This window comes from Pseudochaenichthys georgianus, chromosome 13 (genome assembly GCF_902827115.2).
Source record: "Pseudochaenichthys georgianus chromosome 13, fPseGeo1.2, whole genome shotgun sequence".
NCBI classification, from domain to species: Eukaryota; Metazoa; Chordata; class Actinopteri; order Perciformes; family Channichthyidae; genus Pseudochaenichthys; species Pseudochaenichthys georgianus.
In genome coordinates this window covers 10,656,626-10,728,714 of record NC_047515.1, presented here as the reverse complement: position 1 = coordinate 10,728,714, position 72,089 = coordinate 10,656,626, and the positions used below count along the sequence as shown (strand labels likewise).

The 72,089-nt window shown below is 41.0% G+C and overlaps 2 protein-coding genes across 2 annotated transcripts; both read right to left on the bottom strand.

The window, feature by feature from the left end:
- Positions 1–11,869: 11,869 nt before the first annotated feature.
- linc.pou2af1 (lnc RNA pou2af1) lies at positions 11,870–16,742 on the bottom strand. Its single transcript, XM_071205251.1, has 5 exons — positions 16,733–16,742; positions 16,193–16,293; positions 15,739–15,790; positions 14,684–15,003; positions 11,870–12,429 (listed from the first exon to the last, which is right to left on the bottom strand). Exons 1-5 carry the CDS (start codon positions 16,740–16,742, stop codon positions 12,079–12,081), a joined length of 834 nt encoding a protein of 277 aa, XP_071061352.1. The 3' UTR covers positions 11,870–12,078.
- Positions 16,743–22,992: 6,250 nt separating this feature from the next.
- LOC117457148 (POU class 2 homeobox associating-factor 2-like) lies at positions 22,993–37,591 on the bottom strand. The gene is made up of 5 exons (XM_034097040.1): positions 37,582–37,591; positions 36,490–36,590; positions 25,456–25,495; positions 24,496–24,800; positions 22,993–23,418 (listed from the first exon to the last, which is right to left on the bottom strand). The coding sequence occupies exons 1-5, from the start codon at positions 37,589–37,591 to the stop codon at positions 22,993–22,995; spliced, it is 882 nt and encodes a 293-aa protein (XP_033952931.1).
- Positions 37,592–72,089: the final 34,498 nt, after the last annotated feature.

The following is a 72,089-nucleotide window of genomic DNA, read 5'->3' as shown; positions in this document are numbered from 1 at the left end:
GACCTTTAAGACAATTACAAAGTCAGCCTACTGTCACCTTAAGAATACAAGCTTTAAAATAGTATTGACCTAAAAGAGGCCCCATTTTGCTTTTTGGGGTTTTCCTTTTCCTGTAGTGTTAGGTTTTGTGCATGTAAATGGTCCGCAAAGGCTCAAATCCTTGTGTCTTCCCTTTGTAACAACTGCGTTTTATTGGCTAGCGCTCCAACCCATTTGGATGTGCTTTTTAATGAATTCAAGTGATTTTATAATGTGTTTTTGTTGCACTGTATCTTAATGCTCTAATGTTTTCCTTTATTCGTTAATCACTTTGAATTGCCTTGTGTTGAGGCATAACTTAAAAAACAGAGACCAGAATCAATTAAAAAACCTAAGCAGCAATTTATTTATATAAACCACGACTAATAGTGAAGACTAAGCTACTTCACAAAGAGATCTACCTCTCGTCAGGTGTGTTCACCCTGCACTACCTTCTGTTTGATCTGTTAATGCCCAGTGTGTGACCTGCCATCCCAGAGTTCCTGTTATCAGGACTTCAGGGGCGTGTTTCTTTACATGTAGGACACATGAACGAACAGCTTTTGAATTACTCCATAAAGAAAAACCCTCTGATATGAATACACACAAGTGACAGGCTCACTTATCAGTTGTGAAATACAGAGTGATGTTATTTTAAACCTCTCACCATCAGTGTAGGCTTGATAACATTAGATTAAGGTCGCCAGAATTTAATGTGGTCTTCCTGAAACAACAATTGGAGGATTGTCCTTAGCCGGCACTCCCAACACTTTTGAACAGAAGAGCATTGATCCTGTTCCTTATTAATATGTACAAAGGCACAACTGCATCTAGACACAAAGGGTTTCATTCAGTACATCCGATCATAAAAATTCAAAGGAGTCTCATAAAGGTGAACACCTTGAACACTGTACCTGCCATGTACAGCACATTCAGTTGGAAAAGGAGTATTCAAATTAGTTTTGCTCACAGTGGACAGTTCAAAATAAAACATTTCAAAATGTATACAGCTAAACAATAATGTCATATTTTTCTAAACCTTGAAGTATAATGTGCTTTTTTTGTCACCGTAAGGAAATGTTCTCCTGCAGTCCCACACAATGTGAGAAAGCATACATACTACACGTACAATTACGTTTCCAAATGAACAAATCACTTATGTACATATACACATTTGCACACACACATATACAGACACACCAACTTACTGACAGCCTATTGCACAACCCTCATGGCCCACATGTACGTCTAATGTGCTCAGTGGTTTCCAACATGTCCACTAGATGCCACTAATTCCTACACACTGGACCTTTAGGTCGACTATATCATTAATGTCATGTCACTAAACTCATGAAATGTACAATAATTCCACAATATATGTTGGTATTACATCTTTAAAAGTATTATTGTATTGTCACTGACAGTACAATAATATTTAAGTGGCAAAAACGAAAACATATTTTAAAACAATTTAATAAATTCCTTGTACACTACCTGTGTAGCACGGAACTAGGTGTGTATCGTTCAGGGTTGTTACGATTACCAGTTTAAAACAAAGGTAATCAGTAACCTAATCTGAGTATCAAAACATTAGAGTATTGTAACCGCATTACTTTAGGATCATATGAAATGTAATGCAAATAAATGCAAGAGAAAAGACATTTCAATAAGTGTTTTATTTTAGTGAATTACTATGACACACACACACACACACACACACACACACACACACACACACACACACACACACACACACACACACACACACACACACACACACACACACACACACACACACACACACACACACACACACACACACACACACACACACACACACACACACACACACACACACACACACACACACACACACACACACACACACACACACACAGTGGTGTAAAGTAAGTAAGTACATTTACTCAAGTACTGTACTTGTATAAGCTTTGCCTAAGGTTCTCCATGTTCTGTTACCTTGTACTTCTACCCCACTACATTTCAGAGGTAAATATTGTATGTTTACTCCACTGCATTGATTTAATACCTTTAGTTACTTTGCAGACATGGGTTAACGATATAAAAGAGGATCAACCCTTAAATAAGACTTTAGTGACACTTGGACTACATTCCCTATCCAGCAGTAAATAAATGAGTTTGAGCCACTTTGCAGCTTTGATAAAACATTAATGCATCAATAATTATAATATATTATATTATACATTCTGAAATGGGCCAATCTGCCTAATCAGTACTTTTGGCACTTTAGTATGCTCTGATGCTCATACTTCTGAACTTTTACTTAAGTAAGATTTTGAATGCAGGACTTTGACTTGTAACAGAGTATTCCTACTCTCTCGTACTTCTACGCTTACTTAAGTAAAATATCTGAGTACTTCTTCCACCTTTGCACACACACACACACACACACACACACACACACACACACACACACACACACACACACACACACACACACACACACACACACACACACACACACACACACACACACACACACACACACACACACACACACACACACACACACACACACACACACACACACACACACACACACACACACACACAGCTCCTGCGGATTTGAAGGAAAACAATGCAGTGATGGATCAACCCCACATGTACGTCTAATGTGCTCAGTGGTTTCCAACATGTCCACTAGATGCCACTAATTCCTACACACTGGACCTTTAGGTCGACTATATCATTAATGTCATGTCACTAAACTCATGAAATGTACAATAATTCCACAATATATGTTGGTATTACATCTTTAAAAGTATTATTGTATTGTCACTGACAGTACAATAATATTTAAGTGGCAAAAACGAAAACATATTTTAAAACAATTTAATAAATTCCTTGTACACTACCTGTGTAGCACGGAACTAGGTGTGTATCGTTCAGGGTTGTTACGATTACCAGTTTAAAACAAAGGTAATCAGTAACCTAATCTGAGTATCAAAACATTAGAGTATTGTAACCGCATTACTTTAGGATCATATGAAATGTAATGCAAATAAATGCAAGAGAAAAGACATTTCAATAAGTGTTTTATTTTAGTGAATTACTATGACACACACACACACACACACACACACACACACACACACACACACACACACACACACACACACACACACACACACACACACACACACACACACACACACACACACACACACACACACACACACACACACACACACACACACACACACACACACACACACACACACACACACACACACACACACACACACACACAGTGGTGTAAAGTAAGTAAGTACATTTACTCAAGTACTGTACTTGTATAAGCTTTGCCTAAGGTTCTCCATGTTCTGTTACCTTGTACTTCTACCCCACTACATTTCAGAGGTAAATATTGTATGTTTACTCCACTGCATTGATTTAATACCTTTAGTTACTTTGCAGACATGGGTTAACGATATAAAAGAGGATCAACCCTTAAATAAGACTTTAGTGACACTTGGACTACATTCCCTATCCAGCAGTAAATAAATGAGTTTGAGCCACTTTGCAGCTTTGATAAAACATTAATGCATCAATAATTATAATATATTATATTATACATTCTGAAATGGACCAATCTGCCTAATCAGTACTTTTGGCACTTTAGTATGCTCTGATGCTCATACTTCTGAACTTTTACTTAAGTAAGATTTTGAATGCAGGACTTTGACTTGTAACAGAGTATTCCTACTCTCTCGTACTTCTACGCTTACTTAAGTAAAATATCTGAGTACTTCTTCCACCTTTGCACACACACACACACACACACACACACACACACACACACACACACACACACACACACACACACACACACACACACACACACACACACACACACACACACACACACACACACACACACACACACACACACACACACACACACACACACACACACACACACACACACACACACACACACACACACACACACACACACACACACACACACACAGCTCCTGCGGATTTGAAGGAAAACAATGCAGTGATGTCTTGACTGAAGAGCTAAGCTGAGTGGGCGTTTCTTCACATTGCTCAGGTGCTGCCAAGCCTCTGCAGGGGGATTTCCACAAGTGCTGGCTCAGCAGGAGCATGATGGGAGCTTACAGGATCCTGTAATACACACTGTATACACAAAGACACACACCAGTCCTTCAGAGTTTCAATGTGACACACTGCATCCAATTTGAGAAATGAGAGATGCGCTGTGGACGGAAAATAAACCCTCTTACAATGTACTATTTTTCCATTTGTTTGTTCAGTTCAGATTTGGCAGACTTTGCTCTAAATGTGGGCACATGAACCCATCTGGCAGCAGGGTCAAGTACGCACTTGGCACAAATAGTTTCAACTTATCATGTTTCAGATTTCATAACTTGATTCAACTTGCCATTTTAATGATAGAAGACACCAGCGGGAACATATTTCACATTCTTGTGCTGCTTCTTTATCAATCTAATAATGATTGATGATATAAAAAAACAGGCCCACCGGCAAGTTTAAGAGTTGAACGTGCCAAGAGAAGAATTCGGAGGAAGTTTACTCCTAAAGGTTATCTTAGTTTATTTATATCTGTCTTATAACCTGTTATCATGAGATCTCAACATTTGGGCGATGATGTGTTATCTAAATTATCTAAAGATAATGTTAAATCCTGTTGGATTCTCAACTTGTTTTAATGCAAAACAGCAGACATTGGTTGTGTTAAACTAAGTGAAACAATTTCACATCAGGGATGTATTTAAAAAAAGAATGCTGCACCTATCACGGAGAATCCTGTTTCATTTAGATCCAAAGGATTCTTCTGGTAGTCTCCATTATATTCTGGCACCACATGCTGCTGGAATGAAGGTCAGCCGAGTAACAATAAGAAATCAGGTTTTAATGGTTGCACAGCACTTGCATGAATATGATTGGATGTTACTGGTCAGCTGACCCCTACCATCATCTGCTGTACTTCCTGTGGTTATGCAAACACTTTTCTGAGAGATTTCAGGCGCTTGCTTTCCAATTACCTCCAAAGAAGGATGATCTACGGTGGATTAAGGCATGACTACAAGGAAAACCAGATGTCTGACATGGAGATCTGGGCCCTCGGGGGCCAAAGGCTGGAGGTTCACCGCGTATCAAGAGGTTTGTGGGAATTCAATGACCATTTTCAAATGATTTAAAGATAGTTGTGAAAGAGTTGTTCAAATAAATTACAGCCCCCGCCCACGTTATCAAACAAATAATCACATCAAATTGGAAATATATAGTTTCATCATGTCTAAAAGCTGCTGTGCAGTGTTAGACAACACAAATAATACAGAATTACATTTTTGTATACTTTCACTTAGAACAATTTAGAGGTCTTTGTGTTCAGGCCATCCACAAAGAGGACTAACAATGTAAACAATGGGACCCGGTCAGTCAATACAGTACGTCATCACAGCTAAATTATGCTTATAAGGTTACCATCAATCGTCATTTATAATGTTAAAAGTCAAGGTCATAAGGTGTAGAAGCTGCATTATAATATAAAACACTGACAAGCCAATTAAATCCCAGTTTCAGTGTTAGCCACTCGTCCACTGTTAGACTGAAAGAAAATTGATACCCTGCTTTTAATTTAATAATATATCGACGCCGCTCATCGATCTCCAATGACATTTTGGGATTGTTTTCCTGACTGACCATCATATTTGGGCTCCATTTAGATCAAATAAGTCACAGTATTCACAGTATCTGATTGGCGAAGACCTCAGAATGTGAATTTGCAGCCTGTCGAATGTTTTCACCCGTAAAGGGTCACGGCCATGAAGTACAGGGAAGTTCACATCAGAGGGGTTGCTCTCATCTAAAAATAATAAGAAAACACATTAGTTAAACAAAAGCCAAACAATGATTATGAAACCATGGATCAAAAAAATTCCTTTGTAGCATTTTTCAAGTGACTTAAATTCAATCGCTTATGGAGATTAAAAAAAACAATTACTTTTGGAAAAAAGTACGTAAAAAAGGAATTGTTGTGCAGAAATGCGTTAAAAACAACAGATCATTGGAGTAATAATGAGCCTATAACCTTTCCCGTATCTATACATGCAACAAACAGGAAGGTCTTGTTATGATTACATTCCAATTTTGCAGTTGCCCCCCGAATAGTCTGCAATGGCTCCTGACTCAAATGCGTCACACCACTCCTAATACAAAAGATACAAACAAAGATAAAACTGAGGTAATGGTTTTTGGAGCCAAGGCAGAACGTATAAAAGTTAGCACTGAGCTTCAGTCTGCAATGTTCAAACCAACAGATAAAGCCAGAAATCTAGGTGTAGTCATGGACTCTGACCTGAGTTTCAACAGTCACATTAAAACAGTTACTAAATCAGCCTACTATCACCTAAAGAACATATCTAGGATTAAAAGACTAATGTCACAGCAGGATTTGGAAAAACTTGTCCATGCTTTTATCTTCAGTAGACTGGACTACCCCCTAATCCCACCAGGAGCGTCTGCGCTGCGGCTGCGGCATTTTTAGCGATCGCGGCCACTCTAGTGAATGGGTGCTATTCCACCAGACCCGTTGCGCCGCGCTGCACCTCCTCCCCCCCACCACCGTCTTTCAAGTAGGAGAATACATGCCAGCGTTCTCCTCCGGTTTACAGGCACTGTAAATTATATATATAGAATAATTATGATGATGAATGCATATTTTTTTACCACTAAAATACAGCAACACATCTTTGATTCATGTCGTTTATAACTGGAATATTACAATTATTATTAACTGTGTCTGTCGTCTACAACACAACAAAATAGGAAATAACAACAATAAACACGATTTAAAGAGACACAAACATAAACCATTTAACCACGTAGCCTACTACTTGTAGAAGTACAAATGTCCAGGAAATATTCCAAAATCAACAACAACTGTGAGGCTGCACACACGACGCTCCGCTTCCGCAACGTTTTGAAACGCGCCTGGTGGGTTATGACGCAGGAGGAGGTCGCAGCGCGGCGCAGCGCAGCGCAGACGCTTCTGGTGGGATCAGGGGGTCAATGGTGTCTTCTCAGGTCTCACTAAACAATCTATTAGAAAGCTGCAGCTGATTCAGAACGCTGCTGCTCGAGTCCTCACTAACACTAAGAAAGTGGATCACATCACTCCAGTTCTGAAGTCTTTACACTGGCTTCCTGTGTGTCAAAGAATATATTTCAAAATACTGCTGCTGGTTTATAAAGCACTGAATGGTTTAGGCCCAAAATACATTTCTGACCTCCTGCTAAATTATGAACCATCCAGATCTCTCAGGTCTTCAGGGACTGGTCAGCTTTCTGTCCCCAGAGTCAGAACTAAACATGGTAAAGCAGCATTCAGTTATTATGCTCCAAATATCTGGAACAAACTCCCAGAAACCTGCAGGTCCGCTGCAACTCTGACTACTTTTAAATCCAGACTAAAGACTTATCTTTTTGTCGCAGCTTTTAATTGAACTATTCACATCTTAAACTGCACTGTAACTTTTATCCATGTATTTTTTCTTTTAATGTTTATTTTATTATCTTTTCTTTTTAATGACTGATTTTAAATGCCATTTTCTTAATGTCTTTCATTTTTTGTAAAGCACTTTGAATTGCCTTGTGTTGAAAGGTGCTATATAAATAAACTTGCCTTGCCTTGCCTTGCCTAATACTGTATCTGCATAACAGTCGATGGAACTTCCCTTTTTCTTTTCCTGAATTTCTGGAAATGTGGTTTTGCTGTTAACTGGGAACTTGACTACTTTAACAGACAATGACAGACCTTTAGTTACCTTTCCTGTGCAGGGTCTGAAATCAGTCTTTTCTTTTCTGTACAACACTCCTTAGTTAATTCTGCAGTGAGCAGTGATTCAGACACTCACAACATGAATTTAGAGTCCCTTTTATGCTTTTTGGGTTTTCATTTCCTGTAGTGTGTTCTATAGGTTTCTGTGCATGTAAATGGTCTGCAAAGGCTAAATCCCAGTGTTCCCTACAGAGGAAATGTATCTCCAACACATCCCCCCATGCCTGAAAAGCCTCCAACTCCTTTGTTTACTTCAGTAACATAGTGACATTTGTCATACTCAGCCCGACTCAGCCTGGTTGTTCCTGGCCCTAGAACCACGATTTTATGGGGCCAGAAAAACTGTGATTTAGGACCCGCTAGCCGGTACTAGGCCAAGTGGAAACGCAACCAAAAAAGGGCCCCGAGCGGCTCGGCACGCTTCAAGCGAGCTCCGCGCTGCAGTGGAAACGCGCCATAAGTGGTTGACAATCACAACAGAGCCGGTCAGCCAACCAATCAGAGCAGACCGGGCTCTGGTTTCGGACAGAGGGTGAAAAGAGGTGCTGCAACACAGGCAGTATGAGAAAAATAAAGTAATTAGCCAATCTTTGTTGTAGTAGCCCCCAGCTCCGAGAGACAACGGAGATGAAGATGTATGACGTTTTGATAAATGGATTATTACTTCACAACAGGCGTGAGACACTAATTCTCTGCTTTCTCAGAAGAGATATGAGCCTTACTGTATCTGACACCTGCAGGGATGAAACACACACACACACACACACACACACACACACACACACACACACACACACACACACACACACACACACACACACACACCACACACACACACACACACACACACACACACACACACACACACACACACACACACACACACACACACACACACACACACACACACACACACACTATTTCCTCTCTAAATGTTTGTTTCAGGCGCTCTGAGCTGAGTCAGCACTGTGAACCCACTCTCTGTGTGGGTGTGGACATGCCAGGTTGATTGGTCTTGACCTGTGTGAACTTGTCAAGCCTTAAAGGGCCTGACACATGCCCAGACCTGCAGAGCAAATACATCTGCTCTAGGGGCTATGGCTGGCCACACACACACACACACACACACACACACACACACACACACACACACACACACACACACACACACACACACACACACACACACACACACACACACACACACACCACACACACACACACACACACACACACACACACACACACACACACACACACACACACACACACACACACACACACACACACACACACACACACACGGGGGGGGGGCGCAACAGCGGTAATTAAAGTTTAAAAGTCTCAAAAATGCTACAACTACTGTCACAAACTGGATGAATGTGAAGTATGTTGTTAAAGGAGGATGAGGCGTAATTAAGGAGCACTATTGGAGTGACTTTGATGGTTATTGGACTCGGGATTAATTCATTTGGATTCCCGCTGTATGAAGAAATTAAAGGCGCAGGTGGAAACAATTCACAAAGGGATTAAACTGTTCAACACATGCTCAAAGTAAGCCGGATTTTGCCGATGTGTTTATGTGGATTCAAAAGTCGTAAATATCTACAAAATGGAGGAGACCGATCTGATCGGAGCAACTGTGACAAATAATCCAACTGAAACCGGCATGGACAATGACTATGTTTTAAAAATGCGCTTATCCAGACAAGCCCGGTTTGGACACTTTACGGGCAGAAGAAACATTTCTATTAAAGAAAAAATTATACATTTCTGTCTTTTTATGCCTTTAATAGCTACTAACTTGAATTTTTATAAAAATTAATTAATCAATTATTTTGTATATGTTATTGTAATGTAGAGACAAGGCTTTTAGTGACAACATGTCAAGATTGGGAACCACTGGTGTAGAGCATGGCTGTCCCTCCCTACAGGCTGATCACGCAGACTGCGTGGGGCCTCACCTTGCGGAGGGGGCCTCACCTCACGGAGGGGGCCTCACCTTGCGGAGGGGAACTCACCTCACGGAGGGGGCCTCACCTCGCGGAGGGGGCCTCATCTTGCGGGGTGGGCCTCAACTGAGCCGCAAATGCGGCGCACCTATGCGCTTATGCGGCGCAATTAGTGTGGTACTGTATCGCCGCTGTGGGGCTCCACTAGCACCCCACCCCTCCCCCTGTCGACGCTCGCGAAACAGAGGGCCTCATCATATAACTTTGCGTGGGGCCTCAAGTTGGCCAGGGACGGCCCTGGTGTAGAGTGTTTACAGTCTTTACATTTTATAATAAATAACTTTAGAGAACATTTTCTCAATTTATTTTTCTTATACTTTGAGCCAGAAATCTCAATTCAGTATTCATATCCTGAGGGTTTAATAGAGGAGAATCATACATTTGTTTATATATCATTCATAGCTAGATTTATATAATATTTAATCTTAACACATGGAAGAAATAACTCTTTGAAATACTGGTTTCTTGTCTTTAATGTAGTATTTTTCAGAATTATTAAACTATACAAAGAGGTATTTAAAGTTTAAAAATATATATTTTGTCCCTAATGTGTCAAGATTATGACCTGACTTAGTCCAATGTTCAGATTTCTGTTCCAGAAATGCAAATGAGCACGTATTGAATAAGATAAGGACTTGATTTTCATATTATACCACACCATTTCAGATGATTTGTTATACAAAAAAGAATGGTGTCATTGGTAAATATATATATACACTGAACAAAAATATAAACGCAACACTTTTGTTTTTGCTCCCATTTTTCATGAGATGAACTCAAAGATCTAAAACATTTTCTATATACACAAAATAACCATTTCTCTCAAATATTGTTCACAAATCTGAAATAATCTGTGATAGTGAGCACTTCTCCTTTGCCGAGATAATCCATCCCACCTCACAGGTGTGGCATATCAAGATGCTGATTAGACAGCATGATTATTGCACAGGTGTGCCTTAGGCTGGCCACAATAAAAGGCCACTCTGAAACGTGCATTTACATCTGGGGGGGGGGTCCGAAAACCAGTCAATATCTGGTGTGAGGGGTAGGGTTAGGGTTAGGGTTAGGGTAATGTTGTGAATCGAGTGGCCTGTGTTCGTCGTCCATAACATACGCCTGCCCATACCATAACCCCACCACCACCATGGGCCACTCGATTCACAACATTACCCTAACCCTAACCCTTTTCGGACCCCCCCAGACCCCCCCAATAAAGCAAAACTGCACGTTTCAGAGTGGCCTTTTATTGTGGCCAGCCTAAGGCACACCTGTGCAATAATCATGCTGTCTAATCAGCATCTTGATATGCCACACCTGTGAGGTGGGATGGATTATCTCGGCAAAGGAGAAGTGCTCACTATCACAGATTATTTCAGATGTGTGAACAATATTTGAGAGAAATGGTTATTTTGTGTATATAGAAAATGTTTTAGATCTTTGAGTTCATCTCATGAAAAATGGGAGCAAAAACAAAAGTGTTGCGTTTATATTTTTGTTCAGTGTAGTTCAGTGTCAGTGAACTGAGAGAAGAAAAGGAGTGAGTGCTAAATACAATTATTTCTGTGCAGAGCTATTCTTTCATTGCAGGAAAACTGATTATATCCTCAAAACGCTGGTGTTTGTTAAAGCTCAGATATGAAACCGCTCTCCAAGCAGGATCACACACACCGACACACACACATGGAGAATCCAGCAGAGCAGTTTACATCCAGAGAAACCCACATTACTAGATTACTGTTGTCTTTCAGGGTGTTCCACCGCCGTAACGAAGTCATCGTGGTCTCATTACAGCAGGCTGTTGGTAATCCTCTGCCTTTGATGTGGGAGCAGAAAAGTGTTGCGTTTATATTTTTGTTCAGTGTATATTAAAATGCACCTGCTATGTGTGTTTGCTAACTGTATGCCAGTCTATAAAAGACATATATTTCAAACACATTGATTTAAAACATGTTTATTTAGTACAGCAAAAAGTAATACGTATGAAATTAAATCTAAGAAGTGAAAAAATAGTCATTAATACAAAAATATTTCCATTCTTTCAGCATTCATAATGTCCATTACACCCAAGCAAAAGCCAGTCAGAGAACGTATTGAAATGCAGCGCGGACCATCAAGCAAAGGACAGTGCTCAACATATTTACATTCAAAATATACACAAGAGAACTGATGAAGGTCTCATCATAGTACATTGTAGCACATTTCAGAGGTCATCTGCAAATCCCTCCTGAAATAGTTCTCCTCCGTCAGGCAGGCGTAGGGATAGTCTGTGGGGTTGTAGTAAGGTGCGTATTCAGGGGCGGAGAAGCTATCCTGCGGGCCGGGCCAGTAGGGCAGGCTGCGAAGGTCCTGGCGGGTGCAGTGCTGGAAGTGGAAGTGCTCCGAGGGGAGGCCGGGGTACCCAGGATCCATCCTGGTGGGGGAGTCGTAGCAGGAGGAGGAGGAGGAGGAGGAGAAGGAGTCCTGCGGTGAGTAGCTGTTGTGATCCACGGGGTTGCAAAGCTTCAGCAACTCTGGTGAGGAGCAGGGAGCCTGGAGGAGAAGAGGAGGGTTTACTATGAGCTCATAAATGAGACACCACACTGACAAATCTGAAGCGTTGACTTTAATGAAATGTATTACGTCAGCAGATTTCACATCACTATATTAGGTTAGATGAAAGCACTACTTTTAAGTCTCAATACAAAAATATGTATTACAATAAAATTATGTGAAATGTGTTGGCATAATACATTTACTCAAGTACTGTACTTAAGTATATTTTTTAGATACTTTCCATTTTATGCTATTTTGTACTTCTTCTCATCTACTATTTAGAGGTAAATTGTGTACTTTTACTACACTATATTTATTTGGTAGCTTTAGTCACTTTACAGATATGGATTAATAATGTGAAATATAGTCAACACTTAAAAAGCACTTGAGTTCCACCTGGAGTAAATCCACCAGCTCCCCTGCAGTATATAAAGTCATTACAACTAGCTGCACCTTTACCAGCTTTGAGAACACTTTAATGATCAATCATTATAATCAAAACATATAATATAAATTATTCTGAAATGGACCAATTTGCAGAATGAGTCATTCTACTTTTGGCACTTTAAGAATATCTTGATGCTAATACTTTTGTACTTTTACTTAAGTTGTTCTTGTAACAGAGTATTCCTACACTCTGGTACTTATACTTTTACTCAAGTCCAAGATCTGAATACTTCTTCCACCTCTAAGTGTATATCAAATGAATGTGTTGAGGTCAAATCTGACCGATTTACTACTTCATAATTATTGTGTTTTTCATTTAGTTTCCTCAAGGCCTTGATATCCTTCACAGTAGGCATTTAAACAATTGCTGATCAGTACTTTGATTGCATTTTGAGTGGTTAAGTCAACTTTGTTAAACCTATGATGTTCCCGGTCAACAATGACCACCAATGAATGGGTAACCCTAGATTATGTTCATCCATCAGACAGTACAAACCCACAAATTGACAACCATGTTAATTTTGGAATACGTTTTCAGTGTCTATTCTTTGTAAATTCACTGCAGTTATTAATGTAAACCAGTAGTCTGACACATTGTGTACAGCTTTAAAGGGTGTTAAATACAAATTGGTGATGATTAAAGTGTTTTGTGCTAATGTAAGAGCAGTTAAAACAGACCATTCGGATTTGACCAGGAACACTATAGTAAGGGGGGTAAACGAACACGACACGAGGTTAATTGGACTTTACATAGGCGGTATTCAAGTACTTTTTACAGCAAAATGATGGGAATTCCCTGAATTACTCTTTTAAAGCTTGTTATAACAGCCCTTGTGTCAAATATTGATTTAAAATTTTAACAAAAGCTGTCAAATAAATGTACGAGGAAGTAAAACACATCCCTCTGAGGTGTATTGGAGTTGTGAAATATCATACAATGGTACTTAAGAAACAGGACTTCAGTCGATGTACACCGTTTTTTTTGCACCACTGCCCGCAGGAGACAAATTAAAAGACAACGTGCTGCATTCAAGCCCCAACACAGGTCTCTGCTAAACAGACACATGCAAATTAAAACAAGAATGTCTCCCGAGGCATTTCATTCTGAAATACATATTGGTTCTTAGTTGTTGCCTATACAATGTGCATTTTATTGCAATGGAAAGATGTATTGTAAATACAGAGGTGGGAGAAGTACTGCTATCGTGTACTTAAGTAAAAGTATAAGTATCAGAGTGTAGGAATACTCTGTTACAAGTAAAAGTCCTGAAATCAAAATCGTACTCAAGTAAAAGTACAAAAGTATCTAAATATAATCAAAGTACCAAAAGTAAAAGTACTCACTACTCAGATTGGCCCATTTCAGAATAATATATACGTATATCATGTTGTCATTATAATAATTGATGTATTATTGTGTTGATCAAGCTTGTAAATGTAGCACTCATTTTAAATACTTTATTTACTGCTGCATGTGAATTTAATCCAGGTGTAATTTAAATCTTATTTAAGTGTTGATCATGTTGTTATCATTAATCAAATTCTGCAATGTAACTTAAGGTACTACGTCAATTTAGTGGATAAAAGTACAATATTTACCTCTGATTTAAGGTAGAAGAACAAAGTCACCTAAAATGGAAATACTTAAGTAAATGTAGCCAACAGCTATACTTAGTAACTTTACACCACTATAGGCTCTGCACATTTGAAGAGACCCCAAAGATAAAGAGAGGGGTCATATTTCGTATAAACAGACATGGTTAAATTGCTGTTTTCTGAATGGAGTTTGGAGGGAGAAACCTACCATCCCATGGCCGTAGTAGTCCGCGTCTGAGGAGAGCGCGTGGCACCAGGGCAGCGGCAGTGTGGGGGGGGCAGGCAGGGGAGCGCTGTAGCTGCCACCGCTGCTGCTGTTGGTGTCGTTGTTGCCACTGTAGCCGTTGCCTGGCAACATCATGTCCCCGAACGGCTGCGGAATGTCGTTGAAGGAGCCCTCCTCGTGCATCTGGCTGCCGCACGAACTGTCAGGCACCGGGAACGAGACAGTGCGCAGCTGGAAGGCTCGCGCTCCACAGCCGCGCGCGTCATCTGGAGAAATGGCAGAAGGAGGGTCCTCATAGCGAGCTGACGGAAATAAACAGAAACATAGATTAAAAATAAAGAAAACGTACATAAAAAGGGGAATTTATTTCAGAGGCTACATATTTACCATTACATATCTGTATTATATAATAACCTACATATCGGCTGCACAAAAATGTTTTAAAATAGCACAAATGTTGTATTCCAAATTAAAAAGTGTCAACGTATTCTAATCCTTATTTTAGGACACGGCGAACCACTGAGGAGCATTGGGGAAATATGCAAGGAATCTGCATGGAAACACAGGAGTCCACAGTGATGTCATAATACCATCAGCCAACACATTTGGATGTAGTCTAGCCTTCGTTTATAAGAAGGGACCCTGCACTTTTGCTATTGAGCTTTCTATTGCCTTGCTGCCTAGAATTGCTTTCCAAATATGTTTATGTTATGACTGCATGGGAGGCTTCCATGTGAGTATTTTGTTGTCGTTTCTGCGGGGTCATGGCAGGCTGCTGTGTGTCATTGAGGAATGATATTTGTTTTGGATTTTTTTTTATTTATTCAGCTGATCTGCTGCCTTGCTGCAACCACAATGCGGATTTTCCAACATCGTACTAAACAATGAGATTCGTTTTTGTTATGCTGGATTTGTATTGCAGAACATATTGGTTGGAATATATTTCAAGATCACATTGATTTAGGTCAGGTTTCAGTCATGCTTTAATGGGTTTGTTACACTGTATTGACTTGGACTTCGCTGCTGGGTGAACTTACTTTGAAAAGTGGATGAGCAAAGTCCCTGGAGATCTGAGCACGCCTGGGATAGCTGCTCATAAGGAGGGAGAAAGAAAAGATTGTTAGATATTTTATGCAAATACACATTTTATTGTATAATACATTTCATTTACAGAGCGTTTTTAAACTACACTTTTACAGGGTGAAAAAAATCATAAAAACAACACTTAAAATATATGTTTCGATCTGTGATTTGAACGTGGTGAAGTTGTGGTAATCACGGATGTGTTTAACATAGTAGTTTTTTTTGTCAAACATTAGTATTTGTAACGTTTTGTATTTGTGTGTGTTAACTTAAAAAAAGAAACGTTGGAGTTTTCTAAATGGAGGGTATAGTCAATCATTTACTGGGTCAGTTTGTTGCTTTGCTCAGGGAGTGTTTTACTTTTTTTTCAGGCAGAGAGAGAAAGGGAGGGGGGGGGGGGGGGTTTACCGTTTTCACTTTTTTGCTGTTGGCCTCGTGGGCTCTGTGTCTCTGCAGCAGCTCTTTGACGGTTGTCTTCACGCGGACGCCCTGATATACTCTCTGCTTATCTGTATGAAGAGAACAGCATGTCACTCATGTTTGCTAAACACTCACCATGGTGGCAGACAATAGCAGACACTGACTCCTCTCTGGTCTCCACTCGGCTCCCCCTCTCCTCCCCTACATTAATCCCACAACATGTTTTCGTCTCCAAAAACCCATTTCACAGTCTTTTTCTGCCCCAATAAACTGCAATCTCTCCATTAAATGATCATGTGGCCATACATGTATACACCTTAATAAAAGCTTGAATGTGATTGTGAACATTGTGAACATATAACAACATTTATGTATTTTTAACAGTTTTTATCACATGATTGTCAACGTTTTCTCCGTGCGTAAAAGTGCATTTTTAACGATCCTTGCGCGCTGTGGATCTGGTGAATGTATCCGATTGGTACCGACCCCAGCGCCCCTAAGTAGTCCGGGTCAGGGCTCTCTCTTTACGGCAACTCATGCGTCTCCTATTACGCCCTCAGCAGACCCTTACAATGCAGTCTGTTTATGCTCCGCGCGCTCCAGCCACCCCGCCCAGACCAGGAAAGAGGAAAGCTCTACAAAATACGCCACCGTAAGTATAGATTTATGATCTTAAACGCTTTAAACGAGAGAAATAACGTTGATGGGTCAACGTTGCATCGATATACAAGTTGGAATAGCCGTACGATCGTTTGGTAGAGTTGGATAAAGGCGCTCGGGGAGAATGCGTAAAAAGCTGGAACAAGGCTGTCAGTCGATCGGTAGCTCAACCTTTTCTTAGTAAACGTAGAATTAGTGGATCTGAGCTACAGTTGTGTATCAGAAAGTAAACGTGTCGGTAAATGTGTGCAAACATATCTCTACGCGTTTAGCTCCACGTTACCGGTGTCCGGGCACCTCGTAAAAGTTTCAGTTTAAACAGATTGTTGTTGACTTTCTAAAGATTTACAAGTGCGATTTCAGTCTCATGCTGTTTATAATTCAAACCCCAACTCTTATCCAATCTGTAACTTTATTCAAATAACCCCAGCCCCCACTTTGGATATATAACAGTGAAATTATACCGTATTGGGAATAATTTGCCGTATATTTTTCCTATAGGCGAAGCTTAATTAAAGAAAACTGAGAGAACGCCTCGCATAGGTGGACGTAATTCAGGCCCAAAGGCGTAATTTAAGGCACTCATGAGTGGTGAGCCGTTTGAAAAAAGATGATTTGATAACGAGACGAAGCCTCGGCTGCGAAAACATCATCTGATACATATTCATACGGCTAAATGCTACTTCTTGTGTTGTCTTAAATGTGGCAAACAGCGGGCCAAAATCGCATGGCAGACACATCCCACTCCAACACGGTTACTTATAACGTCCCATTACGCACACGCAGCCCCCGACAGAGACATTCAAATGTTACCTTTAGGAGTTGTTAATGATTTATAAATTGTATTAGAACTGATTGTTAACATGTGATGTGTAAGTGTATATAGAAGTTGATATTAAATCCATAAAAGTCAGTAAAGCTGTGTGGCCCGTTTCAATGAAAAAAGTCAAATCTCCTTATCGATTAATGCACACATGTGGCATTAAAGTAAGCATTTTAATTATGAAGCGTTTAATTATACTGTTGGTCATCTCATATATTGTTTAAAAGTGTGATTAAAAGGAGCATATATAGACAAATCCTCCCTTTCATGCACATGTATTTTAAGATTTTTAAATGTTGTCACTAAACGTCTCTTTTTCCCCCTCTTTTCTCTTTTGTGCCTAACAGGAGAAAATGCACCAAAATGAAATACAGTTGAAAATTCGTCGTGAAACTCACCAGACATGATGGGGAAAGATGAAGAGAGGCTCCCTGGAGAAGACCTGTGGGACTCCACAACGTCCTTTTTCTGCCTCAGCAAAATGGCCAAGAACGAAATTTGTGCAAAAGTGTCCAAAAATCTCAACATAAATGTCCTACAGCAGTGTCAGAGCATCCAACAATATTGTATTATAGCTGGGGACATTTTAGTTTGAGATTTTCTGCCTCCATGCCTACTATTTAAAACCCCTAGAACTCAATGATTTGACAATGATTTGATTGCGCGTTACTTTCAATTTGAATATTCAGAGGCAACCGAGTTTTATCGATTTTTACACAAAAACCACCACGCATCGACATTCTATAAGTTCTACTTTAATATAATATAGTAGTATTTTACACTTTGACCAAAAAGAAAGCATACTTTTATTAATTTTATCCTCCTTTTGCAATATCAGAGCATCACACCCCCTCATTAAGCACTGATGGTCTTCGTGCTCATTGTGCGCAACTTAAACTCAGCAGGGCAGCTTAAATGTACAATTCTACACTTATTGCGTCTAGTTTGCATGTCGAGAATATATTTAAAACATATCTTTAAGCTTTACTCCAGAAAAAAGCGCATAAAAGTGGCAACAGAGTGGGCGTGGCAAAGAGCAGTGTCCATCTTTGGCATCGCAGGCCTTCAGCTCCTAGCAAGTGTTTTGAGCACATCAGCTGCTGAGGCTGTTGTGACAACACTCTGCTAATATCTGCTTCTAACATTTTATATTTAGATATTTGAAATGTATTTTCAAGTATCCTTTTATATTATAATTTTTTTTTAAAGGAAACATTGTAATATAAGTATTAAATCCAAAATAATTAAAAATGTTTTACTGAAGGTCCCCAATCTGGCAGGGCATCTTTTCGTTTCTAAATAAACAATCCTAATTAAAAAAGAAATCACTTTCATCAACAACTGCTATTATTATTTCAATCATTTATAGTTGCATTGAGAAATGTTTAAGTGCTCCATGCATCATATAGCAACACTTTATGCACACCAGCCTGTATGTGGCGATGGACTTAAAGATACAGTAATAATAAACTCAGTTATTACAATTACAGTGAAAAAAACAACAAACATAATTTTATTTACAATATTATGTCTTATTTAGCCAGCTTGGACAATTGTTCTGTCAAACTGGTCAAACATGATATGCGAAATCCCATATTATTATTATATACTATTATTATTAATATTATTATTATTATTATTTATATATATTAATGTATATATGTTTTTTTTAAGACCATATTATTACTAATATATACAGTTTTTATATATTCTATTATAAGACTTAATTATAATTTAAGCTATTTTCATGACTATTTACATTGTTATGACCAGAAGTAGTTGATGACTATTAGTAGTTTCAGTATTAGTATCCCTCCCTCTATGAAAAAGTAATATTTAGCTTTTGTATTCTTATTTTATTCAGAATACGATACGATAATAGGCCTACTTTAATGGTCAGATCAGATTAAAATGTATGCTAAATAGGTAATTAAAAAAAAGGGATTATTTTTCTCGGTATTTGTTTCACACACTTCAAATATCAAGAAATTAGGAGAAAACCAATCGGCAATTGGGTTCACTTTCCCCTGTTTAAAAGCCCTCTTCGGTAAACGAAAGCAGTCAGTGGTATATTCCCACTCATCACCACACAGAGCCTGTCCCTGTCCCTGCTCTGCGGCTCTCCCTGTCGGTGCTGCAGGTTAAAGGCTGGCGCGCCCTCTAGTGGTCACACCTCAGAACGCCTGTCTGTATCAGCAGTGCATGCTTTTACTTTTAATCCTCCTATTGTCTTCGTGTTCCCCCCCCTTACTTTGGTGTTCGCGGTAAAATTTGACCGGTCCTGTTTAAACTGCTATTACATTAACACAACAACCATTAATCATCACCACATTTTATTTAACACCCTTTCAAACTGTAAATATTGTATCAGACTACTGGTATACATCAAAAACTGCAGTAAATATATAAAGAATAGACACTGAACATGTATTGCGTGTGCCAGGTGTGATCCATGTGGGGGGAGGGGCACATCTAGAGTGTGTGTGTGTGTGTGTGTGTGTGTGTGTGTGTGTGTGTGTGTGTGTGTGCGTGTGTGTGTGTGTGTGTGTGTGTGTGTGTGTGTGTGTGTGTGTGTGTGTGTGTGTGTGTGTGTGTGTGTGTGTGTGTGTGTGTGTGTGTGTGTGTGTGTGTCTGATCCGGATGGTTACTAATTCCTTTTCTTTATGGCGGTTGTTGGGTTCAGAATTCCAGAAAAGACAGACAACTTCTAAGTTGAACTATTTATTGTAAAGAGAGCAAAAGATATATTCACTTGGCCAAGGACTCATCACGTCTTTGGGAATCACAGGCAGCAAAGCTGTAATCTGTAACCACCAAATCCGTCAAGAGCCTCGAACCTCGTGCGACAATACATTGTATTACACAGGGCGTTGCCCGTACATTTATGATTGGTCAAGACTAGCTGAAGAGATACCATGGTTTCGAGTTGGTTCTCTTTGGTTGGTGCGCAGACTCAGATAGAGTCTCTTGGTAACACGATCCTCCAATCAGCATTCGGCCGGCCTGTGGAAGTCCTGGCACCATCATACATCATTTGTTTTGATGAAGCTTCTACAGAAAAGTGTACTCTTGGTTATGGATTCCCAGCTATGTGTGGGCGACTGGGCGCGGAGCTAATCCAGCCTCAATAACTCAATTGTTTCTACAGTGCCTGCATCTGGCTTCTGCTACTTTCTATTGCAAGCTAAAACGTTTTTCTGACTATTCCCCTCGTTGGTATCTAACCCATCAGAACATGGGATTAGTGATTGTGTCTATGTATTCTATAGTCATAGCAATCTCATGAGCACAATAAGCATATCATGTCAAATAAGAATCAGTCTTGTAATGTTATACAAAAATAGACTCCCCCGGGAACACCATGGGTGTTACACAGTTGACTAAATCATCCAAAATTCAACGAAAGTGGTGATCAGCAATATTCCATGTTCAAATGTCTTCTGTGAAGGATATCATAAAGCCTTAATGCAATCGAATGTAAAACAAAAAAGTTATGATTGATGAAAGTAGTTAATCGGTCACATTTGACCCGAAGACAACAGGAGGGTTAAACGACTGAAAATTAATTGACCAATATTCAAGTTTGTTTCACGTTAACACCCTTTTATCATCTCTGATGAAACAAAACCACTCATATATATATATATATATATATATATATACACACACAAGGATTGGTTTCTGCAGGTTCATATTATTATTGCAAAAAATAATTAAACAAATGAATTATGATTGTACAAAAAGTGATTAAAGTTAGCCCCCCACCCAAAGATGATGTACACATTAATGGAACACTAATTATAATCCTGGGATATTAAACGTTTTTTCTTTCTGGAAATGACCCATTATAATGAGTACTTTCAGTTTTGGTGCTAGAAGTATATATTGATACTTGTACTTGTAGTTTTACGACTTTTCCTTGTACTACTTGTAACAGAGTCTTACTTTACCTAATAAAACATTCGGAGTGCTCCTTCCACCACCGCTTGGTTGAAAAGCTTGATGAAAAATAAGTGTTATATTTATTCGATAATATTTAATATTATCTCCCATATTTAGCATTTATTAAAACTACTCACACACACTTTTTAAATGGTTTATAACACACACAAGTGTTGGTGTAGGCATATATAATGATATTTGAATGTGTTTATTCAAGTTTTTGATTACTGCTCTCAAGAAGCATTCATAACTGCTGTATAGACAGTTAATAACATATTTAATCATCGATAATCACTTGTCATCTGAGAGGATATCACACCATTATAAATGTTATTGTATTCGTGATTAACTGTAAAGTAAATGAGAAGTTAAAATATAAAATGATTTCCAACACAGGGTAAAAGATATGGAGCTCACATAAGTGCAAAGTATATTTTATACATCAAACAGTGCTGACTGTATTCATCAAACAATCTTTAGAAGAACAAATCATTTTTACATGAAAGGTTTTTGTTGTACATTGTAATACAATGAGTGAAAGAATGTTAGCATTAAAGGTGATTTAATGTCTGTTATCTTTTCAACATCAATGATATGTTATGGCAGGATACTCTGTCCTTTTTCAATCATAGGTGTCAACCAAAACAAAACGAACACATTTCCTCACATGTAATTACAGCGTCAGTAGTTATAGTTTGTTTGGTGATTGAGAATGCTATTGCACATCTGAGATGACCAGAAGCTGGACGCTACAACCTTCATTATATTTTAGGGACAGAAGTCCTATGTGCCCAAAGACTACAATGTGCAAAGAAAATGTCCATATCTTAGAAACTGCAATAAAGTAAATCATGTTTTTGGTATCTGAAAACCCATAAGTTAAAAATCAAAGATATGTACACATGTTCAGTGTAAACAAATGTATATGAAAAGATTTAACAAACACAATATTAGCGCTTTTCTTCATCCCTTGATACAAATTACATTTTTCACTTGATCAGAAAAATATGTGTGCACTTTCTCTTCTTATCATTCTTATTGCTCTTGTTTTGGCACAAATTGGTTAACTTCATATATATTGTTAATTTAATTATTTTAAGGCTTATAGGTGTGTTACAAATCAAGCAAAAAGGACACACATGTGCTTTGGATTTAGTTTTTTACAAATAAGTATACATTTCACTTTGGTCAAACTACGCTACTTCACTAACAACACTTGAATCCTCTCTTTGTACATGGCGGGAATTGTCTTCAAATCACACTTTTACAGATGTTTGAGTCTTCTCTGTTCTGTCAAGTGCTTGTTCAGTGTTCAATAGTCTGTGAGACCTCCACCTTGTTAGAGATGGAGACCCTCCTGCGGTCAGTAGGCCCTCCTGATCTCGTATGGCGACCAGGAGCTCACTGCATCCTCTTTGGCCCAGGAGGAGTGCGCCTCTCCGTTGGGGGGGAGGCTGGAGGCCTCGTCCGTCACCATCTTTGACACCAGGTCGCTGATGGGGACGCCCGTGTAGGAGGGGCAGGGGAAGGAGCTGTTGGGGACCGTGTAGGTGCTGCTGGTGGTCAGGGGGTGGTAGTGGGCTTCCTCCAGGGAGTGCAGGGTGTAGGGCTGGCTGCTGGAGACTTGGCCCATGGAGGAGCCTCGGCTGGGGGAGCGGTACTGGGACGGGCTCCCCGGGGGGTCCGGGCTGGGCATGGAGGGCGGCACGCTGACGGAGGCCAGGCTGTCCGGACACAGAGCCTCCACCTGGGAGACCGGCTCAGGAACAGACTGCTCCCATGAGTCCCTCTGAGGCAGGAAGTAAAGAGATCACTCAATCATTTCCTCTGCTGACGACAGGAAGTGAACACCGTCTGTTCATGATATTGGAATATATGTTCTTTGACTCATTCATATTTTCCTTTAACTTTATACACTGTTGTCCTGTTTCCCAGACTGAAAAAGACATCCAGGATGAAAGAGACATCCAGGATGAAAAAGCAATGGTTAAGCTGTGCAAATTAATTGGATGTATTCAATGTGATGTCACCTCTTTGATTTTTGTAATGAAATCATTAGAGGCATTCGTAAAAGTTACATGTTGTGAACATCTCCTTTCAACACTGTTTTTATATTCTCAATGAATCGGAAATGTAAAAGTATTTCGAGATATTAACTAAGTTAGTGATTTGTTGGTCTCAGGGTCTCGGGCTAATACAGTGCAGCAACTCAACACACTCAAAATATTATATATACCTCATGGCAAATATATGCTCCAATTAGAATGTGATTTACAACAGGCTAAACAGTTAACGAGGATTATATACACTGCTAACACACATTAACCTTTTGGCCCTTAAAGTCTTGTTTTCTTTAACCAGAAGTGACACTACAGGGTGAATTACACTTTTTGTTTAGGTCATCAAGCACACTGAAAACACACTCTGAAAAGAAAGGCATACATTTCTAAAACTAAAATGACACACAAGAGAGAGAGAGAGAGAGAGAGAGAGAGAGAGAGAGAGAGAGAGAAACTCCCTCTGCAGGAGGGAACATTGGGATTTTAGCCTTTGCAGACCATTTACATGCACACAAACCTGTATAACACACTACAGGAAAGGGAGGACCCCAAAAGCATAACCAGGCCTCTTTAACATTGCTAGGTTGGACATGTTAACCATCAAACACACACACACACACACACACACACACACACACACACACACACACACACACACACACACACACACACACACACACACACACACACACACACACACACACACACACACACACACACACACACACACACACACACACACACACACACACACACACACACACACACACACACACACACACACACACACAGAGACCCTGTCCTACCAGAAATAAGTGTGAGGACTCTCCAGTGAAGGGCGGCAGCAGGGATGAGAGGGCGGAGGAGGGCAGGAAGGAGCCTCCGGAGCCGGAGAAGGCGGCAGCGCTGCGGTAATCCCCGAAGGTCTCCGGATAGTAGCTGTCGATGAAGGAGGAGTAGCTGCTCATGGAGGAGGGCTCGCAGCCCAGGGGCTTGCCCCCCAGCGAGGGGGAGTACACATCAGGGGAGAACTGCTTGGTGGACGGGCAGAAGTCTGAGTCCGAGATGAAGGAGCGCCTCATGCCGTAATAACTGGGCAGCATGTGAGACCCTGTGGAGAACAGAATGGTCACTACAAATAGAGGCATCCCAGAGCTGGCTAACGTCAAACACTGAACCAACACTAACAACAACAACAACAACAACAACAACAACAACAACAACAACAACAACAACAACAACAGTTATAGACAAATTGCAAGTGCACTACAATTCATCAATACATATTTATGTATGTCTTTATTTTAATTGTAATTCAAATTGTGTTAATATTATTATTATTATTATAATTATTAGTATCTGTTATCTTATTTGTAAATTATACATTTTTTACAATTATATATTTGTATATATGTATTGTTTTATTTCTTGTTGATATGTGATAAAGGTTGACAGGATTGCATTTTTAATTATGTGAATTACGCGTATCATCTATTATTTTCTTTCCTATTCTTGTCCATTCTAATCTATTCTAATCTACTTTATCCCGTTTTCAATTATATTCAATTCCTCATCATTATTTTCTCTTCTCCTCCTCGCGGCAGGCTGCGACCACAGTGTTCACCTTCAAACTCTTGAAATAGTCAGACAACAGAACTGAATGAAAGGACGAATGATCCTTTCAGGTTTTAATGACAGCTGTGTCTGGAAGGCAGCAAAGTGTGAGTGGTGAAGATCTTTAAAGTCGTATCCATTTGCAGTCTCACCTGGCATCTGGACGAAAGACGGCGGAGAGGGGGATCCTCCCTGTGACACAGACACAAGACATGAGATTAGGCGTATAAATGTGATGAGTCCTTCATAGCAAGTTATCCTCCTGAATCACCTGAAGTGTCTCCCTCATAAATGTAAATGAACCACAATGACTGCTTAGTCACATGCTTCCTGTTAATACAGCATGTATATGTGGCTGAAGCATGCTAATTAAACATACTGTTTATATGAAAATCCACTATTTACTTCCAAAGTTCATAGATCCTACTGCTATAATAAAGATTAAAATAAAAAAAGTGATACGTTTACTGATATGGCACCAAGCTATAAATACAAGTAACATTTTGAAATGAATTCTTATCGAAATTGGCAACCAATCCCAATGCTGCTCAGAGTAATGGTAGTCCAGTGTGTCTCTCCCTTGTTGCAAACAACACATGTAACGTGCTTTATATCTTCTTATTGTTCATTTGTAAATGCATATGTATATTTTCTACTTTCTTGTTTATTTCTAGTCTTTTCATTTGTATTGTACAATGCCATCTCTTTTTATGCTGCTGCAACACAAACATTTCCCAAATTGGGATGAATAAAGTATATCCTATCCTAAGCACGTAGTTAAATAGACATGGTTTAACACTTTTCTATAGTCTCGTTCCTAAGAGTCGGTCCACTCCCAGGGTCATAAGATACAAGTTACATTATTATAGAGTCAGGGTGAAAGGAACATCTGCAGCAGAAATGTATTTAGTTTTAGTACATTTTCATCAAATATAAATATTTTAGAGGATTTTGCTAAGTTCAGCCTGACATTTGATTTGTTCACTCTTGTATCACGTTTAAGATCAAATGAAAACAGCTGAAAGAAAATATTTGTACATGCACAAAATCATCTTTTGTGCATGTACAAATATTTTCTTTCTTTGGCCTTTTGGCTCTACCTGCTCATCGCAGGTAGAGCCAAAAGGCCAAAGGGCTTTTTGTGTGAAGAATATCAAATGTCCTCATTCCAACGCATCCTGTTTCAGGAGCAATCTGTGCACAGCAGAATGTGCAGAACGAGGAGTCGACAAAAGGGGATTGGATGGCGGCTCCTGCCGGGTATGCTACAATATTACATTTGTCATGATTATTGTTTCGTGTTTTGTTTGTGCCGTGTCTCTTTCTCCCTCTCCCTCAGGTGATCCAAATCCTTCATTAACTTTGAGTCATTAAAGAGTATCTTTTCATTTTGGTAAATCAGTTTCCTCTTTCTTTTTTCCCTGGGTTGTTTTACATTTGGTTACTTCCCTTTCACCCTAGATCAGTGCTTCTCAAAGTGTGGTCCGCGGACCACTGGTGGTCCGTGAGTGCCCCCTAGTGGTTCGTGAGTATATTGGTAAAATTTCACATTTTAAATAAATAAATGTAAGCTATCCGCACTCTCGCGGGAATATCTCTGCAATGGAGCGAGCTTAACTTTCACTTTCTCCAGCGCCACACCTTCATCACACATGTTGCCACTTGTTTGTACCATTTGCAGGCGATTTGTAATCTGTTCTAGAAAAACGATGTGATTTTGGATATTTGTGGAGTTAGGTGGTCCGCGAGTGTTTTTGTATTGGTTAAGTGGTCCTTGGTATGAAAAAGATTGAGAAACACTGCCCTAGACTATTAGGTACTGATCAATTAGCCTGAACAAATAAAGATGTACACAACCTTTGGGATAATCATATTAAAAGTTGCACAAAAAACACATTTGACCCACTGTACTTTACATTTCGCGAAGATAACATTTTTCTAAACTGCATATGTTTTTAGTGGATTTCCTTTTAAGAGAAAAACCATCTTAGATAATATAATCATGAATCATACGGTCCCCATTCATAAATAAAGGATAGACCAATTAAATCACAACATTGTGAGAGTCTGTTAATACTTACATAACAACTCCTTTATTATTCTCCGTTTGTTTAGAATAAGACTTAGAATAAGCATGATTTTTCTGATAATAAAAATGTACGACAATACTTATTTTGAATGGGGACCCACAGGAACAACTTATATTTGATATATGGTGTCCTAAATACATGAATTTATATAGTACATAACAATAAAAACTACATTTCAGGAATGTTTTATGTTACCAATAATATAATATTTATTTCATCAAAAAATATTTGTATTAATGTTACAATTATAAAAGCTTCTTCATATTATTCTAAAGCAGACAGATATTGATGCAGAGTGCAGGGACACAACAACAGAGTTCGACAGGTTCTTCTTTGCATATTGCTAACATGAAAGAGTTGATATTAAGCCGCGTTGGCTGGGAGGCAAGCAAATGTTGAGGGTTGAATTTGAATGTGATTTGCCAGTGCCAAGACTTCCTCGTGTGGCCCAGGTACATCTCTGAAGGCTGCGTATGGAAATCAGCTGGCTCCAGTGTCCAGAGACAGGCACTGTGTGTGTGTGTGTGTGTGTGTGTGTGTGTGTGTGTGTGTGTGTGTGTGTGTGTGTGTGTGTGTGTGTGTGTGTGTGCGTGTGTGTGTGTGTGCGTGTGCGTGTGCGCGTGTGTGTGTGTGTGTGTGTGTGTGTGTGTGTGTGTGTGCAGGAGAAGGACACGGTAATGATGTTGTACTTAAACATTATTTCGCAGGAAAGGTCTTCCTCCCTATGCAAAACTCCTTTCACAGACGTAGACTCCCATCTGCTGCACGATATACTGATACTGGTAGTTAAAATAAAGTTGCACCTATTCCGTGCAATAATAAAAGAACATGCACGCACATTCTCTCTAAGAATACACAGTTTATCATTTTATTTGTCAGTTCTATTTTTCTGACAACAACTTGCACCACTCTTTCATCTGGAGTTTCTGGAGTCTTTTCTTATAAACGGTAATACGCAAAGTCTCTCCTTTAGCTTTATACAATTTCACTGACTTACATTTCTCACAGTGCAGGTCATTTATGTAATGGCAGCGTGTTTGGGCACATCACCTCAATATGAATGCAAACAGTGCTCAGCAAAGAGCGGCAGCTGAGGGGAAATGATATATAATAAGTGTTATGTTGTCACTGTGGCTCTCCGTGTTCCAACATGAGGAGGCTGCTCTGCTGCGGTCACAGTTTGCTCTTCACTCTCAATGGCCCTTTATTCCCAGAGATAAAAAGGCAGCATAAGCTAACACAAGGATGGCTTTAGTCAGTTTGTGTCTCCGTGTAAGGACTGCATGTATCATTTTAATAGCTCCTAAATGTAATCAGTTGGGAGAATGCGAGTTTGGCTCTTGAAAAAGTCAGGAAACCTACTTAGTTTGTCTCAATTTATAAACAATTTTAACATTGAAGAGACATTGCAAAAGTCAAGCTATGAACTAATTTGATTGTGAGAAATCCATGTGCGTATATTGTAATATATTATCTAGTTTTCTTTGTTATGTCTCTTTTTGCCTCTTGACTTTAAACTTCTGCCTTCCATCCTTTCTTGATTGGTTATTAACTTAGTTATTCATTTTTTCTGGATTATTTTTTATTTATAGAAATATCTATTTATATAATGCTAAATGTTCATGTGTGGGAGAGTTCTTATAGTCGCTAACCATCATGAATGTATTAAATAATATGTTAACAAAAAAGAAAGGGGGCTGAATTGCAGGAATGATATTTGCATAAACAACCCGGTGCATGGAAGTATGGCCTACATAAAGTGGCTTGACTTCAGAATTGGGAATTTAAAATGACTTTTTAAGAAAAATACCAGAAATGTCACCGGGTTTTGTCTTAGTACTCTAGAAGTACAGTCATATTTTGGGGCAGCAGTCGCTCAGTCTGTAGGGACTTGGCCTTGGAATTGAAGGGTCGTAGGTTCACGACCCCCCAACTACTGCCTGGTGTCGGACCGACTGGCTGCCTCGCTCCGGACCTCTCCTGCATGTGCCTGCGTGTATTTGTACTGTGTCTGTATAACAAGGAATGCATGTGCATGTGCACCTACTGCATATACGTGTACTGTGTGTCTGTATATACAATTGAGTGGAAACAGAATTCCCCCTCGGGCTATAAATAAAGGTTCACCTTCTTATTGAACAGAGCTCTAAACATGATTCAAATTAATTAATGCAACTATGTTGTATGAATAAAGCTTTTTAGTTTGTTTAGGTCAGAAGTGCTATAGCATATTACATTTACTCCTAAATAAAAAGAAATAACATCAGCTTTGAGCATTTAAATAATTACCATATGCTGTTGCAAACATTTAAGCTGTTCCTGTCTGTACCACTCAAACATCTATGTCAGCTTTTATGTTTCAATACATAACATGTAATACTGAGATGATACAGATCGTATTACTGGTAGCTACAGTGGTCGGTGATAGCTTGGCTAAGGTGCTCTTAGGCAAAGAAACTAGACCCCAAAACTAATAATCAATCAGATCAAAGGATTCGAGAGAAGAGAAAACTTTGAAGGCCTTTTTCTCAAAATGATGACTCGGTGACAGTCATTATATAATGTGACATATTTCGCTTAATATTTGGAGTACAAAAACAATCCTGATATCATTAGAAAGCTAGGAATCTCCTCTTTCCAGCAGTGTATACAACTCAAAATGTGTCTTCGGGTCAATGCGACTGATTTCGATAGAGCAGGTCACATTTGTAAAACATCACAGACAGAAAGGTATATCCGTAATTTAATGGTAAGCTATTGAAATTCGGATTCCATAGATGTGTCTCCCATCACACAAAACCCCTGACTATTCTCTCAATTCAGTATTTCAGTAAAATAGTAATATCTTTAAAAACTTTTCTATCAGCTCTGCACCGCTACCTATCTACCAATTGGATCAAATATAAAAGTCAGCAGAATTAATGTTGATACTGCAAGGAGACGTATTGTGTGAAGAGAAATTGAAGATGTTGTTTAATTGTTGATATATTTATGATCCACGTCACATATTCAGTTTCGGTGGCAGTTCTTCCAGTTTGTCTAGAAGTCTTCTAATCAGGGCTCTATAAATAAAGAACTACGGCAGATGTGTAATATTTAATGCAGCCGAACCGTGTATTACAATGCCGTTATGTGATGACTTCCAAAGAGAAAATCAAGCAAACTCAGAATAAAGTATTTCTTTTATTTTTTCAAAATGTTTTCCGGATTTCATATCGCATAAACACCATATCCCAATGTGCATTGCAGCTAAACAATCCAATCACCGAGCGTCAACCATAGCTGAGGATCTTGGGTAATCAGTTCAGTGGGTGTGTATCTGTTTCCGGTTATTTTATTTTGAAATTCAGTTCCTGACGGATGCCAAAAACAGCCAGAGATTATAGAATTAAACAAATAAATAAAAACAAGGATAATTGTGTGTTATTGTTGAGTAAATAACAGTGTGTTATTTAGAAAAGAATAACAAATTAGAAGGAAAAAAAGATTTGAAAAATACAGATTTCAGTATTCTGAGGCTCTGAGCCCCATTTCTTTTCCTCGCGGATAGCAAAAAAAGTCCGACATCATACGATTTAAAATAAAAACAATAATTGTGGCTTGAGTAAGAACATGTTTTTATGAACCATACAGCTTCCGGTCTTCCAAGACCCGACCAGACATAAAGACGTGGCACGAAACACACTACCAATAGAAATACATTGCTTTTAAAATCGTTCTGTGTGACAAGAAAAAAAGGGGAAAATCGTGTTGGTGAACACGAATCAATAGATTAAATGTCGTGACTATAACACGAAATGCCGTGAGACTGGGTTGCTTGATAATGTTGATTCTGAAAATCAACACCTATGGTAATGAAGCTTAGCGCAAGTTCAGACAGGAAGACCTAACACTCCGTATTGCGCGTCATGGCAATACTTGCTCCCTGCATCTAAATGACAGGGAGCGCCACTCCTCAGCTAACCCATCACGCCCCTCCATTTACAAGCCTAATTATCGCACCTGTTAATCCCTCTATATATGCTCTCCCCTGTTCTATCAGCTGTCTTCCAGGTGTCAACGCGCAAGCAGCAGCAGGGCTTCGTCCCAGCTCCAGGCATTATTCACCAGCTCTGGCGGATTAAGCTACAGGCGGCGTTCCCCAGTCGGCTAGCGGTTCCAGCCGGCCGCCCCACAAACCCGGACGCGGGAGGAAAAGACAAGGAAATCGGGCTCCACGGAAGTTCCTCCGGCTTATTGGAAACGGGCTACTTCACCCAAACAATTGACGCACGCCTTCAGTCTCTCAAGAGGGCATCACTGGCTTCAGGGCCGCTCAAATGCGGCGCTTCCGGCTTCACGCGGAACGGGTCCTCATCGCATGCGAAGCTTTACCCATTCTGGCTTCAAACCACAACCCCTCCTGCAGGCAGGCAGGGCTCAAGCTACATCCCATTGAAGCTACGTCCTCCTGCGCCTCACTGTAAAACAGGCGTCAGGGTAGCGCTAGAGGCAGTTGCAGCAATTCACGAGATGTTTAGTTATATTGTCATGACATTCGGGGCATGCAGAGCGAGATCACTACCCCTTTAAGAGAGGGGTGTGGCGCGTGCAGGTGTGCTGAGCATGGTATGGCAGAGCGAGCGGGATTCATGTTTTCTAGTAATAAACGAGGCAGCAGAAAAAGGAATGTCTGTGATCTTACGAAACAGAAGAGCTAAATAAATGCAACGACCTCCCAAGAAGAGCTCGCCTCTCTCCAGTCTTTCCGATAAAATGGGTTATTGAACCCGAAGCGTGTTGCTTCTGCCCTGGGAGACGACAGAGTCACCCCCCCGTCTCCCCCGTCTCCTCGACTACGGTGTGGGAGCCGACAGGAAGTTCAATACGATGCATTGCTACCTTTAGTTCAGGGTAAGGTGAGTTCCAGGCAGTGTTGGGTGTATGGAGATTCAGTAACGTATTACTTGCATTACTAATGCAGTCGGGTAATTACTACCCATTACAATGCTCAGTAACTAACGCAGTTTCAAGCTTCAACACAGCGTTACCTGAAATGAATGGCGCCATCTAATTTCTAATATGCAAAAGACAAACAAATGCGTCTATGATGTATTTTCGATCAGACGAGATCTCTCTCCCCGGTCTGTGTGCGAGGGGGCGGGGCAGTTTACACACACGCAGCTGCTACATGCAGCGGAGCACTCTGCGGAGGTGGCGTAGAGAACGCGCTCCGAGGTGTGGTTAAACTTTACCCGTCTCGACGTGGAGAATGCTCGTTGCCAAAAGTGCATTAAGAGTTTAGCTTTTGTCTAAACATTTATCAAAAGTGCAGCACATTCAGACAGAGGAATGCACCGTTTTCGACTGTCTAGCAGCTCTGTAGCCCCATCCACGAGTAACGTTTCCACGTCAGGTGTCATGTATGCTAGCAGCAACACACAGTATGAACCCCCAAAAGAAAGCCCGGCAGCGAACAGTAAGCCCGGCAGCGATTCCGGCCGTTGTTTAGTGGTAGTGTTCTCGTAAGTCCGGCGCTGATTCCGGCCGTCGACCTTTGGGTCAGCATCTTATGATGTACAGTAAGCCCGGCAGTGATTCCGGCCGATTGTTTAATCCACATGTTAATCTCTCATTTCATCCATAGATCACCGCAGTCCGGAACCTCTGCCCAGGAGCCAGCGCTCAACCCGTCAGGATTCCTCCCCTGCATCTCCTCTCTCTCTCTTAAATAGAAGCCCCCTAGAAAGGCACCTCGAATCAGCCAGGTTTTTTATGAGGAAGGGCTTAGCCGCGTCCACCCTCAAAACATATGATTTCGCTTGGAGAACGTTTGCGACGTTTTGCTTTTCCGTAGGCATCACACTTAAACCTGTTCTCATCTCCACCGTGTGTGCCTTCATGTGCTACTGCGCCACTGATCGCCACCTCAAACCCCAATACATCCGGGGCCTCTTAGCAGGAGTTCAGTTTAACGTTCGCTCTTCCGATCCCGGCTTTCCCAGCCTGTTCACAAACCAGTCAGTCAACTCATCCTCAAAGGTCTCATTAAAACGTTTCCCCCCGTCTTAGACCGGAGACGTCCTATTACACTCTCCACTTTACGCCTCATGCTCTCCAAACTTAGAAGTGGGTTATTCTCCCCTTATATCGATGCGCTACTCGATGCTCTATTTCTCCTAGCTTATGCCTTTCTCAGACCAGGCGAATTTAACACAGCTTCCCTTACTTTCGATTCCAATCGAGACATCAGCTTTTCTGACATATCCTTTCACGCTAGCCACTTTAGCTTATATCTTAAACACTCAAAATGCGGCGGCGCCTGCTCCGTCATCGCCGCCTGCATCGACTCCCAGTTCTGCCCTTATAAGGCCATGATCAAATTCCTACAGCTTAGACCTACCTCTAATCCTCTCTCACCATTATTCCTTATCTCAGGGAATTTTCCTTTAACTCAACGACAGTTCAATGTCTATTTAAAACAAGCCCTCATTAAATCCGGGTTATCACCCCTTCTATACACGGGGCACTCCTTTAGAATAGGTGCAGCTACTTCCGCGGCTAATCAAGGCGTCTCATCCTCATCCCTGCAACAACTCGGACGGTGGTCCTCCTCCGCTTTCTCATCCTACATTCGCCCTGACCTCAATGCCGTGCTGGCTATCCAAAGGTCTCTCCAACCTTAACAAATTGGTACGTATGCATATAACTGGTATCTAACCCTGTATGTCCAGGCTGTAAAACCTTCGGGTCTGTATAAATGTGTCCCTGCTAAGGCAGGTTGCCCCGCACGTTCGGGAAGCCCTGCACGTTCCGGGCGCCCCGCAGGTCGGGTCGCCCGGTGCGTCCGGGTAGCCCCGTTCGCCCGGGATGCCCCGTACGTCCGGGACGCCCTGTACGTCCAGGATGCCCTGTATGTCCAGGATGCCCCGTATGTCCGGGATGCCCTGTACGTCCAGGATGCCCTGTATGTCCAGGATGCCCTGTATGTCCAGGATGCCCCGTATGTCCGGGACGCCCTGTATGTCCAGGATGCCCCGTACGTCCGGGAAGCCCCGTATGTCCGGGTCGTGAAACCTCCGGTCCGTATAATGTGTCCCTGCTAAAGTCAGGTTGCCCCGCACGTTCGGGAAGCCCTGCACGTTCCGAGCGCCCCGCACGTCGGATCGCCCGGTGCGTCCGGGATGCCCCGTACGTCCGGGACGCCCTGTATGTCCAGGATGCCCTGTATGTCCGGGATGCCCCGTACGTCCGGGACGCCCTGTACGTCCAGGATGCCCCATCCGGGATGCCCCGTACGTCCGGGAAGCCCTGTATGTCCAGGAAGGATGCCCGGGAGGCATCAGTCGTTTAAATTCTCACATGTATTAACCTCTCCTTTCCATCCATAGATTTCCACTGCATCTCACAAGGTAAGATTCTTCACATTCAGTACTTCATACTTCATTCTTTTGGGGGTTCATCTGAAACGGTTCTTCCCTTCCCGATTGATATCCTACAAAACCTGGGCCTAATCACCAAAACACCATTTCATTCACTTGTTATAAACTGTCATCATCATGTTTCATTTATATAATGTGACCGATAATAAATATGTATTCCATACATCATGTCTCTCCTGATTGAAATGAAGCTTAGCGCAAGTTCAGACAGGAAGACCTAACACTCCGTATTGCTCGTCATCCAATCCAATCCAATCCAACTTTATTTATATAGCACTTTAAAAACCTTCAGACCAAAGTGCTGTACAGAGAGATAAGCTCACACAACATAAATCATGGCAATACTTGCTCCCTGCATCTAAATGACAGGGAGCGCCACTCCTCAGCTAACCTATCACGCCCATCCATTTACAAGCCTAATTATCGCACCTGTTAATCCCTCTATATATGCTCTCCCCTTTCCTATCAGCTGTCTTCCAGGTGTCAACGTGCAACCCTCCTCCACCCCTTCGCCTCCTGCTTTCAACTCAGGGCCAAGCTTCACCTTCTCCCTTCCAACCGGACCTAACCACTTATCACCACCACCAGTGTCTAGACCCAGGGGGGTTCATCGGAAACGGTTCTTCCCTTCCCGATTGATATCCTACAAAACCTGGGCCTAATCGCCAAAACACCATTTCATTCACTTGTTATAAACTGTCATCATTATGTTTCATTTATATAATGTGACCGATAATAAATATGTATTCCATACATCACGTCTCTCCTGATTGAAATAAGGCTTGCTGACCTGCTAGCTTAAAGTTGGCAGTTAACCACCTGGTTGTGCCTTCTATGCCAAATGCACTTATGTTAGAAAACTCTGGGCCTTTCATGCAAAGGGTTACATTGGAGGAGGGTGATTTTTGGAGCCCTTTGTTGCATCTAATGGTATCTTCTTCTGTGTCTTTCTCACAATCCCTTCAATGCGTGAGTTGTTAGCGGCCTGCATATATAGAGTGGACAAGCCGATGCTAAACAGAAAACAAACATTGCATACTGTCCTGTAAAGCCTTTTGACAGGTGGTGAAAAGCCCATCTTGCTCGTGCATGCAGAGGTCTAAAGCCCAGCCTGATTTCTCTGGCTGTGTCTATCGGCGTGTGTTTCTGAGGCAACAATAGGAGGCTTGTCTGTGGCCTGTACACGGCAGAGGACAATGTCAGCTTGCAGGTGTGCGTGGATCAAGCTTTGCATGGGCAGAATCCTTCACTGCCCTTTCTCTATGCTACCTGTCCACCTCAAGCTTCCCACCCTGCCCCCGCCTTCAGCTCGGGAAGTTTTCGGGAGTTTGTGGCCGTCACCAGTGCGAGCATTGTGTCAGCGTTCTTTTGTGAGGTCAGGATGGGACTCTGGGCTTTGTGTCTAGTGCTAAGCTATTTACAGAATGGCTTTGCATGTGCTCGAGGGGAGCCGAGACAGAGGGAGGAGGTACAGGTGGTCAATGGATCCACCATGGATCGTTAGTCCACAAATACAAGCCAACATGTAAACAAGGAGAATAGATTTTTTAAAAGGCGACCACTTAATTGTGCTACACACAGAATGTCAACTGTGGCTGTTTGGATTGGGAGAAAAATTAAGTGGGGAGAGACAGACGGGACAAAGGCTGAGCGCTTTAGAGGAGATTGTGCTTACGTTGTATCTGGGCCCGGGTGTTTGTCGGGATCGCTTCTCTGCCAGCAGGTCCTTGACTGTGTGCTTGACTCGAACGCCTTGGTACACTCTCTTTGAGTATTCTAGACAAAAAGCATACAATTAGTACGAAAATCCACTTTTGAAACAAATCCAGAGACAGTTTGACCTGGAGGTAACAGATTCATACACATTTTCATCCATCCCCACAAATGTGTGTTCATTTGAATGTTTCAGTTGTATTCATGTGTGCAAATGACTCTTTGGGATTGGTGTGTAAATGTCATGGAAATTGCCTTTGGTTTGGTGAATGCAAATGGCCTACCAAAAAGAGGCAATTTACTACAAACACTGGTTGATGCTTCACAGTGAAGGAAGACTGGAGGGGGTTAGACGTTTTCAAACAAATAAAGATATTTCATCAGAATATTTTTCTGCATGTTTCAGAAACATTGTTCTTTACATCTTTAATGTTAGCTGGAGTGATTTCCTGGAGAGCACAAGCTTTAACTCAATGAAAATGCAAACTTTATTATGCAAACGGTTATTGCATGCAAAAAACGTTATGTAAAAGATCCCTGCTTTTTGAATGGATATTTTAGATAAGACCCCACTTTGCTCAATGACATTCCAGAAAATATAACATTTCCTTGGAATTAAGTCAAAATACAGTATATCTGTATATCTGTTATTCCATATTCAAATATATCTTACTATGTGAATCTTAATTATAATATCAAATCAATTAGCACATTAAATCCTACACGTGCTTGATTTTAAAAGCATCTTTCAAATATCTGACGGTGATATAGGTGAATTATATGGAGAAATTAATATCTTACGGTATTGTTTATAGAAAATTCATATATAACTGCTTCTGAATCGACTTATTTACTAACTTTAATTTAATAAGCGAACATAATCAAACATGAGCCCAAACACAAATAACATTATCACATTTAAATAGGATAATTTCTTTTTTTTTTAAAAAGTAATACTGTTTAAAAGGGAAAACATATTTTTACCAAAGACAAAAACATTTATCACAAAAATAATGACATCAGCTGTCAGCCTGTATATGAATGTGTATCTTACCTGTATCCATGATGCTGTTGAGCTCACACACAAACACACTCACAGACTGTCACACACACACACACAGGTGCCTCTCTGTTCTGTATTTGCCTACAGTAGATGAATCCCAGTGTGCAGCAGCACCATACTGAGTGGCGTGCCGCGGTGGAGCTTTAACAACGCTGTCAGGAGGGCAGGGACACATGGAACATGCCACCTAACACTGCAGTCATGAGGAGGCAGCTTTTCAAAATGACCTTTATCTATTTGTTTAAATGCAAATGTTTGGTAGGGACGTTTTTTAGACTATTTGCATCTGCAGTCAAGATTAGGGGTTGGAAGCATCAGGGGAATGGAGGAGAGACGGGGAAGCTGCGTGTCACTCCTCCCTGAGCCCTTACTCATCATTCAAATTCTAAAGGACATATTGTTTCCACATTGTGATTTTGTTGATGCTGCTGTGGAACGGATTCTGTATTTGTTTCAGTTTGAGAGTTGGCATCTCTGGAATAAATACAACCTTTACAAAGAAGCTTAAAATGTACCAAAGCATAATTTTTTGTTACGTTGGACGCAATTTCCTGAAGTAATCTTCGTAATAACTAGCAAACTAAAGATCATGTACATCCACTGCACACATAATCTGAAATAACAACTCATATTTCTCACATCAAATGACATCAAAACGCATTTTAATGGCCAAACTAACTTTAAAATAGGCATTTTACACCCAGAATAAAACGAAGTTCGGCCATGTTTTCTTTTTCTGCAGGGAGAAATGATAGCTGGGGATTCTGGGTAGTGTAGTGTCTTCTGCCATCCTTTACTCCGAAAAAAGATTTGTTTCTCCGAATCGAAGGGGAAAAATACAAAAGCATTGCACACAATTTAAACCAATCAATGTTGTGTAATTAACAAGGATAATCTGGTGTTTTTTAGTCGATGAGTAGTGCAGATATCACTGTAAAATCAATCGTCAGTAAGGGGAATATTTACTTCCGGGTGTACAATTCTCCGCTATCCAATGAGAATGGACGCTCACATTGCCTTTAAGGACAGTTGACACAAACGAATGCCGTGCTTCCATGAGCGTCCATAGAAGCACATGGACATCCCGGAAAGCTGAAAATGGACGCTAAGGCCCCCCCCCTTGCGTTGAAAATGGACGCTAAGGCCCCCCCCCCTTGCGTTGAAAATGGACGCTAAGGCCCCCCCCCTTGCGTTGGAAAAAGCCGGCAGGGGACTTGACATAACGTCAACATAGGCCGACCTGGGAGTGAGGATGTGTTGGTTTATAACAAGGCTTCAATCTGACCTTTTTTTCCTCTGATTTGGAGTCTAGTGTTTAGTCAAATTGTTTTTGTGATGCAGATATGAAAAAGATTTGTTTCACTTAAACATTCATAACAAATTATCAACATATTAAAATAACATAATTAATGCCTCCTTGGATTTGCAAGCAGTTAGTTGTGATACATTAAAAGGCAGATCCAAACACTAATTGCACATCTATTACGATAGCGATACATGCTTAACATACTCTTAATAAATAGCCTTTCACATGTTGTCTTTATGATCTGAATCACCAAGTTCAGAAACAGTGTGTACAGCAGCTCACTATAAACACAGTATTTCGGCATGAGATGAGAGTTCAGCAATCAGTAAGATATTATTATATTTTGAAACTGCCACTCGATTCGATTGGCTCTAACGATTCAAAAAAGGTGTCAATCACCCAAATCGACCTATGGGTTCCAGAGATAGGATCTTGCGTAAGTATAAATAAAGGCAGTATAGCTGGTTTACCCACACCCCACTCTTTTTACGCAGCATAGCATAGCATTGCATAGCATAGCATAGCATAGCATAGCATAACATAGCATGTCCCAGCATGTCCCGTCCCGCAGCGACAGGAGAGCAGAGAACGGCAGATCGATCAGCGAAACAGCAGGATTTGTTTTCTTTGTCTTCATTGTAACAATGGCAGCCAGAAAGAAGACTTTTTTGTCCGTAGAGGAGGCATTGGACATCGTATTTCAGGACTCTCCGTCGGAAGATAGTGATCTCGTCATGCATAAAGGGGACAGTAATGACTCTGATTATGAACCTCTTTCACCGGAAAGGTATGTAATCTCTCTGTTTGTATCTATTACTTATTTATTTGGTGTAAGAGTATTCATCTGTTTTTATCTTTTTGTTATTCATTTGGTGTAAGAGTGTATTCATCTATAGTAATTTCCCACACGTGACAATAACACGACGGCATCCATCTTGTGATATAATGTTCTTTCACACACTCAACAACAAACACAGAAGATGGATGCCGTTTCTTGTTCTTGTTGTTGAAATAAACAAGACATATACATGTTGAATTTAACACGGTATTACATTACATTTCATTTAGCTGACGCTTTTATCCAAAGCGACTTACAATTATTACGTATTATATATATACACACATGCATACATAATATGTATATACATATATATACACAATATACATATATAAATATATGACAGACGGAATATTATTAAATATTGAAAAGATGATATGAACCCCGTCTCACATAATTTACACGGTATACATTTTGAGTGATATAATGTTATTTCACACACTCAAAATTGATGTTCTGCTGTTGTTGTAGAGAAATTATTTCTGATTTGAGTTACATTTTTGAAAGTACAAGCCAGAGATTTAATATCTTTGTTTTTTCCACATTTGTTTTCACAGTGAGTAAGGCGATGATGATATGGCTTCTGGATACCCGAGTATTATGGGGAAGATGTCACCAAGGTCAGGAGGCACTGCAGGAGGTGCTCTGATGCTGGCAACAGAAGGGTGAAGACACCTGTGTACTGCAGGAAGTGTCAGGTCCCTCTGTGCTTCACTACCAAAAAGAACTGTTACAGGGCATGGCATGACTTACTGGAGTAATACTGTAATATTCAGGCTTTGTATAAAGTTTTGTTTTTTTACCCAAAACATGTTTCTTGTATAGTGTGTTGCTAATTTTTTTTAAATAAATCTGCTCCAGTTGGAGTCAAATGTTTCCTACGTTTCCTAATTTGTATTGTGCAAGTACCATGCATCTCATGCAAAGAGGGAACTTCCCACACACTCCACACACACACCACACAGACACGCACACTTAATTATTATTATTTTTTACAATAATTTTGATTTTTTTTATGGAATGAATACCTATAGTGATAATTAAATGTTATACAATGATTTTTACAGTCTGGTACCTGAAAAAGGTTAAATGGCACTGATGGAACCAAATGTGCCCAAAGCTTAGTCCGCTTGGACTTTGTTTTGCTAAATCTCTCTAAAAATGTCAATTCTCACTTGTTTTGCCTCAATCTTGATACAGTGTACTTATTATATGTTATACTTTGGATTCCTAAAGCTTTTAGGCTACTATCCCATCATTCAAGGGTGGTTTTCACTATAAGTAATGGGTTTTATTTGGGCGGAGACAAGAATTTACACTTTTTGACTATGTTCTATCTGGATTTACACTGACACTGAAACATCTTTATTTATTCTGACACTTCTACATCCAACTCACAGATGTGACCATGCTTTAATAAAAGAAATTATTCATATAACCCTTTTAGAGGTTAAGTTATAGTCCTTTGTTTTGGGCATGTCATTTTCGAGCCTGAAACCTGAAAAACAGGCTTGGGCTTAAGAGGACAAGTTTCAATGTTTTTTCATATTGGATATGGTATGTTATTGGTTATGGCCATGTTCTTTATTATTACTTTATTTAAACGTATACAGTTCTGTTTCATATGGGTGTAGTCTCTTTATTTCCCCCTCAAAATGCACCAGATTGATGCATTTAAATCCAACATTTAAAAACAAAATTTGAGGTCCACCCCCACTTAAAATATGTTCACATGGACAGGTTCCTAAATAGATTTGCAATTTTTTTTAAATAGTAACCCATCTCCATATGTTTATTTTTGGGTAGTAGATGTAAACTAGAGGGCTATCACTATGGGCAGCAACGCTGTAAATATTGACAAATAAATCCCGGCCTGACTTATTGTCCCAGTCCGGCCCTGATTGACGCATGACAACAAATATGGTCTCTTTATTTCCCCCTCAAAATGCACCAGATTGATGCATCTAACTTCAATATTTAAAAACAAATCTTCCCGGGGGAGCATGCCCCCGGACCCCCCTAGAGGGTGTCAGGTCCACTCCCCACTTATAAAAATAGCACTTTACCACTGCACCCCCTTTAATCTCAGATGCACCCTGAGTCATTTTGTTTAAGTACAGTGAGCCTTTCTAAAATATACAGTAAAGAGACAAACCCACCAGCATTATAGGATATACTATATGACTTTGAGCCAAATACTTGTTTTTGGGCTGTATAAATAAATTGACTTGAAACAGTTGCAGTTGAGTACTGGCACCTTTTTTATTCCAATTCAAGCACTGCTCAGAATCATTGCCTTCACTCTTTGTTAGCATTCAAGAGCAGGGGCCAGCAATCCATGCACCCAATGCAGATCACCAAGAGATTGTGTCTTAATTCCTAAGAAGCTATCCAGAAGATTGTTTCCCACAGAACATGAAAGCCCTTTCAGTTGGGAAGTCAGTTTAATCTTGCTACTATTGCGCCAGAGTTTGACAAAGCTTTTGGTGTGATTGGAGTAGGCTCAGTCGCAGACAACAACTAAGCCCCATTTACATGCATCTGGTTATCTTGAATCAATATTACCTAGCACCAATATAAATGTTAATTTGTGCTTGTAGAAGATACTGATTCCCCCAAAGCTGAGTGACTGTGTGTGAACTGGCCTGACATTGGATGAAAAACGGTGATGCAACTTTTTCTGGCTTAAGAAAAGATAAGATAGGACTTTATTCATCCCGAAGGAAATTGCTGTGCCAGAGACAAAAATACAATAATCACAGCAGCACAATAATAATAAAACTGTATACTAACAGTGCAGTAAAAAGAGCAATTCAAAACACAGGAAACATAGACGTTCACATAATTAATGTAAATATTAACAGCATTTAGTATTTAGTAGTGCAAAAACCGTAGTGGTAGTTACGTAATTTCACGTTATTTATCGAACATTGTTAATAATAATACTAATATTGCACATGTTATATAGCAGCGAGTGTTTTGTAATGATGGTAATGGTATTTATATTGCACATAGTGTTGGTGTGGAAGTTCTCAGTTCCCTTTACTGAAGGATGAAGAGTTATAGAGTTTGATGGCCACTGGGAGGAAAGCAAGCCCCCAGGAAGTGCGCCGGACTCTGATGAAAATATTCGTTGTGACCAAACGGCGGTACTACACTTCTGTTAGGTTGCTGGGCCCGGAAACACTTTTTCCCATTGACTAACATTGGGAAAGAGTGGTCTGTAAATCATTGGATACTTTTTTTTAAACTAAATAAACTACCCAGTATGAATGTTTGTATAGCCCTTATTAAAAAAATGCAGTCCTCAAGTTGTAAAATGTGCTAATAACGTTATTCTGAGAGTTATTTCCCTCTGCATTATGAACGTGCATCAAACCCACGGGACCGCGCCGCCCGGCACGTTCATGTTACGTGTTCAGTACTACATGCATTTTACCTTTACCCATGGAGCCCACGGAGCTGTAATAATGGATATATTGCACATGTTTGCTGTAATTCATCATTTGTAAAATATTATACTACATGGGCTGTATGATGGAAATCTTGTACCGTAAATGTTATTACCGACGTAGATTAACATCCCTGTAGCTTCTTATTGCACTGTACTATATATATATATGTATATATATATGTATATATACATATATATGTATGTATATATGTATGTATATGTATATATATATATATATATATATGTATATATATACATACATATACATATATATATATTGTGGTGACCACCTATTTAACCACTGGGACATAATTCAAACTTGGAACTACAGTTGCGGTTATTGTTCCCACACGGACATGTTATGGGTTACCTATAAATAGGTGTGCCCTCTTGGCTCTCTCTCTTGTCGACCCGGGCTGCGACCCGACAACATGTCCTTTGCAGCTTGTAAATAAATTGCTATTTTTGCACCTTCGATGCACCGCCTCTGACTCCATATCTCTCGGCACTACACTGGTGACCCTGACAAGTCTCGAGAAGTTTCCGGGACGGACCCGAACACGGCAAAAGGAACTCAAGTTTCTTTCTCGAAATGCCGGGGATGTTTTGGAATCGTCCGTGGCTGCCACCGGCACGCGGACTGAGGCTCGGTGCACGCCCCGCAGAAGAGCTGGGACTTTGCTCGCCATTCCCGCATCAGCCTTCCATCCAACAGGGGGTCGATGCACGACCTGCTGGGTCGACCAGCAACCCGATTGCTACCTCGTGGGCTTGTTTCTTCGGGGCGTGCGGCTGCACGTCCTGGCTGCGCTAGCTGACGACGACTAGCGGCTAACCACGAGGGGCTAACGACGGCTAGCAGCTACCCATGGCAGCCAGCTAACGGCTAGCTGTTAACGGCTGTCGACATATTTCTGTTAACATCTGACTGTTGACAATTCTTTCCGGTGCCGGAGAGGAGGTTCGACCAGCCGGTTGACCTCATGTGGACACTCTCATTTTTTTTTCACCACCTCGACGGCGGTTCCAGACGCCACTCACGGTATCATCGACGCCTGGGTGGTGCACTCCTGGACCCCGTCTCGCCTCAACTGTTTTGGACGTCGCCCATGCTGCCATCGGCCCGTGGGTGGCGCGCTCCGGAGCCTGTTTGGCCTCTCCTGCCTTCCGGGGATATCCAGACGCCACTCACGTTCATCGACGCCTGGGTGGCGCACTCCTGGACCCCCTCTCGCCTCGACAGTTCCGGACGTCGCCCATGCTCCATCGGCCCATGGGTGGCGCGCTCCGGGACCCTGTCTGGCCTCTCCTGCTTCCCGGTGATGCCTCAGCACCTGCTGAGGACTTCATGCCCGCCGCCGCGGAACGTCTGCCTGCGGCCGGGTTGTGCTCCTTCCTCCCGGGGGGACTGCTCCTCTCTTCCGGGGATACCTCGACGCCTGCCGAGGACTTCATGCCCGCCGCCGTTGTGCGTCTGCCTGCGGCCGGGTTGCCCTCTCTTCCGGGGATACCTCGACGCCTGCCGAGGACTTCATGCCCGCCGCCGTTGTGCGTCTGCCTGCGGCCGGGTTGTCCTCTCTTCCGGGGATACCTCGACGCCTGCCGAGGACTTCATGCCCGCCGCCGTTGTGCGTCTGCCTGCGGCCGGGTTGCCCTCTCTTCCGGGGATACCTCGACGCCTGCCGAGGACTTCATGCCCGCCGCCGTTGTGCGTCTGCCTGCGGCCGGGTTGCCCTCTCTTCCGGGGATACCTCGACGCCTGCCGAGGACTTCATGCCCGCCGCCGTTGTGCGTCTGCCTGCGGCCGGGTTGCCCTCTCTTCCGGGGATACCTCGACGCCTGCCGAGGACTTCATGCCCGCCGCCGTTGTGCGTCTGCCTGCGGCCGGGTTGCCCTCTTTCCTGCTGGGTTCTCCGCAACACCTAGTGCGGCCCCCTTACGACGGCCCGCCCCCGGTGTGGGTGCCCTCGCCCTCGTTAGGGCCCCTGCCCTCTCCTGCGGCCCCCTTTCGTGGCCCGTTCCATGGCCCGGTCCTCACCTGCGGCCCCACCCTCCTCGGCCCTTGTGATGTTTCCTCCACGGACGTGGGGATATATTTTTTTGCCATGTTTGAATTCTGGGGGGGCTTGTGTGGCGACCACCTATTTAACCACTGGGACATAATTCAAACTTGGAACTACAGTTGCGGTTATTGTTCCCACACGGACATGTTATGGGTTACCTATAAATAGGTGTGCCCTCTTGGCTCTCTCTCTTGTCGACCCGGGCTGCGACCCGACAACATGTCCTTTTCTGCTCCTCATTAAAGTTCCCTTTTGGACCTTCGATGCACCGCCTCTGACTCCATATCTCTCGGCACTACAATATATACATACATACATACATACATACATACATACATACATACATACATACATACATACATACATATATATATATATATATTAGGGGCCGGGCTAAAAAAATGCCACTAATTATTTTAACGCGATTAACGCATGTGTATTTTTTTTCCTCGGCCGCCCCGTAGTTTCAGAGCGCATCGAGTTTAAAATACCATCTGCTGACAGCCCCGCTCCTGCCGCCCGCTTGTGGCAGACCACACTTCCACGCTCACCGGCAGGCACCGACTGGCCATCGGGAGGCCCGGGAGGGACATTTCGCCATAACTGCGCCGAGCACTTGACTTGATGCAGGAAGCCAGACAGCGGGACATTGTAGGAGAAGTCAGCACAGAGCACACTCATGATTGCAGCAACATGATTGCAGCGTCCAGGCAGCTCCCGTTCGAGCATATGCCTTGAGTTGCACATAGCTCCAACGATCCCACACACACACACACACACACACACACACACACACACACACACACACACACACACACACACACACACACACACACACACCCCCCCCCCCCCATTTGTATTGTATGAGAGAGGTTCCAGGTTGAATTGAGGCGAATATTTGTAATGTTCAGAGGTTGTTGTGTTTAATATTCATGAGAATATTTGTCATTGTTCAAATGATAATAAACATTAGCATAAAGCATATTTGTCCACTCATATGTTGTAGAGTATTAAAAACTTGAAAAATATTCCTCTAAGGTACATTTAGAACAGATAAAAAATGTGCGATTAATTTGCGATTAATCGCGATTAACTATGGACAATCATGCGATTAATCGCGATTAAATATTTTATTCGACTGACAGCCCTAATATATATATAGTACAGTGCAATAAGTAACTTTATTACCAAGTGGTTTCATGTACAACCCACACAAGTATCATGCTAAATTAAGCTCTGTTGCTGGGATATCGCTAGATCCTGTTACATTAGCGTAATATAAAAGTACATAACGATGTAAATTAGCATAATTACTAGCTAGCCGCTAGCTGCTAACTGCAGCGTTAAAATCAAAATCCATCATAACAAGCCATTACCATGCTGTCATGAACGTGCGGTGCTGTTACGTGTACAAATTGACGTGCTTAATGTGAACGAGCCTTTTGGGGGGCGTGGTTAAAGTTGCGCATGCTCTATGAGCGCACATACGGGTACTTCTCAGGCATGATGGGTAATCTGTGACGTTTCGCTCTCTCAAAAGTTGTGCATTTTATTTTCATGCGCCAATGAGCAGCTCTCATAGGAATGAATGAGGCCCCGCCTCCCACGCTGTATCAATTTCTTATTATACATCCATGGAGGAAAGACCTCCTGTGGCGCTCCGTGGTGGTCTTCGGTGGTCTTCGGTGGCCTTCGGTGGTCTTCGGTGGTCTTCGGTGTACTGTGGCTGAAAGTGCTCTGGTAAAAAGCACTGTGAGTAGTCTAAACTGAATAAATGCTGTAGAAATGCAGGTCCGTTTACCATAAAAAACACTGAAAGAAAACGTGTTTTTCACAATATATATATATATATATATATATACAATCATAAAATAATCACGTTTTTTTAAATACAACATTAAATAATAAAATAGTTCTGTTTTATGCTGTGGATAGCCCATTCAACCCAAACGTTTAGGGTTTGTTTTACTGTGGTCACAACACAACATTTCAGTTTTTTTTTAATAAGGGACAATTTTTATGAAGTAAATTAATTGGAACTACATTCTACAGTAGGGAAATACACAGGCTTTTCACAGGAATAGACTCAGCAGCAGTGTTAGCCTCTCAGTCCGGCCGCAGATTATTTTTGAGACCTGGCTTCCGTGTCAATAGCAGTATTGTACTTTTGTTATGTGTGCTGCCTGCTGTGTGGAGTTGTTATCAGTTAATGACTTAGAGATAAGAGGAATGCACAGCACTCCTCTGCAACGGACAAACGAGGCAGGAAAAGATCCAACTGTAATGCACAATGTATACCTCTGACTGTCCAGTTCTTACACTATCCCTCTACATGTCAAATAAACTCCACTTAATGCAACACAACAATGATTATACAATCAAAACGCTCTTCTTGAAATGTCCTGCTGGGAAATTCCTCCTCCGCACAGTAAGTGATTTATCTCCTGTTTACACTTTATTGCACATGCACAATATCAGACTGCGTTTGGCAGTACCCTATGTGGAAAATATATATTGCCAGTTGAAATGCAAAAATAGTATGCAACACTAGCCTAGTAGGTTTTACTTTGTGAAATAAAAAACATAATTGAGTTTACATTTACATACTGTAAATAATACCAGTTGGGTTCAAACACTTTCATAAAGCTTCCTACAGTAGCACAAAGAAGTTGCTCCTAGTGACGGAAATTCTTGGAAAAACCTTAGAACTATGACGTTTTCTAAGAATTTCCCCCTAAAGTTGAGACTTGATCGTGACAAAGAAGTTATTTGAAAAGCATCTTAGCCAATAAGAAAGCTCCCGATGGGAAAAGTGTTAGAGGACTTTTGAGAGGCTTAAGAGTTTCTTAAGCGTGGAAGAAAAAGATAAAGGGGTAGTACAGATATTCTCTTAAGGCTGAATGGAATGCTTATCATAGACTTATCAATGATGTGTCATACAGCAGAGGCAGCCACACCTCCATACTAAGGTACAACTCTCAGAATATGCACAGAGTTGCTCTGAGAAGTTTTCTAAATCGTTCCTATATCAGGAGTCCTTCCTTTACATTGTTGGGCTGAGTACAAAGTCAGAAGTAATATGTTAACAGTTCTATGCTCTTAGCCCCTTTCTTAAATTAGGAAAGGTCAACTTTAGTGGTAGATTACATAAGAGATAAGCTTGCAGCTTCACGACTGATTCAACAGAAATGTTTATTACATACAATAATATTTATAATAAGGTTCACAACATTTCTTCAGAGAATAAATGTTCTAAGACTAGGCTGATCGATTTGACTGGCAATTTTTACGTGGTGAATCTTTTGTTTTACTATTAATATAATTTAGTATTTCTTCTCAACTAATCATACCTTTACCAATGAATGTGCCTGCAAACTAAGGTAAAGAGGTTAAAAGAAGGTAGAAATAAATATTTGCTCTATATAATATAATAATTGTTTCTCTGAGAAGTTCCGTTAATCTTTCCTAACCAGGATTCCTTTATTTTATTTATTCTACTATTTGAATATTAGTACAGACAATTTATGAATCCCACAAACAAACAACATTAGTAAAAGCACGAGGGCAGAAAACATAGCTTATACAGAAAATAGCCCTCCCGTTTGTCATCCAGTTGCAGGATAAAGAAAAAAAGATAAATCAGTAATAAAATATGCGCACAAATAAACACAATTCTATATATACATACACATACATGTACACATTATACATACACCCATTTCCAGGGCTTGACATAAACTATTTTAGTGAATACAGCATGTATTTATTGGGTGTTTCTATATAATTGTAGGGCTTAGCAACAAACTCAGAAATAATATGTTATATCTCTCACAGGCTCCGCCCTCTACTGGACTCTATGGGTACTAGCCTTTATATATACAGTCTATGGTACTAGCCCTTGATCATATCATGCAAGCATTCATCCACTGAGACTTCTATAACCGTAGCCGGCCCCGGGGCGGGCCTACCTGAATGTGCGCGCATCGCAGTGTATAAAAAGAGGCCTCGCCTCCTGACTGTCATCCTTTTCTCTTCAGCAAGCAAGAGAACAACTGAGCGAAGCGAAAAGAAAAGTGAACATGGACTCACCTCTATTGGAGCAGCGACCCTGCCCTTCGTGCAGGGGCTTGATTGCAGGCGCCGATCTCCACCGTCGATGCGTCGAGTGCCTGGGGTCTGACCATGCAGCGGCCAACCTGGGCCCGTTTCCGGCCTACAGCGCCTGCCGCCTGATCCTACGGCTCAGCCGCAGTCGGTGGCTGGAACACTTCCAGGAGCGTTACGTCTCACCGGAAGAGGACCTCAAGGTTGTGGAGACGACACCTCGTTGTCCGATGCTTCCGGCGGCCTCCAGGAGGTTCCGCAGCACAGGTCTTATTTTATTTATTTTTGATTTTATTAATCTTTGTGAATCTTTGCCGTCCTGTTTTTCACGCTTACCCTGTTGCTACTTTGTACAACTGAATTTCCCCTCGGGGATTAATAAAGGTTCATCTTATCTTATCTTATCTTGTCTGCACGGCAGGACCTCCCAGCGGTGATGGCTATGGTGGCGGTACGCGTAGGCTTACCGCTCCCCCCTCCGCTGGCACCAAGGCCGGTGAGTCACCTCCGTCAGGGCTTCTACGGCCTGGCTCGTCCGGCACAGCCGGCCTTCGTTTCGCCCCCCCTGCCAGACATCTGGCGGTGTGTGGAGGCAACGTGGCGACAGCCACTTCAAACGAAGGCCCCAGTGGCGACCTGGGCCGGAATCCTCAGGGTGCAGGGCCGCTCAGACACGGAGTGTCCCGGTGTGCCCCCCCTGGATGAGAGCCTGGCGGCCGATCTGCTTCCGTAGACAGCCTGGTGGGCAGAGGGTAGAAAACCTCTGCCCCTGCTGCTGCGTGACCGCGAGATCCTAGAATATCTGGATAAGATGTTCAGGCTCGGAGCGCAGATGGCAGCAGCGGCCAGTAATCTCGGCATGTTGGGGGTCTCGCTGATCACCCCTCAACAGGACATCCCCGCCTCCGGACGAGGGAGATTACTCAGACCGCTGCGTGGGCCAGATGAATAATCTGGTCCACGGTATGGCTACCGCAGACGGACGCCTGATGTCCCTGGCCACTGTGGCGGCACGTCACATGTGGCTAAGTTTGACCGTGCTGTCAAAGAAGGACCGGGATGATCTCCTTGGGGCCCCCGTATCCAAGGAAGGGCTCTTCGGGTCGATCACCTCGGTCACTCAGCGTTTCAGTCGCTTGGAGGAGGAGAGGGTGCAGCCCAGCCGCATGCTGCCGCTGGCTTGTCCTCAGGCGCCTCCTCAGGGGAGAGAGCGCCCAGTGGTGGTAAGACGGAGAGAGAGGTGACGGTACAGAGCCCCTGTGGCTCCCGTTGCCCCCTCTGCCTCCGCGGCTCGTCCCGGAGAACCGGCTCAGTACCGGCACACGCAGGGACAGGCTGGCCGAACCCGACGGGCTCCCGCTCCGGCTCCTCCTCAGCAAAGGGCTTCTGGGTGGGTTGCACCATCCTCCCGAAGCTGACTGGCGGTGGGAGGAAGCGTCCCAGTGGAGAGAGTGAGTCTCCACCCAGGACGCGAGGGCGAATCCCGCCTCCTCCCGATACGATTCTGCTGTTGTGACACGATCATTTACATTGATTGCTTGTATCCCAGTCTGAGTGTCGTTTCTCTCCCCAAATCCACACTTCCACATAATGTTAACCGTACAGATTCCCCACTCGCTGCCCCAGTTGTAACCCCAGTAAAGAAAGCAGCTAGTGGGCATGCACGGGTGAGAGTGATAAACCGCGCTATGAGGGTACAGGGACATTATGGCCGGTGTGGCAGGGTTAGGAGCATAGACTGTATATATAAATGGACGTAGGGTCCGTGACGTCACCCATAGGATTCTGCAGAGTTGCCGAGAAGCCCTTAGTAGGCGGAGTCGGCCACTAACGGCTCGACAGTGACGTCAGAGTTCAACTCCCGCCTGCTCCAAATAAGGGCAAAGAGGCGGAGGCGGGACCTGCTGCCACTGAGCTGGAAGTTCCAGAGCTAGCTGAAGCTACCAAGCTAAGCTAACATGCTCCCCATCTGCACACTGCCGTCGCATTTTACATTTCTAAGGTAAGCGGACATGAAACTATTCGGCAAAACTATAAATAATAATCTAAGTTATTGAGTTTTTAGCATAATACTTCAGAATCTTAAAATCCCATAACGTTTGTATGAAATTGTGCTAAATTCAACACTGGAATCAAGCAAATATTAATATGTTTGCATGACATTAGTTATTTATATTTTGATATCACTTAACTATACGTTTAATACATTTAAGTCAAGCTAAGGTACATGTGATGGTAGCTAGTTAGTGCTCTTACCTGTGAGGCCTCCTCCAAACAGCATAATAACCAGACTGTATCATTAAAACTAAGTACCAGTTCTAGATCCTTGACTTTAGACAAACAATTCAAAAGACTACATTTATTTAAAGACCAATCTTTATTTGAATGTGCCTCTTAACCTGAGATATTAGTTATACAGTAATAATATTGACAATCTAAAAAAACTGAGCAACTCAACAGTCAACTTTATATTTCTTATTGTCCAAAGCATTTATTATTTTCATTTTCCCCCTCTCATATTCAGTGTGGACGGATTGAGACAGCATGGTGTCCAGAGAGCTGCAGAGACTTCAGGGAGAAACCTCCGTGTGATGGACGTCCTGTCTGTTGGTTTGGAGAGGAGTGAGGATCTTTCCTCAGCGAGGAGGACCAGGCCTGATGGAGGAGCACATGATGGGCAAAGCTGATACATTACATTGCATTTAGCTGACGCTTTTATCCAAAGCGACTTACAATAAGTGCGTTCGACCAACAAGATAAAAACTTGAAGAAAACAGAATCATATAAGTACATCAGGTTTCATTGAGCAAAAACATTTCAAGTGCTACTCAACTGGCAATGAGTTTTTAGTCTGCGCCGGAAGATGTGCAAGCTATCTGCTGTCCTGATGTCAATGGGGAGCTCATTCCACCATTTTGGAGCCAGGATAGCAAACCCACGTGTTTTTGCTGATGGGAACTTGGGTCCCCCTCGCAGCGAGGGTGCAGCGAGCTGTTTGGCTGATGCAGAGCGGAGTGCACATGCTGGGATGTACCAACTGCACAGGCCTAGTCTGTCACGTTATTTAACTAAATGTGTTTACTTATACATTTAATAGGTTTACACCTTCTGTCCATATGTGCTTTTTATTTAAAACATTTGATTAACTTTTGGTTCACATTTCAATAAATTGTATTTGTATTTGCACTCCTTTCGTCCATTATTCTTACTGAAAATGTTAGATTACACATTCACATCTGACTGAAGATTGGCCCCATTTATTTGTGACCTCCACTCCCAGCTCACCTTTTCTAATGAACAAATGTTACTTTCACCAGCTGATTCCGAGTCATCCTTTTACATGTGTTAATAGTCAAATTCCAATAGTTAAGTAAACTATCAAAATCATCCTAATAACCACAGTGGTCAGTCCACTTACCCAGGAATTTTGAGTTGAACAATTACAAGAATATTATGTTCCTTATGTTCTAATAATGTACAAATATTTTAGTAAATTGTTACCACAGAACATTTGCATAATAATAATAATAATAATATATGCATAATTGCATATAAACATTGTGAACCCTTATTTTCAAGTGACTTTTTTTACATTCATATGTTCACGCTGTGGTTTGGAACTGCTTTTGAATGTTATTAGGCATTTTCTTATGGAAAATGTTGTGCATAATCAGTACTGTTTTAAGCTGTACTATCTAAACACATTTTAATAGATTGAGTTTTTTTAAATATGGGAGGTGTGTTCATATTTACCAACACCACAGACTATTCGTAATACTTTTTTTTGGGATGTTATTGTTTTTTGTAGATTTGTTGAGTACGTGTTTCCCCATATTTCGGAGCAGTAGTAAAGGTAAGGGAGAAATAGACTGTTATAAAGAGTATCTTTTCTTCAAGAATGTTCTTAGTATAATACAAAATACCTATTGTTTTTGACAGTGTAGTCTGTACATAATTTATATGGTGCTTCCAATTGAGTTTTTCGTCAACAAGCAGTCCTAAAAATGCACATGCACCAACTTTTTCTATCTCTGTATTGCAAATCCGTATAATGCAGTCATTTCTACTCTCAGACTTTGTATTGAATAACATGTAATTTGTTTTGGCCACATTAAGGGATAATTTATTAACTGCAAACCAGTTACATAGTATTTTTAATTCTGCATTCACAATTTTAACAAGATCGCCAAGATTATGATGGAAGCAGAGAATTCAAAGTTCAGGTTCAGCCTTAATATATTTGTGGAGAATTAAAATGAGCCGTCTTTATTTGTAGACAGCCAAGCTGTCCTGTGTTCGCAGTGGCATTTTTATATGTACAAAAGTGGTGGGGCACAAACAACTTAGATGTCTATAAGCTTCTGCAGTGAGGTGCAGTGAGGTCAACACATCCTCACTCCCAGGTCGGCCTATGTTGACGTTATGTCAAGTCCCCTGCAGGCTTTTTCCAACGCAAGGGGGGGGGGCCTTAGCGTCAATTTTCAACGCAAGGGGGGGGGCCTTAGCGTCCATTTTCAACGCAAGGGGGGGGGCCTTAGCGTCCATTTTCAACGCAAGGGGGGGGGCCCTTAGCGTCCATTTTCAGCTTTCCGGGATGTCCATGTGCTTCTATGGACGCTCATGGAAGCACGGCATTCGTTTGTGTCAACTGCCCTTAAAGGCAATGAAGACACTACACTACCCAGAATCCCCAGCTATCGTTTGGACTACACCATGTGCTCTGTTTGACAAACCCCGTGATAGTCCTCAAGCTCTGTGATTGGAGAGTGTGCTCCGAGGGTTACCGAGCCTCGAACAGCACTTGAAATGGGATGGAACCACGGCAGACTGTTCAAAACTGGATTTGAACGGGTCCACCGCGTCCCCCCCTCCCCCACCCCGTCCCCAGAACTACACATGCTGGCTATTCTGTTTCGCAACATGTTCTCTATGGCACGTCTCTACTGGGAGTTGTAGTTTTAAAAGACGTTTTCGTATTTCCCATAATAAGAAGTTGCCAGTATTAAACTGTGTACATCCCTGGAGGTTTAGGGGACAGGAAACACTCACATTTAAAACATATAATTAATAAATGGGTGAAAATTACTGGTGCCCATAATGGGCAGTATTAATATATATACCCACAAGCCAGCTAAGGTCAGAAGAGCTTTATTTAACAGCTGGACTTATGTTTGTGACCCCTCCTGTTGTTAATTGATAACATTACATTACATTACATTAATTGATAAGCCTGAAACATGCACTTGTCAAGGTTCAGAGGCACATTTTGCAAATATGGCAGTAGCCATCGATCAGCTTAAGATAAGATATACTTTATTGATCCCAAGTTGGAACATTTGCGTTACATCAGCATGTGTAACAGTTAAATATGCAGTGGTGTTTATTTGAAAATCATTTAGTATAATCACACAAATTCTGTGTTTTATATTTAACAATTCTGTGTTCTTTATTTATTGATTGTTCAATACCTGACAAGGCCGGAGATGAAATATCTACATACATCATAAGAGTATAATACATTATGTATAATATCAGTTAAAATAAGTGCTTCAACATAGTTAACATTGCTGGAGGTATGCACACATATTGATAGATGTCTTGTAATGCACTGTTGAGGAACCTGCGACCCAAGTTTTTCATTCAGTGCAGAACTACACCATAGTTGTGTAGGCCTATATGATGTCAATAAACCTTAGAACATCTTGAAATCTTGAACGGGATGTGCAAAATAGTCATTATATACAGTCTTTAATTAACTATTAGTAGAGAATAACAAGTAATGAATATACTTTATAGGGATCCTATTAATATCTAATAATAAAAATAATGAAATTCAATAACATGCTTTAACCACCAGGTGTCTCTTTATATCATCTGTGCACCTTTATGGTGTAAATACAGCCTATCTACCAATTGGATCAAATATAAAAGTGAGCCGAATTAGTGTTGATACGGCAAGGAGACGTATTGTGTGAAAAGAAATGTAAGATGTTGTTTAATGGCTGATATATTTATGATCCACGTCACGGTTTCAGTTCCTCATGTTTGTCTTCTCATCAGGGCTATAAATACAGAACTACGGCAGATATGTAATATTTAATGCAGCCGAACCGTGTATTACAATGCCGTTATGTGATGACTTTCAAAGAGAAAAGCAAGCACACTCGGAATAAGGTATTATTTTATTTTTTTTAAATGTTTTCGGTCTGTTTCCGGTATTTGTTAATGACGATGTGCTGTGAGATGTGAGACTGGAATTGCACAGGGGAAAATAACGTATCTTTAGATGCGGATTTTGTTAAACTAATATGTTTGCGCTGTGGACCAACACTTTACATTGACGGGGAAGGGGGTAGCAATAAAGATAACACCATTAAACAGTTACACAACATAACAGAAATAATATCGATAGCCGCGTCCCTAGCAACCACCTTGGTAACAATGAAAACGTTGGACGCAATTTCCTGAAGTAATCTTCGTAATAACTAGCAAACTAAAGATCATGTACATCCACTGCACACATAATCTGAAATAACAACTCATATTTCTCGCATCAAATGACATCAAAACGCATTTTAATGGCCAAACTAACTTTAAAATAGGCATTTTACACCCAGAATAAAACGAAGTTCGGCCATGTTTTCTTTTTCTGCAGGGAGAAATGATAGCTGGGGATTCTGGGTAGTGTAGTGTCTTCTGCCATCCTTTACTCCGAAAAAAGATTTGTTTCTCCGAATCGAAGGGGAAAAATACAAAAGCATTGCACACAATTTAAACCAATCAATGTTGTGTAATTAACAAGGATAATCTGGTGTTTTTTAGTCGATGAGTAGTGCAGATATCACTGTAAAATCAATCGTCAGTAAGGGGAATATTTACTTCCGGGTGTACAATTCTCCGCTATCCAATGAGAATGGACGCTCACATTGCCTTTAAGGGCAGTCGACACAAACGAATGCCGTGCTTCCATGAGCGTCCATAGAAGCACATGGACATCCCGGAAAGCTGAAAATGGACGCTAAGGCCCCCCCCCTTGCGTTGAAAATGGACGCTAAGGCCCCCCCCCCTTGCGTTGGAAAAAGCCGGCAGGGGACTTGACATAACGTCAACATAGGCCGACCTGGGAGTGAGGATGTGTTGGTGAGGTTCATGGCTGGTGAGGCACTGGCACTGACTCTTCAGGTTTACAAATATTATATTTTGACCTAAATCAAAATATAATATTATTTTCAAAAGCTTTTTTTGTCTGATGCTTCGATTAATTTTAAACAGACAGTTAAACAGAAGGATACCCAACAAATGTAATTTTATCATTTAAATATTGAATTGTTCTCTCTTAGTAAGATCCCATTTTCAATAAAATTGCGGTCTTACCTTGACTTGAAGATGAAGTCCATTTGCCTATCCTTCTGGACAAACATCTCTATTACTTTTTTTTAAAAGTCCTCCTTATCTTCTTGTAGTTTCAAAAGTCTATCATAAATCTAATCGATAGATTTATGATTAGAAAATTATAAAAGTAGGGCAGACATGTGGATATTATCCGGCTGAACAAAACGTGCATTTATCTAACAGGTACGTTTCCCACAGATCTTATTTTGAGCTATTTTCTAAAATCCCATGGAGAAATATCATTGCTTTTTTGTGGAGGGAAGCCATGCGCAGCTTACTTCCTGGTTTTAGGACGCATCCCTCGTCTCCTCTTCACACACATAGATATATATAAACACTAGATGGCTCACACGCGCTGCTGGCCAATGGAGACCGACGTTGCCACTTGGCCGCCATCTAGCTACAGGCAGTGCTCTCATTCATAACATTATGGTTTACTATTTAAATAACCATAGCTTGCTCAATTTTTAACCGATTTTCAAACGGTTTGGTTTTTTATAAACATCAAAGATGTAGTTATGATACTGCATACTTATAATCATGGACTTTCATATGAAAATAACATTAATCAGATAAAGCAATAGCTATACACACACACAAGGTATTTATATTAAATATTTGCCGGTGTATATATTTCCATTTATTTTATTATATTGTCAATATTTAAAATAAATTATAAATAAATTATAAAATTAAAATACATTTATATTTTATATATAAAAATCGGTCTCATGTTACCACTCTGTAAACCAAGAGTTGTTAATTGAGCAATGCCTTAGCTTGAAGAACAGGGACACAACTAATGACAATAGCATATGTTGGTATATTAATTAGATATTCATACCTTTATCAGAAGAACCAAACCAACATAAAATGTGCTCACAGACAGGCCAGTTCTGTCTAATTTATCACAATTATTTTTGACATGAGATCTTCATATCATCCTAGTTTTGTATTTAGTTTCTAGATTTGTAAACAAATCCAGAACCTTTGAAATATGTTATTGAAAAAAGACCAAGAATAATATAAACTGTACCATATGTCCTTCTGTAGTCCATTTGTGGTTTGTCTTGACTCACCCCGGCTGATATATCACAAAATCCACTGTTTAAATTGTTCCCTATATTGCCCCTATGCCCCTGTAAGGTGTCCTTGGGTGTTATGAAAGGCGGCCCCCCAACATAAATGTATTATTATTATTAAGAAGAACAACTTGGTGTGGTGTGGAGGGGATGTAGGAAGCAGGAGCAGGTGGGGAGAGATGGGGCTTCAAGGTTCAAGGTTATTTGTTTTAAATGTGTCTTGCACACAATAAAATAAAAATACAGTATACCACAAAACCAATAAGACACACAGTGACACATGGCACACTAACAATCAATCATCGTCCAGCCTCAGCTTTGGTATTCTTTCACAACCATGTTATGGGTTTATTAGACTGAGCAAACATAAACATATGTGGTGATCCCACGGGTTCTTGTTTGCAGACAGCGGCGATTGGAACATCCGTAGGCTGCACAAAAGTCCGGCATAGTCAGGTACTTCTGTAAACACAAAGCCAGCAAATTCCTGTATCATAATGCAAGATGTTTTTAACAAGCCAAACCACTTGGAAGAAATCATGTGTAACTTAAGTTATGTTGAAAAGAAAGAGCAGTTCTGCCTCTCCCACTGGTGTAAAGTTGCTGGGTGAACTTTGTAATACTAGGTCTCACTGACAGCCTCTTGTTATTAGCCAGCTAATAAATACAACCACATACACAAAGAAAAGCTGCAATTTCAACATGTCCAAGCATCCTGTATCATAGCCATGCTAATAATGTTTATAATAAACCAAACCGTTTGTAAATCAGTCAAGATTTCAGCGAGTTAAGAGTATTTTTGTGCAGATCACTCACCTTACAACAGCTACCATAACGCGAATCAGAGTAACTGTTGACTGTAGCAAGATGGCGGCCAGTCAGCTACGCTGGAAAATCTCCCATGAGCCATCTAGTGTTTATATATATCTATGTTCACACACCACACTTTTCGCGGCACACGTACTTACAGCCAATCAGCTCTGAATTATGTGAGATGACGTATGGTGGGGATGGCAGCTCTATGCCCCTATGGTCATTATTTTTTATACTCTGAGCATGCGCAGTGTAGTTTTTTTAGTCACCGTTCACTTACAGTGAGAGGGAGGGGCATGATCGGGTTTTGTCCCACATGGCTCTAAACAGCTCAATAGGCACACACTGTAGACACTAATTAGAAGAACACAGACTAAAACAGCAATGTACAGACGAATCAGATGATTAACCATGATCTTAAAATATATTTTATTATTTATGTTTTGCATTTTTTTGTAATCATTATTTGTAATACTTTCTGCTGACACTTTCGGCTGTGCCCCACCTGCCCCTAATGACCAGTCGCCACTGTGTGTTCGGTGAAGCATTATATGCTTACAAATCCAATGTAGGATATAAACACGACTAAACTGCTATGATAGCAAAGCTGTGGCTTGGGTTTTTGGGGTAATAAAGTCCAAATCATGACTTCCTCACGTCTGAGGAAGATGAAAAATGTAAATTAAATATTGTTGAGAAAATGCTGCATCTCTTTCATTTATTGACATAGAGGAGCCTTATTGTTTACCTTTTTAATATCATTTTTTGTAATTTTCAATTGCCTGGTTTCCGTGAAATTAGCCTGTTTTCCTATTAAAGTGTAACAGATTGATGCATCTCCACAGATCATCTTAAAGGCTTCGGAATCCCCCCCCCATTGTAGTTAAAAAACTGTCAAAACTAGGGCCCCCAAACAGCATCTTGCATAGGGCCCCCAAAAAGCTAGAACCGCCCTATTGTTGAAAGTGTACCTGCTGATATCATTGCTTATCTTCAGCAGATACAACTCAGCACATCTACAGGGTAAATGACAGTAAGGCAGGATGAATGCTCCAAAGCAGATCTGCAGCGCCCCTTGGTGGAAGACTGCTCACAAGTTTTTTTTAAATACACAGTTGCATGTCACTAATATTTTTGCAGCAAATGAAAATGCAGTCCGGACATTGCTGTGCCACCAAATTCACCAACATTATCGGACTTTAATCTAATATCAATCTGATCTAGTGGTGAAAGAAGTACTCTGATGTTATACTTAAGTAAAAGTAGCTATACTAAATTGTAAAGAATCTCAAGAAAAAGTGCTGTATTCAAGTTCTTAGTAATAAAAAGTACAAAAGTATTGGCTTAAAAATGTACTTGAAGTACTAAACATAAAAGATTGTGTTGTGTGTAATGACCCATTTCAGAATCATATATACAGTATTATTTTTGGGCTATTTATTGAGTGTGTTTATCCCAGCTTCCCCTGCGAGATGGAGTTTCTGACTTTATGAGCTGTTCATGAGCACTCATGAAACATTCATGAACAACTCATTATATGTTCACTTGTCATGTTCATGAACCAAAATTCTTAAAATGCTCATGAACCATTTTAAAGAGCAGTTCATGAAATGTTTATGAACATTGTTCATTCATATAAAGTTCCTGTTTTGCTCATGACAGACTTTTATGAGCAATTTATGAACTTTTCATGATCCAGCCAATCACAACATTATAATTAAAACCCCAAAAAGTTTGCATGAGTATTTCAGGAACTTTTCATGACTATGAGCATTTCATGAATTTTGGATGATTGTGGCAAGTTCAGAATATTTTTGAATATTCATGAGAATTTTATGAACTTTTGATGATCAGTGTGATGTTTTTAAAGACCTCTTGAATATTCATCTACTTCTTTTTTAAAACTTTTAATCTTAAAACAAAACAATAGTGAATTTGAAACTGAACATTATCTGTATTTATTTTGGTGACATTCATATCATTTTATGGTTTATCTGTACTGTTTGAGAAGCAGTACGAGTAAGTAGCGCCAAGGTGGAACCTTTGGCAGGTGAGCGGTGACATCTGGGTTACCTTAGGGGGGACACTTCCGCCCCCTCCTCAGAAGCAATCCAGACGATCAACCGGATCCTGTGTATAATTATTGCTGCTCCACTTTTCTGTTTTCTACAGGTCAGTACATAATGAAAATGATCGATGTTAACTTGTGTGAATTAGATATGATGTTGGAGATGTTTAGGAGAGTGTGTCAGAAGGTTTTGAGCATGTTTGACATAGTAACGGTATTTTAAAAATACTAAACTGTCGGCAACAATAGATGCCATTTTCGCGGGCTTCAGCCGCGCCTGGGTAAATTGTGACCTGAGCGAAGGCTCGCAGGCAGGTTAGCTGCTGCGCACGGGTAATATGTTTTGTTTACCTGAGTGCAGTCTTGCAGGCACATTGCCTTGTTTTTTGTTTATTAACATTGACAGTGTATTTTTGTGATCTCCATAATATGTTATATTTGGTAAAGATAGATATATTGATAGAAAGTATTATTTGATAGCGTTATGTGTTTATAGATAACAACCTGTCCTTCACTGCAAACATAGCTGCTACATCCCGCTGCTGCAGATACACGCTTTACAACATCAGGAGGATGCGTCCCCAGCTGACCCAGAAAGCGACGCAGGTTCTGGTCCAGGCTCTCATCATCTCACGCCTAGACTACTGCAACTCCCTCCTGGCTGGTCTACCTGCATGTGCCATCCGACCTCTGCAGCTCATCCAGAATGCAGCGGCTCGTCTGGTCTTCAACCTTCCTAAATTCTCCCACACCACGCCGCTCCTCCGCTCCCTCCACTGGCTTCCGGTAACTGCTGGAATCCACTTCAAGACAATGGTACTTGCGTACCATGCTGCGAATGGATCTGGCCCTTCCTACATCCAGGACATGGTTAAACCGTACACCCCAGCACGTGCACTCCGCTCTGCATCAACCAAACGGCTCGCTGCACCCTCGCTGCGAAGGGGACCCAAGTTCCCATCAGCAAAAACACGTGGGTTTGCTATCCTGGCTCCAAAATGGTGGAATGAGCTCCCCATTGAAATCAGGACAGCAGATAGCTTACACACCTTCCGGCGCAGACTGAAAACTCATCTCTTTCGACTCCACCTCGAGCGATAGAACTATTAACAAAGCACTTATGGACTGGCTTACCTAAAGCCAGTTGAGTAGCACTTGAAATGTTTTTGCTCTATGAAACCTGATGTACTTATATGATTCTGTTTTCTTCAAGTTTGTATTTTGTTGGTCGAAAGCACTTATTGTAAGTCGCTTTGGATAAAAGCGTCAGCTAAATGCAATGTAATGTAATAATTTATATTGACTATGTTGAATTTCTCCTTGAGATACAGTAATTGACTGTGACAGACAGATAACTTAAATGGAGAAATGTGATGTTTGTAAAGTTCAGCTATTTGAATGTAACTGTGTACTTTGAATTTTGAATAAGAAGCAATCCAGACGATCAACCGGATCCTGTGTATAATTATTGCTGCTGCACTTTTCTGTTTTCTACAGAAATCATTTATTGTTGCTGTGGTACCCAAGCTTTTGGGACCCGTAACAACATTTGTTGTGCAGCTGAGTATCAAGAACTGTGCTTCAAATAGTGATAGTATTAATTGTAGTGCTCCACCTGTATACATGTATGTTTGTTTGTTAATTTGAGTAAAGTTCCATTGTGATTGACATAATTGTTGTTTTCTATGGTTGCCAATTGACCCACAGTCAATGGTTCATGAACAGTTCATAGCCAGCCATTGAATTATTTGGAGGTGCTGATCCTCATCCCAGCCGCTTCACACTCGGTTGCGAACCGATCCAGTGAGTGCTGAAGGTCGCAGACCGATGAAGCCATTAGAACCACATCATCTGCAAAAAGCAGTGGTGCAATCCTTAGTCCACCGAACTGCAGACCCCCTCCCCACGACTACGCCTCGAAATCCGATCCATGTATATTACAAACAGGATTGGCGACAAAGCGCAGCCCTGGCGGAGGCCAACCCTCACCGGAAATGGGTCCGACTTACTGCCGAGGACCCGGACACAGCTCTCGCTTTGGGAGTACAGAGATTGGATGGCCCTGAGTAGAGACCCCTTCACCCCATACTCCCGCAGCACCTCCCACAGTAACTCCCAGGGAACCCGGTCATACGCCTTCTCCAAGTCTACAAAACACATGTAGACCGGATAAGCGTACTCCCAGGCCCCCTCCAGGATCCTTGCGAGAGTAAAAAGCTGATCCATTGTTCCACGACCAGGACGGAATCCGCATTGTTCCTCCTCAATCTGAGGTTCGACAATCGGCTTCTAAAATGTAGTGGAGTAAAAGTATAAAGTAGCATACAATGAAAATACTCAAGTAAAGTACAAAGTACAATTATCTCCAAATTGTCTTGGGTACAATAGTTGAGTAAATGTACTTCACTACATTTTACCACTGATCTAATCTTTGATTGCAGGTGAGGAATTTATTCATTTGAACATATGAAATGAAAAGAGACCAAATGGTGCTTCTTGTAGAGATAAGATGCCAGAAGTTATGGAAACCACAGATTAAGTCTTCAATAATGTATTGTGTTATGAAAGCTTTTTAAATGGTCCATTTGCTCAAATCTGTATCACCACTAAAGGTGTCACTAAATGAAGTGGATGGAAAAGTAATATATTTCCCATGTGGAGTAGAAGTATAAAGTCAAATGGAAATACTCAACAAAAGTAGGCCTACAAATGGTACAGTACTTAAGTAAATGTACCTTTTACCATTTTATTCATTATTCATAATCCTTAATGTACTACAATTCAAAAGATATGAAGATATGTCTTCTAATAAGCTATTAACAAGCTACAGATCGTGAAACTTTGCACCCGTTCTAAATCATACTTAAGTAATTACCCCTTCTCTTGCGTTTCGGGTCAAAAGTGACCGAGTGACTTATTCAACAGTGAAACACCCATGATGTTTTCGGTCAGAATTGACCGCCATAGGAAATGAATGAGTATGAGTGTATTATGTTCATCCTGCAGAACACACACACACACACACACACACACACACACACACACACACACACACACACACACACACACACACACACACACACACACACACACACACACACACACACAGTTACTGTCTCTCATGCAGTTATATTTGTGCCTTTGACTCATTGACACAGTTGGCGACCGAGTAGGTGATTTTCTGTCAGAGAGGCTCGGGACAAATGTTTTGAATCAGATGAAGAGGAGATTGAACCAGACATAGAGGACGATGTCTCAGAAATGGAAGACAACAACGATCCAGACTATGAGCCTGACCAACAGTCAACAGACCAGGAAGAGGCCCCTGAGGGAGAGGACCCTGAGGGAGAAGATCCATTAATATTTATTTTTCTCTAAATGTTCATTGAGGAAAACAGTACCAGTGTCTTATTTTATATTCATCACAGTGAATGCAGTGAATGCTGAACTTGATGGGCCCACCGGTGGGTCCGGACCATATACTGTAGTTGAAAGTACACAATGAAACACTGACTTGCTTGTATCAAATCAATACATCATATACCTCATTGGAACAGGAAGAATCTCAGCTACAACACCAACTAAAGCATTTCCATCTCTAGTAAACACAGCCTTCATGGCAAGCATTTTTATAACATACAGTAATGTACAGTAAGCACTATCTTTCATTTCATTTAATTTCAAACCTTTATTTATTCAGATTGGTCCCATTGAGATCATAGATCTCTTTTTCAAGGGAGACCTGCAGCATATAGATTCCACATGAAACATAAAACAATAAAGGACATTACACATTATATTTACAGGATACATAGTTATAGACATTTACAAGTGCCCATTGTATCAGCAAGCATTTCATTTAGCCTAGCTTTAAAAACATGCAGAGGAATGAGATTGCTCAGTTTCAATTCTTGCTGAAGATTGTTCCAAGCAAGTGGAGCTGCGCACATAAAAGCTGTCTTACCGAAGACAGTCCTTGCTCTTGGCACATCTAACAAGACTACATCATGTGACCTCAGACAATAGCTGCTTGCAACTCTCTGTGTTATCAGAGAGCAGATATAATACGGGAGTTTACCCAACAAAGCTTTATAGATAAACGTGTACCAGTGACTGAGCCTCCGTACAGAGAGTGATGGTAAACCTGCCTTGGTATACAGTGTACAGTGATGTGTAAGCGCTTTACAATTTGTGACAAATCTCAGAGCACTGTGATACGCAGCATCCAATTTGCTCAGGTAATTGGCAGGTGCATTCATATACAACAAATCCCCATAGTCCAGCACAGGTAAAAAGGTCACAGTGACTAGCCTTTTCCTGGCCTCAAGCGAGAAACAGGACTTGTTTCTGAAAAAGAAACCTAGCCTAACCCTCAGTTTTTTAAGCAGGTTATTGACATGGAGTTTAAAAGAGAGACAATCATCAAGCCAGATACCAAGGTATTTGTAACAGGCAACAACTTCAAGTTTTGTTCCTTGCATAGTTACAATATCTAAAACAGGCTCTGGTGTCTTTTTAGCTTTAGAAAAGAGCATTACCTTGGTTTTATCCACATTTAAAAGAAGCTTTAATTCAGAGAGCTGAGTCTGAATAGTGTTAAAAACAGCCTGTAATTTAACACCAGCCTCCTTAATGGAGGGACCTGCACAGTACATCACAGTATCATCCGCATAAAAATGTAAAGTAGCTTCATCCACATCATCACCTACGCTGTTAATATATATGGAGAATAAAAGTGGTCCTAAAACAGAACCTTGAGGTACACCATTAGAAATGTTTAACCACTCAGAAGACAGCCCATCAAAATGAACACATTGGGACCTTTCAGAGAGGTAGTTCACAAACCACCCCACTGCAAGGCTGGATAGGCCAATACTGAGTAGCCTCTGCTTTAAAATGCAATGATCAACGGTGTCAAACGCTTTGGAAAGGTCAATAAACAGAGCTGCACAACTCTGCTTATTATCTAAAATAGTAGTAATGTCATTTACCACTTTCATTGTGGCAGTGATGGTGCTGTGTTTCTTTCTGAATCCTGACTGATGTTTAGACAGGATATCATTTATACATAAAAACTCCTTTACCTGTTCACTCACTAAGCGTTCAAGAACCTTAGCCAGAACTGACAATTTAGAGATTGGCCTATAGTTATTTAAAATAGTTGCCTCCCCTCCTTTCAGTAAAGGCAAGACATAAGCAGACTTCCATACTTTTGGAATTGTGTTCGTGCTGAGGGAGAGGTTACAAAGAGAAGTAAGAGGTGGAGCAATAAAGTCTGCAGCTATCTTTAAAAAGAAAGGTTCTACGTTGTCCGGGCCAGCCGGTTTCCTAGGATCTAACTTGGATAATGCTTCATGAACAATACCAACAGTTAAAGGAGTAAAACTGAAAGGGTTTTCCAGACCACATTGTTCAGAGTCAAGGATTGGAGCGTTCACAGGAGCCACACAGCCAAACAGAGAGCCACAAGACACAAAATGCTCATTAAAACAATTTAGCATAGTAGCCCTGTCTGATATAATGCCAGATGCTGTGGTAAGGCACGGAGGTAGCTCATTTGGGATATCACCAGTGGAAATCGATTTTATGGCTTTCCAAAATTTCCTAGGATTATTCAGGTTTTCTGTGGTAACCGACAAATAGTACTTTGATTTAGCACTTTTTATTTGAGATGTGAAGCTATTTCTTAGCTGCCTAAAACGTAGCCATTCTACCTCTGAGCCTGATTTCCTAGCCTTAGCCCAAGCATTATTTCTCTCATGAAGGAGACTGGACAGCTCAGCAGAAAACCAGGGATTGTTTCGTCCCTTCACTCTAAATGTACACAGAGGTGCATGTCTATCTATAATTTTCATAAAACCAAGATAAAAATAAGACCATGCAGTTTCTACATCAGCACACAAATTGATTCTACCCCAATCAAAATCAAACAGATCATGCACAAAACCCTGCTCCACAAAGTGTTTTTTGTCTCTCTTTGTGATGACACGTGGTTTAACCTTTTGGACCTTAGTGTCCCTAATTGTGGCTACAACACAATGGTCACTCACATCATTAGCAAATACTCCCACAGATGAGTATTTATGTGGAACATTTGTTAAAATTAGATCAATTAAGGAGGATTTGTTTGGGGACTTAATATTTGGGCGAGTAGGACTGTCTATAATCTTTGAACTTACTGCAAAAATTATAACATGAAATTCACCCCTGGTGTCATTCTGTCTGTCACCACTCGAGATGTCAACCATCACAATTGGATAAGGGGTTCCAGAGATATCACTGTGCAAAACACACCGGTCAATTTTGACCGAAAATAGTATGGGAAGGGGGGTATGACGCAAGAGAAGGGTTAAGTAAAAGTACCATGAAGTATTATAATCAACAGCTCGCTACTTTTATTATTTAAATTACAAGTATTGATTGTGCAGTATAATTTCAGTGTTTTACCATTATTAAGGATTTTTCTCGATTATTTTACTGCTGCATCAATTTTTTGGGGAATTTCTGGGTAATAATCTGACCTTGTTAAGCAAACATTATATCAATTTAAATATCTAATGGTTAAACCCTAAATCACTGGATGGAAGAATGATATTACAATGTACTTACTTCACAAATAAAGGAACAAAACGCCCAGAAACTTTTCTCCTTATTTGATTTTGTTTGTAAAATGAAAGCTGTTCATCTTATTTATATATTGTGTATTGTATCAGCACTCTGAAGGTATTGACTGAACAATTGTGCCTGACAACGTTTTTAAATAAAGTTAAAAAAAGAAAAACTTGTGTATCAAATGTTGTTACACTGACCTCTAGTGGAAGCCTTTGGTAACAACAGCTGAAACTCTACAGTTAAACCACTAGAGGTCAGTAAGAGACAATTCATCACACAGCAGTGACAGTCAGGTGAAGGGACAGACTGAAAATACAAACAAACACAGGGCAGAAAGATCAAATCAATAATAAAATGGTCAGACACATGGAATCCATGGATATAGACAGTAAACAGACAGTCAATAGAGAGAGTCATGCAGACAGATAGGAGGAGCACAAATACAGTTCCCCTCATCTTCATGTCATTTGGACATGTTCGGACAGCTTTCGCTTATCATGCTACACTGCTGAGTCATGATTTATCACAGGCTGGGTCTCATTACACATCTCCTCTGCTGCTGTTAGGCTCCACTGTCAACAAAGAACACACTGTGCTCAGGTCAGGCTGATATATCAGGCCAAGCTTTTTATTCGAAACTGGATATGAGCCAGTCTGCTGTCACTGTAATGAGGTTCCGTCTGCTTCTGCTACCAAGAATACCAACAATAATCATGTTCATGTCTAATGGTGGTCGACACATGATGATTTCGTAAGATCTAAGAAAATACATCAGCACAAATTATAGAAATTAACAGTGGAAGTAAAATTAATGTACTTAAAGATATTTGTGCTGAACTTTAGACCTCATGGATGGATTATGAAATAAAAGGCCCCTTGGACCAATCCATATCATTCAAATTCTAACATTCTTTAGTCCATTGCTAGAAAGAGGCACTCTAACAATGTCATCCTTATCTGTTATGTAACAATGAGTTGATGTTGAGAAACAGCAGGACTGATTTCTATCTTCAAAAAGATGTCTCTTCTACGGTGGCCGACCCACGCAGACGCGCTACTTTGTCCAAAACACTTAAATTAGGAAAAACGCGCTGTAGTTTGAAAAATGATGTAAATAAAAATGTGACAAAACACGTACAAATAAAGAATACTCTTTACCAACCTAACAACATGTGTACAGCATTAAGAAAACAATCACTAACTTGACTAAACATGAACACATTTCCTAAAAGCGCTGCATAACCGAAATGGGGACACTAAAAAGTGATGCACACAGCTGGGACCAGAGCCCTTGTTGACCAACTATCCCTCTCACTGAGTCAGTTTCATAATTGTACGTTTTTTGTCAGTATATTTCAAATGAGAAGGTTAGCTATGATAGCTTACAGCAGAACTGCAATAATATGGGAAGTAATCATGCCATCTCATTGTTAAAATAAACCAATAACATTGCCGATGTTTTGTCAAGTTAGTGTTTCTTAATAGGCATTTTCTTTGGCACATTTCTGTTTCTCCTAATGGAAGTGTTTTGGGCTGTTGTAGCGCGTTTGCACCATAAACTATATTTCAGTTAGACAACTCACGTGTTTCTTTATATGTTTATTAGAAGCAGCATATAGTTTGAGTTTGGCGTCTATAGGCTTGGGCCTCATCACTCCACAGAGTTACATAGAACATTGAGTGATGATTGAGTGATGAACTCAGCAGTGGCAGCAGCAGCAGCAGCATTAGCGAGGCAGAGTAAGGCAGATCTTGCAGCTTAAATAGAGCGGCATGTTTAGGAGAATGTGTTTGGTTGGTTGTAAGAGGGACGAGGTGCGTCATGTGTTAATGTATCATTGGTGCTCGAGTTGACTGCCTGAACTATAGCTTGCAGGCTTCGCCCATAAATGTTGGCACAGATTGGCCACTGTGGTCCTTCTATCAGTTACTTCACAATGAGGTGATGTTGAGGAACAGCAGTACTGTCTTCTGTCTCCAAAAGGCTTACTCTGAGAATATTATTTTTCTATTTTGCAATAAACCAGTTTAAAAAAAAATGTCTTTGGCCAGATTAGAAATAATTGCAATTTACAGCTGGGTAATTATTCAAATCCCAAATTGTTATTTTCTCTGTCACGATGAGGAAGAACATGTTTCTTATCACAGGACAGTCTTGGACCGCAGAGTAGAATTTTCCAGAGGATGGAGTACTGAGTCTTGGTCGCAGGAGGAAGCTGTATTGGAGAGGATTCTTTGTGGGTTCCTGTGCATAGCATGCACATATAGGGATTATTCTCATAAAACAAAATTCCAGCTTGTAAAGTTTTGGTATGTCTCTGAGTCCTGGCCACTTGCTCTTTCTTGGAAGTTATAGTGCTTCGTCACACTCGAGAGAAATACTTTAAATTGTTCAGACAGTCTGGAAGATGTGTTTTGCTGAGTGGGGTAGGATAAATGTTTATTCAAGGCCTGCCTGCACAGATATTCACATATTTTTGGCTCAAGGTGGACAACACACAAATCTCTCTCACACAGTAAAACTCAATCGAAGTGCATGTTAGTATGTTCACATTCACTCAGGGTGGAAACATTAAAGAGGACATATTACGCTCATTTTCAGATTCATATTATTTGTATTTTGAGCCTCTACTGTGACATGTCTCCATGCTTTAATGTTCAAAAAGCTCTTTGTTTTTCTCATACTGCCTGTGCTGCATCACCTATTTTCACCCTCTGTCTGAAACCAGAGCCCAGTCTGCTCTGATTTGTCAGCTGGTCGGTTCTGTTGTGGTTGGTAAGCCTATCATGTAGAATGTGTTGGAGTGCTTACCAAAAGGAGTGTTACATAGTGGGACTGCCAGCACTTTGGGATTGAAAAGGTGCTTTGCAAATAAAATGTATTATTCCTATTATTATTAGTATTATGGTGATGTCACTATGTAACAGAAGTAAACAAAGGAGTCCAATGGAGGCATTTAAGGAGGGGTGAGCTTTGTCCCTTCTTCTTTATGTTTACATTGTTCTCCTGTTTTACAAAGTATTGATATTTCTATTTCCTTGTATTTATTTGCATTGTATTTGATATTTAATTAATCCAAAAGTAACAGAAAGTAATCAGGTTGCATTACTTTTATTTTTGTAATACTCAGATTATGTTGGGATTACTTTTTTGTATGTGTAACTAGGGATTTTATTGGAATACATTTTTAAAGTTACCCTCCCAACCTTGCTTTTCCGTTAAGTGTTATCTAGACATATTGAGCCACTCGCTAGAGAACAGTCATCAGCTTAAGTCCCACTTCTCAATCAATGACACATGTTGTCACATTACAGTGAAATGAAATGTACTTGTGAAACAAAACCAAGGAATTTAAGCAACTAAAGACAGCCAGCATATTCCTACATAAAAGTACTGATATATTACAGTACCAAGTTCTGGGATAAGCTCATGGAAACATAATAGGTTTAAAGGAATCCAATTATTTTCTTCAGCACTTGATAAACAATTTCTTTTTCTGAATGTGCAGTAGTGAAAGTGAGCAGGGCATATAAACCAGAACTCTCTTTTATGAACATGTCTACCCTTTGTCATACTGACACAGCTGATAATGCTACAGCCCCGATCAAATACGTGTGATTAAGTGACGTAGACAAGAGTGATATGAAGATATTTCATTTAGTTTCCAACGTAAGCAACAACCTGAGGCAGTGAAAATAGGTCCAACAAGAACACTGTGCAGGTGCATCAAATAAAAAAAAAAAAATAGAAAAAGTACACACTGCTTTTATACGTCAAGAGGTCTAAAGCACGACAGATTGAATTTCATGCAAGCTCATATTTTCCAGTGTTTTTTTAGGTTTTGATTTATCTAAAGTTATGATCTGGCCAGGTTTGCTTCCTGTAAACACACATTGTTGTGGCCCAATCTCACTGACTGCCCTATCCAAACACTGGGTTTAGACAGGAGGCATAAAGAGCGATCCTGTTTATTTGATCAATAAACTTATTCCAACATTTTGTAGATTGGGTCTTAAGGGACACAGAGAAGCTACATTAGATTTACTGAAATGTAATTTAGTCTTGGTCTCAAATAACATTTCAAAGGAAGTTCAGAGTTACCTCAGGAATAACTTTGATCAAAAGTTGTATGTCAGATATGGGTGTAATAACAGTTCCATTGTAGAGCGTCGAGCAGAGCGTCGAGCAGAGCGTCGAGCAGAGCGTCGAGCAGAGCGTCGAGCCAGTTCGGGACTGGCCGGTTCCATCAACCAGGAAGCAGCTGCAGAGGTTCCTCGGGTTTGCACATTTCTCTAGACGTTTCATTAAGAACTACAGTCGTATTGCTGCTCCTCTAACCCAGTTAACCTCTATCAAACTGCCTTTTGCCTGGTCCCCTTCAGCCAAGTCCTCTTTTGGTAAACTAAAAGATTTGTTTTCCAGCGCTCCTGTTCTCATTCACCCAGATCCAGAACTCCAATTTGTGGTGGAGGTTGATGCCTCAGATTTAGGTGTTGGGGCAATCCTTTCCCAGCACTCGTCTCAGGATCATACACTCCACCCCTGCTCCTACCTCTCTCGACGCCTCACACCTGCAGAGAGGAACTATGATGTGGGGAATCGGGAACTTCTAGCCGTTGTGCTAGCCTTGCAGGAGTGGCGACACTGGTTGGAGGGTTCTGTATGTCCGTTTATCATTTGGACCGATCACAAGAACCTGTCCTATTTACGTTCTGCTCACAGGTTGAACTCCCGTCAGGCTTGGTGAAAACTGTTCGTTGGAAGTT

Bases quoted from the DNA above. Each gene is read 5' to 3' on its own strand.
- linc.pou2af1 (XM_071205251.1), bottom strand. The intron at 15,791-16,192 runs GTAAACCCCCCC...CCTTATGAGCAG, and splicing joins ACAGCAAAAAAGTGAAAACG to CTATCCCAGGCGTGCTCAGA. The intron at 12,430-14,683 runs GTAGGTTTCTCC...CTTCTCCTCCAG, and splicing joins ACTACTACGGCCATGGGATG to GCTCCCTGCTCCTCACCAGA.
- LOC117457148 (XM_034097040.1), bottom strand. The intron at 25,496-36,489 runs GTAAGCACAATC...TCTGTGTCACAG, and splicing joins CACCCGGGCCCAGATACAAC to GGAGGATCCCCCTCTCCGCC. The intron at 23,419-24,495 runs GTAGGACAGGGT...TTCCTGCCTCAG, and splicing joins AGTCCTCACACTTATTTCTG to AGGGACTCATGGGAGCAGTC.